This window comes from Lathyrus oleraceus, chromosome 5 (assembly GCF_024323335.1).
Source record: "Lathyrus oleraceus cultivar Zhongwan6 chromosome 5, CAAS_Psat_ZW6_1.0, whole genome shotgun sequence".
Classification (NCBI taxonomy): domain Eukaryota; kingdom Viridiplantae; phylum Streptophyta; class Magnoliopsida; order Fabales; family Fabaceae; genus Lathyrus; species Lathyrus oleraceus.
Window position 1 is genome coordinate 600,453,189 of NC_066583.1, and position 72,089 is coordinate 600,525,277.

General features: G+C 40.2%; 1 protein-coding gene and 1 non-coding gene across 2 annotated transcripts; one reads left to right on the top strand and one right to left on the bottom strand.

Moving 5' to 3' along the window:
- Window positions 1-8,417: 8,417 nt before the first annotated feature.
- LOC127089163 (small nucleolar RNA R71) lies at window positions 8,418-8,525 on the bottom strand. Its single transcript, XR_007790935.1, has one exon. It is a non-coding gene; the product is annotated as a small nucleolar RNA R71 (small nucleolar RNA).
- Window positions 8,526-22,931: 14,406 nt separating this feature from the next.
- Window positions 22,932-23,588, top strand: LOC127082325 (uncharacterized). Its single transcript, XM_051022562.1, has 3 exons — window positions 22,932-23,098; window positions 23,243-23,408; window positions 23,454-23,588. Exons 1-3 carry the CDS (start codon window positions 22,932-22,934, stop codon window positions 23,586-23,588), a joined length of 468 nt encoding a protein of 155 aa, XP_050878519.1.
- The last annotated feature ends 48,501 nt before the right edge of the window (window positions 23,589-72,089 follow it).

The window sequence follows — 72,089 nt, forward strand, 5'->3', positions numbered from 1 at the left end:
AATTATCAAAAATCAAGTTCAATAAATAAGAAACAAATCCAAGTGGTCTCATATCCATATCATCAACCAATTTCATTTCATAAGGCAAAGAGCACAAAGCATGCAATTTGAAATTCATAAAAGCAAACAGAATGATTCAATCCACATCAACTCAAAAACAATTCAATAAATCCCAAGAAAAATCATGACTAAACAGAATTCATCAAAGGATCATCACACCAAATTTCAATTCATTTGGACAAGTGGAAGCAAGTCAATTAAAATCCCTAAGTCAAAGCATGCTCAAACAAGCTCATACAAGGCACAAAATCATGCATCAACTTCAAGCAAGCCTAAAACAGAATCTACACATGATAAATGAATCAAACCAAAGCCATGGCAAACTTTAAAGTGTCTAGAATCACTCCACAAAATTTCAAGTTCATGTGATACATATCAAGAATTTCACAAAACATCTAAAATCATGACTCACAAAAGATCCACAATTGACCAATCAGAAGAGAAAATCTCAAACAAATCAAATATGCATCCAAAAATTCCACAAAAATTCACAAGTGAACCTAACATCCATAAGTATCATCATGCAAAAATTCACATCAATTCAAGTTTATATGGCATGGTAATGAAAATCTACAAGTTGGACAAGAAATGGTGTGACACACATTGTCACACCTATATTGATCAGACCATATCTCACAAACCAGAAATGATAAAATCACAAACTCAAAGCCAAAATGTCCATTAAGGTGTCTATTTTAAGCATGCAAAGTTTCAGGAATTTTGAATAGAATCTCATCATTTCACAATCAAAATGGCAAGATAGGTCTAAAATGCACATGTACACACAATCCCTAGCCAAAATAAAAATTCATCCAGGCACAAATCATGAAAAAATGGTCATTAAATTCTAGAGATCATGAGGAGAATCATGCAAAAAATCCCAGTCAATTTGGATTAGCCATTAATGAGATATGAATTTTTGAATGGAAGAAAAAAATAAAAAATGTACATGGAAACATACATGGAATAACATGGTTAAAGATGAAATAATGCAAAGGCCTTTTGGACATTGCTTCGGCCAAGTATCGAACCGGCCAGGATTTTAAACTAGCGCGCCATCACAAACGAAACTCTGCGTTTCATTAAAGTGATGTGGCATGGTGAGGCGCGTTGAACCAATCAAAGTGACACGCTGTACCACATGCATCCAATACATGGCCATTAACATGAAATTCCATGCAAACTAGCGCCAACAGGATCAAACACTCGTCTGGAAACGAAAATCCTAGGGTTTCAAACACGTTCATACGTATTCATAGCTCAAGAACAAATTGTTTCAGAAATTCATGAAATGCATATCACTAGAATCCTCTTTCAACGTACATCATCAATCCAAACTTATTTTATCCTAATTCTTCCTAGATCAAACAAATCGAGCCAAAACATTTTCACTCATCAAACTTCTAATCCATGTAACTAAGCCATTTCTTGATGAAAATTAATGAAACAAATTGCAGATTAACCTACATCTAAAGATCTACAAGATACAACAATCAATTTCAAGAATCATGCAAGTCAAAATCTAACCTTCAATGATGTGCAGAAGCAGAATCGGTTGTTCCAGGCTTGGCAAGGTCAAAACAGCAATTCCTCAGCTCTCATATGCAAGAATGAAGCAAGGTTTGAGTGTTAATGGTGCACGATCTAGCTGGAAAACCAAACTGCCATGGATGATGCAACTTCCAACAGTGCTCGAATCAGCTTGAAATCCTTGTGATCTTGCTTCCAATGACTTCAATTATGCATAGGGATGAAGGATTGATCAAGATCTTGGCACGGTTTATGCAGAAAATTGAAGAAAAAGTGAGAGAGAAAAAATGAAGAGTTTTGGATCTAGATCTCAATTTCCAAATTCTGTTATGCTTAATCCAAAAGCAGTTATGATTTAGCTTTTATATGTGTTATTAAACATGTTACTAATCATGATTAGCCAAAATGCACATGATTAGTGAAATTGGAAACTTTGGTGCACATTAGCAAATGGCCTTGTACATGTAGTAACCAATGGAACAGTGCAGAGTTTTTGTTCCAATTCAATTGGAAATGTGGTGCAGAGGCAAATGCAAGTGGAATTGAATGAATACAAAGCATAACTTTCAAATTTGCCTTTTTCCCTCCAAATTCAAATTTAGTTCAAGTGAAAAATGCACTTTTTTTGTGATGAGTTTTAATGAAATGTGATGCATGATTATGATAGTGCACATCAAGAGAAAATTGCTCCAAAAAGAACCACATGATTTGGCCATTTGGTTCAAAAGTTATGCACTTTTGAAATTCAACTTTTCTTGACCAAGATTGATCCATAACTTGCCAACCACACATGAGAAATGGATGTTCTTGGACTTTTTGAAAAGGTGAGAGCAAGATCTACAACTTTCATGTTGGACAAAATTTCATTTGAAGCATTTTTGGACATGTAATTTTAAGGAGAAAACCTTTCCATTTTTGGCAATTTTGAATTACAAGTCACTTTCTATTTTTGGAAAGTTTTCATCTGACTTTATTTTCTTCAATGTTGATGTTTGAAATGTCAAATGAAACTTGTTTGGACATGAATGAAGTTTTTCCAACCCTCTCCCACCTCCAAATCCATAAGTTGACCTCTGGTTGACTTTTGTTGACTGATATATGAATTGGCCATGCATAGATGATCTTGAGCCTCAAACTCCTGATAAAATGGCTCAAACATGAAACCCTAGCTTCCATAAGCTCAATATAATCATAGAATGACCCCTCATCTCAATGAAGACCTCATCTCCTTAACAAGCCCTGATTGGCATAATTCAGATGATTAGGGTTGACCAGAGGTCAAAACCCTAATCCCAAGGTATCTGATCAAGCACAATGAAACACCTGGTGATGATAAGACCATGATGATGATGATATACCATTTCAATCAAGATAATGATCAGCCTCCTTGAGGAACCAAGAAACCCTAATCTGAAGCACAAACCCTCAGATGGTTAGTGATCAACTCAATGAACCCTCAGGCTTGAATCTTAACCTCTTTATCTTCTGATCAAGACTTAGGAGGATGACTTGATTGATGTTGCCACATGATATGCCAATATGCAATGACTAATGACCTAAGAAATGAAATGCAATATGCTAAGCTAGTCCCAAGAGAGGAGGGCAAATTTTGAGGTGTTACAATAAGTAGATAAATTAATTTCAATAACAAAAATACCCGAAGTTGAAGTCTCTACTCCATTCTTCTTATCTTCCAGGTGCTTTGGGCAGTTTCTCTTCCAGTGTCCGATCTTACCACAATGGAAGCAGGTGCCTTCCTTTGCTATGCATCCACTAGGCTTCAAAGCAGGAGCAATGGGTTTGGGTTTGGCAACTTCCTTGCCTTTCCCTTTATCACCCTACTTGGCGGGTCTTTTGTTATGTCTCTTTACATTTCCGATCATCAAAGTGGACTTCCCTTTTGACTTCAAATTCTGCTCAGCAGTTCTTAACATGGCTAGCAATTCAGGAAGAGATTTATCCATATCATTCATATTGAAATTAAGGACAAATTAACTGAATTTATTTGGCAACGATTGCAAAATCAAATCAGTCGCAAGTTCCTTTTCGAGGGGAAAACCCAACCTCTCAAGGTTCTCCACATACCCAATCATCTTGAGCACATGGGGACCTACAGGGGCTCCCTTAACTAACTTGCCTTGAAAATGGGCTTTTGAAACTTCAAACCTTTCATGCCTTTCCTGCTCTTGGTAGATCATCTCCGGGCGTTCGATCATATCAAACACTACCATGTTCTCATGTTGCTTTTGCAACTTTGAGTTCATGGTAGCTAGCATGAGGCAAGCAGTTTCATTGGCATCATCGACATGCTTCTTATAAGCATATCTTTATTCCTTAGGTGCAGAAATAGGAGGTTCCTCTTCAGGAATAGGGTTCTCCAAGACATACAACTTTCTATCATGTTTGAGGATAATCCTCAGATTTCGGTGCCAATCTAGAAATTTTGTCCCAAATAATTTTTCCTTATCAAGGATTTATCGCAAAATATTGTTAGAGGTATTTGTTGTCGTGGTAATATACATGAAAATAATTAAAATATAAGTATCAATAACATATTTAGTCAGGTCTTTAATTAAATATGCTCCCACTATTTTACTCAATACAAATGACATTCACCATTTGATTCGGAAAATCCCGTTGGAAGATTTTCTAGTGGGTCGAGATCCACATTTCACTTTGTTTTAAGTCCACGTAGGAGGATTACACAAAACTAGGTTATTTAGGTAGAAACTCATTTCAATTGTATATAATACAACTCTCGAATATTTTAGTTGGGTGAATAACTCCTTATTCCAATGCATCACATAGATCATTTCCAACTCTTGCTTCTTAACGTATATAATCTTATTATAATTTGTTTAGTTAAGTTAGACCCATTGTTTTAGCAATTGGATATTACAATTATCCCATCACACCTTACTAATATAGAATATGCACCTCGCGTACGCGAAACCTATATTATTCGATACTAGTCTTGATGAGTGCTAAAACTTGGAAAGCATAAACTTAATATTTAATTTGAGGGAATTTGCAATTATTCTGATCTCATCGACTTATTTATCATATAAATCGTCTCTCACATGCATCAACATAAATTCACATGCATCAATATACATACAAAAGGAAACAGTTATGGCCCCTAGCGCAATTGTTCTCCCAAGCCAATGAGAGAACCTAAGTTAACTTAATAACGATCTAAGCTTCTCCAAGCAAGATCTTCAAGGTTGTCCTCCTTTGATGTTGTATTATTCTCTTTCTTCATAATATTACATTACATAAAAGAAACTCGTTTTACATACGAGGAAGTGAGATGAGAAAAGAAGTTACATTAAGAGATTAAAAGAGAGGCACGACACGCAAGTCGTATTTTAAAATCCCAAAACAAAAGAAATGAAAACTAATGCCATAACTGATCACCACAAGACAATAATAATAAACACATTATTATTATTAATTTAAATTCTGTTAATTAAATAAACCAAATTAAATTTTGGCGATCGATCACACTACGCAGAGTTAGCTGGGGGATCCGCTGCCCGGTCAAGGGGGCAGCGCCCCGATGCAAAATTTTAATGAACAATTCATTTGAAGTCGACGTCGATTTTTGCATCAAGACTTGATACTTTAAAGCACAACTCTTGCGCAGTCACAACCCTAATCGTATAACTCTTTGACAACACAACCCTTGTACCATCATGAACCCTAATGCACCAATTTTATATCGTCAAACACACCTCGATTGTTAATTCAGTGTGATTGATCAACACGTCATTGATTCACCATACTTTCGTCAAATTCTGAAGAAAATGACCATTGATCGCTCAAAGGAAAACAACCATTAAGTGTTTGAATGAACGAAAGAGAAACAATATATCATATATATACCGTATTTTGCACCAGAATTACTTATATCATATATATAACTTGATCGATCTCAATTGTGTAACCTATGGACGATCGATGTATCGCTGCTTCACCATACTAACGTCAAATTCCGAAGCATAGTCAACATCAATCATCCAAATCATACACACATGATTCCAAATTTAATTACTCGTTTATTTTTTGATTCATTCTGTCTTTTAATTTTATTAATGTAGAAAATAAACATCTATCAGATGCATGGTTTTGTAAGTGGCTCTGATACCAATGGAGGAGAATAGCGATCCAAAACGCAACGGAAATTAAATTTTTCTCCTTTAGTGATCCTTACGAATGGGCATGATCAGTGATAGAATCGTTACCTCTTGTGGCGATTGAAACCTTTGATGCAGATCTAAGGAGTGATTATGAACATTGAATGGTGACAACACCTCTACTCAGTCCACACGAACGGATTCCTTCAATCTCGGTGCTAGCTGCTACGAATGAAGGCTTTGAGTGTGTGTGTGTGTGTGTGTGTGTGTGTGTGTGTATGTGTGTGTGTGTGTGTGTGTGTGTGTGTGTGTGTGTGTGTGTGTGTGTGTGAGAGAGAGAGAGAGAGAGAGAAACGAAATTTCAAATGCACAAATTCTTCTGCACAAGGGTTCTATTTATAGAACCACTTATGTGGGTTGCAAGCTAAAAAGCCCACTTAAGTGTATGTGGCTCATATCTTATGATATGCCAAAATCACTTAAGCGTGTGGTACCTTACCATATTTCATATTTTAGTTAAGTACACTGTACCTTATGATGTTCTACAATTCACTTAAGTGCACCTTAGCTTACGATGTTCCTTATTTACTCTATCTCTCATCAATTCGTCCTTTTGTGTGTGACCCTGTAGGTTTTCGTGATATTAACAATTATATTAAATCACGTATTTAACATAATAAGCAGTGAGTGATATCTAGCAACACATCACTGTTACCCAAGACACGAAAATGTCATACTTATGTGTATAATTACCTATTTTCCTCTATGTATATATTGAACACAAGGCCTAGACTGTGCCATCCTTGTCCAGTTCAATATTGGGCCCTTAGACATTTATCCGGTTACGCAGGATGGGTAAATTCCATCTAGGTCACTCATGTCCCTCAGCATGCTTCGTGGAGTACCCATCAACTATCTTAATGGTCATCCAGTTACGAACAATGTTTGATCAGCAATAAGGCACTCGACTCTACATCTAGGGTCCATGCTGGTTTCAGGTCGAATGGTGGTATACACCACTATCACCATGAGAATAACTTATGACACTTTGCATAATATTTTATATGGTATTCTCATAGCGGGTCAATCCAGTATAAATATTACTCTTAATATTCATATCTATGTTTAAGATTTGATAACTCTTTATCCATGATCCATGAAATGTGATCATCAGTCTATACACATTATAATCTTAATGCTTTAATGTTATCCCACTTTATAACAAAGCTCGACTATGGATAATTTAAGAATAATGTCCTTATGTTTAATGGGATCTCATGATTAAGTCACACTTGATACATTAAACAGACTAGCTATTCTAGGGACTTTATTAAACAAACATAATAAAGAAAAAGATTTTTTATTATTAATAAATAATTTTATACAAGTACCAAAAGTATTGGCCTCTAGGGCTTACACCAACAACTATCAATATCAATTTTCCTTTCATCAAATGGCTATCTCTCTGGGAAGTTTCCATCATAGAAGTTTGAAGATCAACATATCAATTTTCCTTTCATCAGATGGTAATATCTCTGAAAGTCTCAAAGATAAGTATGATGAAGTTATTTCTCATCAAATGATTATCTCTTCGGAAAATTCCGTCAGAGAAGTTTGTCGAAGGTTATTACAAGTGCTTTATCTGTTTCATGCAATGGAAACCACAGCTAATGGCGGCTTCCCCAGTAAGTATGTTATCAAATTATGGTTATCTCCCTAGTGAATGCTGGTGAGAAGTTTGGTGAAGATCCATAACAAATGATTTTCTCTTTATTTGAGAAATTCTTTTAGCAAATTAATTGACCCGCATCTCTTTAAAGATCCCCGGTGAAGTTATCAATTCAGAAAATGGTTACCCTTTTAGGAGCTTGTTTGCTTATCCTTTTCAAGTGGAAGACTTGATTAAAGAAGAAACCGAGACCCGTTCATGGTTTATGACCAGAATCGTGGGGAGGTTTACTACCCTTTTCAAGTGGAAGACTTGATTAAAGAAGAAACTGAGACTCGTTTGTGGTTGTTGACCTGAAGCATTGGGGAGGTTTACTTTATCAATTTCAAGTGGAAAACATGATTAAAGAAGAAACTGAGACCCGTTCGTGGCTTACGGCCTGGAGCATTAAGGAGGTTTATTTACTTTTTATGAGTGGATTGTTTAGTTAAATAAGAAACTAAATCTTATTCTATTAATGGAAGTTTGTTGTTCTTCAACTGGACTCGTTATTTGAACAACCCATTAACGAAATCGAGCATTTTAGCCTAAGACGCTGAGTTAGACAACTTCATTTAGAGTATAATATCCCAACCCCTGATATGGCTGCAAATCAAAACCGTCCTCTCAATGACTATGTTTCTCTGTCTAAAGAGGAGCCACACTCGAGCATTGCACCTCCTGCCATCGAGGCAAATAATTCCGAGTTAAAACCTTCATTGTTATAAGTTGTGCAACAGAACCAGTTCTTTGGTAGACCTATAGAGGACCTAAATCTTCATTTATCAATGTTTATGCAGTACACAGATATGTTGAAAACTAATGGTGTCGATCCCGAGGCCATAAGATTACGTCTCTTTCCCTTTTCTTTGAGAGATGGAGACATAGCTTTGTTCCAGTCTCTACCATCTAAATCCATAACCACATGGAACGAATTGAAGAAAGATCTCTTAGCACGACACTTTCCACCTAGAAAAACGGCTATGCTAAGAAGCCAAATTAACAGATTTAGGAAAAAAAGACAATGAATCTCTTTTTGAAGCATGGGACAAATACAAGGATATGTTGAGGCTATGCCCACATTATGGAATTGTGTCATGGCTAATGTTAGGGACCAATTAGTACTACTTTTTATATCATTTTATTGGTCCCTTTTACCAAGTTTTGATGTAATTACACACTTTTATTCTCATTAATTTGTATAAATGCAATTAGGTTTAATTTATTTTGTTTTGAATAGTTATTTCACATATTTGTTAGTTTTGTAGAATTTTTGGATTAGAGAGCTTTTGGAATGCAACATCATAATATGGAAGATTTTGGATGAAGCTTGCAAAGCAAGGAAGCTGAGATAGCTTCAGTTCGTGCCGCGAACCTCCTTCGCGCCGCGAAGGCTACGAATCCAGCAAGCTGATTTTGGGCCAAGGGTGTTGTTTTTCATGACCAGCTGTTTTTGCCATTTTGGTGTCTGCCTTGGGATAACTTTTCTGTTTTGGATGAAAATGATCAATTAAGGAAATGTCAACCCTTTTAGGATACGGGAACACATTATTCTAAGATATTCATTATTATTCACACATTGAGACTTGAATATTTTGTAAGAGAGAAAAACAGAGTTTTTCTTCCATTGCATTTTACTTTGTAAAATGATGATGAGGAGCTAAACCCCATTTTGTCAAGATTGGAGGTAGTAGCTATTCTCATTTGTTTGTGTATTCCATTTGATTCATATATATGATAAAAGATTGTTGATGTATTGAATGCTATTTTTGCCCTAAGTTGAAAATTAGATTTGAGTAATTGTTGAAAGAGATTATTTGAGTCTTGACATAAAATAGATTTTCAAGTAGTGAATAGGTTGTAGAGATAGATTTGTTCGTTACTCTTCATTGGTATCAACCATTAAAGATTGCTATATTGATAGTTAGGTGGAGAGATCGTCTAAGGACCAATATAGTGATTATCACAATATCATTTAGACATGAATGACATTGAGAGGATACTTGAACATCATCAATAATCTTAAATCTATATAGTTATCATAAGGAATCATAAGCATTTGGAATAGTGAACTCCAATCTTGCCAAGCTTTTACATTTGATTAAAACCATTTTACTATTTTTAGTGACATTTACTCACAAGATAACTTTCCAAACAAAACAACTTTGTTACTTTCTAAACTTATAACAATTTGGATTATAGAACAGCGGTAATAACAATCAATCTCTGTGGATACGATATAAAAATATTTGCCGAAGATATACTTTTCAACAAATTGGCGTCGTTGTCGTGGATTGGTGTTCGATATTACAAGCATTGCAATAATTCATTGTTTTAAGTTTTGTTACTTGTATTACTATCCCTCTTTTGTTTCACTTAGTTTGTTAGTTTTGTAGATTCTAGTGCATGCGAGGAAAAGCTACCGAGGAGCAATTTCAATTCGATCCCGAAATTGAAAGAACACTTCGGAAGCTCAATAGCAAAACACGAAGAAGAAGGAAACTAGCCGAAGAGAGGAACCGGAGAGAAGAAGCATCTACTTTCGCACTTGTTCAAATCGAAGAAGTGGTTGTAGAGGCTTGTGAAGGGAACATGGTGGATGACAATCGTACCGAAATGTCCGCTAATAATCCAAGAAGAAATGCTCAATTTGCCCGTGGAGGAAGAAATACAGAGATGAAGACCGAAATCCTCCAACTTCTCTATGCAAATCCATTCACCGGAATGGACCATGAGGATCCGTATACTCATCTCATCAAATTCTATGAGATTGCGGGTTCTACGGGAATTGATGAAACGGGTGAAGAGGCATTATTCAAAAGGATGTTCCCACACTCCTTAGTGGGAAAGGCAAAGGAGTGGTACCTTGATCAAGCACCGAGAGTGATGACGGATTGGAATTTGCTAGAAGAAAAGATCTTAGAAAGATATTTCCCTCAATCTCGATTCATGAAAGCCAAAACTGTAACACCCTTCTAAAATACCCCAATAATTAATTAAAACAACAAAATGTAAATCAGAGTAGATATGCAATTTCAGGGTGTCACACTTTACACTTCACACCATTCAACAAAATAACTGGTCATGCTCCTTTTATTAATCAAAATAAAACATTGCACAATACGCAGCGGATAGAAATCTAACAACATGCAAACCATGTAACACATTACATGTAAAGTTGTTCAACAACCACAAATGAAAACAAAGTAAACATCCCGTCCCGATGTTACATAGACCAGAGCATGACCCACTAAGGAACTACACTAGACTCCAAGCACTAGCTTCTACTCAATCACTGCTCGTTACCTGAAACACAGTTGTAAGGGTGAGTTCCTCAATCGATATAATAAGAATTATAAAATATCATGTAATGCTAAGTAAATTAACACATTCATCACCCTAATCAGATCACACATTCAGCAACGGCAACATCAACTCAAAATCATACTCAACACAAACACAAAACACACGTATAATATTGGAATACATCCATTCATATTATACGCCATACATACATTATGCAATGAGACTCCATGCATGCGGTACCGACTATTCGTGAACACATAGTTCAACCTCACCGATCAAACCCAGATACGGCTACCAAGCTCACTAGTCCCACTCATTTGAGACCTAGTGACTCACTCACTAATTCCTCACCATGGGAATTAGCTACCACCATAAAGGCTATGCTATGCACGCTAAATCACCTAGCATGCAAACATCAACAACAATCCACAATAACTCACTCACTAATTCCTCACCATGGGAATTAGCTACCACCATAAAGGCTACGCTATGCACGCTAAATCACCTAGCATGCAACCATCAACAACAATCCACAATGGACATATGCTCACACTCTAAGCCATAAACAGTCCATCATACATCATACATACATCACACTCCAATCCACAATAGATATATTCACAGCATTATGCATACCATCATACATCATCAGCATATTTATCACAGAATCATATCATGTTATGTCAAATAATAAATCACCGTATTAGCACACTCTACTAATACCTATACTGTTCAAAACAACGGGAAAAGATCCCTACGATATCATACATGCAGTATATCATTCACCCATATAGGCCAATCATCAAATGTGTACACATAATTCCATTCCAGAACGTACACAATATTTAAATATCAATTTTTCACTTTTCAAACAGTGTTAACCGATTAACGCCCTGGGTTAACCGGTTAACGCAAAACAGAACGCGCTTCCTGGCAAATTTTAACAGTGTTAACCGGTTAACACCCTGGGTTAACCGGTTAACGCAGACAAACATCAATTCTTTTAATTATCATAACAGTGTTAACCGGTTAACGCCCTGGGTTAACCGGTTAACGCAAAACAGAAAGTTGTTCCTGCGCTAACACGAAACAGAATGCAGATTTCCCCGCATTTTTCGCCGTTGGAGGCCTTCCGGACCTCCGATTTCGATTCCATAAACAGCTACACGTCCAGAAAACTACGACTCATCCAATTATAGGTTCATTCACAGTTTTAACTTAACTTATTCATCCCAATTCAAAGGTATTTCTCAAAACCTAATTAGAGTCAATCAATGGCTTATTACTACCCATCACATGTTAATCCATAATACCCATTAAACGACGATAAACCCCCCTTACCTGAGTTAATCCGGCAAATCTTTTAGCTTCAAGCTTTTCCCTTCTTCAACCCTTGTTCTCTTGCTCTTCCTCTTTGCCCTTTTTCCACTTTTGAGTCGCTTCTCTGCTTTCACGTGAAAAACCTTTTTACCAAATGGGACTCTTTTCTGATTCCAACTTTATATTCCAATAATAATGATCCAATAATATTCCAATTATTTAATTAAATTAATAAATATACTATTAACTTAAATTAAATAATTATCATATTTTATCGGGGTGTTACAAAAACGGCTATTACGGTATTCACTCAAGGAAGCAACGAGTCTCTAAATGAGGCTTGGGAAAGATTCAAGTCAATGTTAAGAAAATGCAAGGGTCATGGTTTTGATGAGCTCACTCAAATCCATATTTTTCTAAATGGGCTTCAGTCAACTCACAAGACACTTTTGGATGCTACCGCGGGTGGTTCTCTTATGTCAAAGAATGCGGAAGAAGCTAAAGTCATTATTGATCGGATGACACTCAATGATCGCCAAAGTCAACATGACCGTAGCCCTTCACAATGTAAATCGGGAGTTCTTGAGTTGAATACCAATGACGTCATTCTTTCTCAAAACAAGCTACTCTCTCAACAAGTGGAGTTGCTCACTCAACAAATGGCCAAGCTTCCACAGCAAATGAAAGAAATTCAAGGGTCTCAAGTTCGACATCAAGTAACATGTTGCGAATTATGTCAAGGGGATCACCCTACTGGTTTTTGTCCTCCACTAGAAGAAGTGAGTTATGTGAACAATCAAAATCAGGGCTATCAAAGGAAACCTCCTAACAATCAAGGCTATCAACCAAGAAACAATCAAGGCTATCAACCATCAAGGTTCAACAATCAAAATTTTCAGCAACAAAGTCCCTATCAACACCCAAACTCTGAAGGCCAACAATCGCAAGGAGGAAATTCCAAGCTAGAGGACACTCTTCAACAATTCATGCAAGCTTCCATGGCAAATCAGAAGAGTAACGAAGCAGCAATTAAGAATCTGGAAAATCAAGTAGGTCAACTTGCGAAGCAATTGTCGGAACAAAACGCAGGATTTTCCTTTTCCGCTAACACTAAAACCAGTCCAAAGGAGCATTGTAAAGCAATTGTCACGAGGAGCGGTAAAGAGTTGACAAGTGGAAAAAGTGAGGAAATTATAGTAGAGAATGATACGGAGGGGGTGCTGGAAAAAGAGGACATGGTTGGTGGAAGGGAGAAAGTGGCTGGAACTCTACAGTTCGCGCCGCGATCCCCCTTCGCGCCGCGAAAAGAGCAGGTTTTGCCAGCAAAAGAACAACCTGAATTGGAGGTGAAAAAGGATGATGAACCAAGAAAGAAGAAGAAAGGAGAGAAAGGTGTGAGCGTCATTCCAACCCAACATCTACCTTATCCACATGCTCCATTGAAGAAGGACAATGCTAGGCATTATGCACAGTTCATGGACATATTCAAGCAACTTTAAATCAATATTCCATTTGTCGACGCATTAGAACAAATGCCACGGTACGCAAAGTTCATGAAGGATATTCTTACAAAGAAAAGGAGACACGTGGAAGACGAAACCATCTTACTTGATGCACGTTGTAGTGCCATCATTCAAAGACTCTCCCAAGGAAGGAATCCGATCCAGGCCGAGTCGTTTTACCGGTGACCATTGGAAGCACATACATTGGTAATGGTTTGATTGACTTGGGGTCTAGAATTAATTTAATCCCCCTCTCCATTGTTAAAAGATTGGGAAATGTTGAGATCAAATCGACAAGGATGACTTTACAACTAGCCAACAAGTCTACCACTTCACCATATGGAATTGCTCAAGACATGTTAGTGAAAGTGGACAAATTCTTGTTTCCGGTAGATTTCGTGATAGTAGAGATGGATGAGGATCATGATGTTCCTCTAATTCTTAGAAGACCATTCATGAAAATAGCCTGGATGATGATTGACATAGATGATGGACTAATGAAGGTGAAAGTGCAAGACGAAGAGGTGACCTTTAATCTTTTTGAAGCTATGAAGCATCCAAATGACAAGCATGATTCTTTCCGAATCGATGCAATCGAAGAGGAAGTAGTGGAGGTCGCAAACCAAGTTCATATTTCTAATCCTCTAGAAAGATCTCTTATCGGAGCCTACAATGTGTTGACCGAAAATGAAGAAAAAGAGATTGAAGCAATGTTGCATGAGTTGGAATCTTGTGGTGAGCTTACTTATCAAGAAGAAACAAAGGAAGACTTGGATGCGACGAAGACAACGGAAGAACCAAAATTAGAGCTGAAAATGCTACCTTCACACTTGAAGTATGTGTTCCTTGGTGACGAATATACTAAACCGGTGATCATTAGTAACACCTTGTCCACAAAAGAGGAATACAAATTGATACAAGTGCTGAAAAAGAATGAAGGTGCAATAGGGTGGGTGTTATCCGACTCGAAGGGTATTAGTCCGGCCTATTGTATGCATAAGATCATGATGGAGGAGAATTTCAAACCCGTTGCACAACCTCAAAGGCGTCTAAATCCATCGATGAAAGAGGTAGTTCGGAAAGAAGTTGTCAAACTCTTGGAAGCTGGAATGATTTATCCTATATCCGATAGTGCATGGGTGAGTCCGGTACAAGTAGTTCCCAAGAAAGGTGGCATGACGGTTATCAAAAATGATAAAAATGAGTTGATTCCGACAAAAACGGTAACCGGGTGGAGGATGTGTATTGACTATAGAAGGTTGAACCAAGCTACAAGGAAAGATCATTTCCCACTACCTTTCATGGACCAAATGTTGACCGGCAAAAATTTCTACTGTTTCTTGGACGGGTACTCGGGGTACAACCAAATTTCGGTTAATCCGGCGGATCATGAGAAGACAGCTTTTACATGTCCTTTTGGTATCTTTGCTTACCGAAGAATGCCTTTTGGGTCATGTAATGCACCGGCCACATTTCAACGGTGTATGCAAGCTATATTCTTGGACTTAATAGAAGAATGCATTGAGGTGTTCATGGATGATTTCTCTGTGTATGGATCATCTTTTGATTTGTGCTTAAAATATCTTGATGTGGTTTTGGGAAGATGCGTGGAGACCAACTTAGTGCTCAATTGGGAAAAATGCAACTTCATGGTCACCGAAGGTGTTGTACTCGGTCACAAGATCTCCTCCGAAGGATTAGAGGTTGACAAAGCTAAGGTGGAAGTTATCGAGAAACTACCACCTCCAACAAATATAAAAGGAATAAGGAGCTTTCTCGGACATGCCGGTTTCTACCAGAGATTCATCAAAGATTTTTCAAAGATAGCAAAGCCATTGAGTAACTTGCTCAACAAAGGTACGCATTTTCTTTTCGATGAGTCATGTCTCAAAGCTTTCCTAGATTTAAAAGAAAAGTTGGTCACCGCACCCATAATCGTGGCACCAAATTGGAAACTTTATTTTGAACTTATGTGTGATGCAAGCGATTATGCGGTTGGTGCGGTGTTGGGTCAAAGAAGAGATAAAGTTTTTCATGTTATTCACTATGCTAGTAAAGTGTTAAATGAAGCACAAGTCAATTATGCAACAACTGAAAAAGAATCACTAGCCATAGTGTACGCATTGGAAAAGTTTAGAGCTTACTTGATTGGGTCAAAAGTTGTAGTCTACACTGACCACTCGGCGATCAAATATTTGCTAACCAAGCCGGATTCCAAACAAAGACTAATTCGTTGGATTCTCTTATTGCAAGAGTTTGATTTGGAAATCCGGGATAAAAAAGGTTCCGAAAACTTGGTGGCGGATCATTTGTCTCGGTTGGTCAATGTGGACATAACAAACAAAGAAGAGGAAGTGAGAGAAGAATTTTCGGATGAAAAACTGTATACGATTCAAGTGAGGCCTTGGTTTGCTGATTTTGCTAATTACAAAGCAACCGGTTTAACACCGGAAGACCTCACTTGCAATCAAAGAAGGAAATTCTTGGCGGATGCAAAATATTATATTTGGGATGATCCGTATCTGTTTAAAGTGGGTGTAGACAATATTTTGAGAAGGTGTGTAACAAGTGAGGAGTCAAGAGACATCCTTTGGCATTGTCACAACTCTCCGTATGGAGGTCACTATAGCGGTTTGAGAACAGCCACTAAAGTGCTCCAATCGGGCTTTTACTGGCCATCTTTATTTAAAGATGCCCATGAACATGCGAAGAGTTGTGATACATGCCAACGGAGTGGAGGAATAGGAAAACGGGACGAAATGCCTCTAACCAACATGCTAGAAGTAGAAGTTTTTTATTGTTGGGGTATTGATTTCGTTGGCCCATTCCCCTCTTCTTTCTCAAATGAATACATACTAGTGGCCGTTGACTATGTCTCGAAGTGGGTAGAAGCAATTGCTTCACCTAAGGCCGATGCCAAAACAGTGATTAAATTTTTAAAGAAAAACATATTTTCATGTTTTGGTGTGCCGAGGGTGTTGATAAGTGATGGAGGCTCACACTTTTGCAATACACCTCTAGAAAAAGTTTTGCAACATTATGGTGTAAAGCACAAGGTGACCACTCCCTACCACCCACAAGCGAATGGTCAAACGGAGGTTTCGAACCGGGAAGTCAAGCGGATTCTTAAGAAAACAGTCTCGAATTCAAGAAAAGATTGGTCCTTGAAATTGGATGAAGCTTTGTGGGCGTATCGTACCGCCTACAAAGCACCTATTGGGCTAACTCCGTTTCAAATGGTGTATGGGAAGACTTGTCATCTTCCAGTGGAAATGGAGCATAAGGCATTATGGGCTCTTAAATTCTTGAACTTCGACTCCACTTTAGTTGGGGAAAGAAGAAAAGGGCAACTCCATGAATTGGAGGAATCAAGGAACAACGCTTACCATTCGAATAAACTTTACAAGGAAAAGGTAAAGGCATACCATGATGGAAAGGTCCATCATAAGGAGTTTCATGTTGGACAAATGGTATTGCTTTTCAACTCAAGGTTGAAGTTATTCTCGGGTAAGCTGAAGTCAAAGTGGGTAGGACCGTTCGTTGTCAAAGAGGTGCGCAACTATGGGGCCATTGTGATCGAGGATCCAAAGTCACAAGAGAGCTGGACTGTAAATGGCCAAAGACTCAAAGTCTACCATAGTGGCGACGTAAATTGGGATGTGTGTGTCATTTCTCTATCCGGACCGGGCTGACCGTTGAACCGTCGAGCTCTAAACGACATTAAACAAAGCGCTTGTTGGGAGGCAACCCAACGTTGTAAGTCTGCATTTTACATTTTTTCAATTCTGCTGTGTTGATTTTCTGCTGTGTTAAATTTTGTGAAATTGGGTTCTGTTTTCTGCTGTTCGCCCCACGAACTGAATGCAAAGCTTCAGTTCGCGCCGCGAACAAGGTTCGCCCCGCGAACAATGCGTGGCAGAACCACTTAAGTTCTGTTTAGGTTATTTTTTTCCTGTTCATTCCAATTCATTTTCAAAACAACAAGTTTCCCTCGTTTTCACTCCCACTCCCAAAACTTCCAAAAACTAAAAATCTTCCTTCCCCAACTCCCAAATCTTCATTTACTAACAAGAATCAAGTGCTTCAATAAGGTATGTTATGTTTTTCATATCCTCTTATCCATTTCCTTTTGAGTTCACATTAGGGTATGGTTAGGGATTGGAATAAATTTGAAAATTGACACTTGAAATCACTTTGCATGTCTGATTTAGATTATGAATAGGGTAGAGTTGGAGACCATGACTGTTGGAAGTAGCAAACTTCACATCTTTGGAACCCTAGGAGGCTCCTGGAGATTTCCTAGTTCGCAGGGTTCGCGCCGCGAACTGGGAAATTCCAGGGCCATGTTTTTATGCTGATTGATTGCTAACTCTCTTCATGTTTTGTTGTGTGGTTGTTCTGATGTTTATTGCAGATGTCTAAGAGAACCAAAACCACGGCTTCCGTTCAACCCCGTTCATTAAGAAGGTTCACAAGTGACGAACACGAGGAACGTTTCGAAAACCTTATCAAGAGAACCATCCAGCCGGAAAGGTTCATTCGTTTATTACCAGGTGGGACTTATCGGAACGTGGTTTCAAGTTTTGAGAGACGAAGGTGGACGAAACTTTGTGAACTAGAAGCAGCAATCAACTATGATATTGTTCGGGAGTTCTATGCAAACGCCATGCATCAAGAAGAGGGGGTAGCTTTCAACTACCAAACAATGGTAAGAGGCAGGATCATTTCTTTTGGAAGAGATGTCATTAACTCATATCTTGGTAATCCTCTAACCCTGAGAGAAAACGAGCGGTGCGAGTATCGTACCCAGGAATTGGCTAATGTGTGGGATCTTCAAGCAGTGAATGCTACCCTGTGCCTTAAAGGAAAATCATTTGACCTAAATGATCAAGGACTTCCAAAATCTTGGAAAAGAGAAAATTTAAATCTGGAAGCAAGGGCATTTCTGGTGCTTCTATTGAGCAATATTCTGCCAAGGAGCCACACCACCACGATCCCTCTGGATGTAGGGTGTTTGTTATACTACATTATGATCGGAAAATCTGTGGATGTAGCATCAATCATAGCGGGAGAAATGAGGAAGATGGCTATAAGTGGAACCAAATTTGGTGGTAAAGCAGGTGTGCTTGCATACCCGGAGCTGATCATGGGACTTTGCCGTCGGGCGAATATTGCCATTCCGGATGAAGTACACTTCTCTATCACTAGTGTGATTAACGATGCTTATCTGAATAGATTCTGCCAAAGCCGAATGGATAGAACCGAAGGAGCTGGGACTTCGTCATCCAGACCCCGACCCCGACCTCGTACTACTCTAGTCTTTGACCAGACGACGTTTGCCAATTATTGTTGTGAGAGCTTTGAAGCTTCTAGGAGGTCTCAGTCATTTATCTTTGATGCTATGCAGCAACAATTCCAGAACACGTTCCTTGCACCCGAAGCTCGCACATTTCCTTCTCAGGCGGAATATGTGGCTTATGCTAATTGGCCTGAGGGCAGGCCATATTTTATGGGGGGTGCAGGAGGGGGTGCAAACCCTAATGATGAGATGGAGGACGTCCTTGGAGCTGTTGGTGGTGGCCAAGAGGAGGAGGATTGAGGAGTTGGTGAATTTGAGGAGTTTGTTGTCATTTTGAGTTTTCTTTGTATTATTTTTATTTTGGAATAATTTTGATGTACTTTTGGGTGGCTCTAGTTCACCAAAACTTTGTTTTTTGTTAGTTGTTTTGATAATTGCATGAATACTATTTGAGATTTAAGTGTGTTACAATCAAATTGGTTTACCAACATTTTTTGTTTAATTGTTCTTACTCTTAAGTCAAGCTTAAAGCAACCGAGAAATGTTCACAAAGAAAGAAGCATAAGACACTTCGAGTGGTGATGATAAGAATTAGTGTCGGCATTTCAAGGTACACTTTATCGCTTTCTAGACTTAACATGAGTAGTTTGATGGTATATGCAAATTCCATATCATAAATTCATTGAAGTATATGTCATTTTTGAATCAAAATAGGACTTAACCAATTGTGAGGAAGATTTCCATTGTACACTAAAAAGCGGGAAACCAAGCATTATTTCAACTCATTCTTATCATGCTAAATCATGCATCAATGCATTTTGTGTGAAATTTTTTGAAAATGATAGAGGCATTGTTTGTGAGAAAAACCACTTGACCAAAAAGTTTGAATCAACTAACCTTGTGAGGAGTAATCCTTAGTTAAACCCCTTTGAGCTTATTTTAGGATTCATTTGATTGATCATCGTACAATCAATTGAAAATTTTGGAATAAATGAATCCTAATTTCTTTCGTATCAATTGAAACCTCAAACCGAGTTGTTTGCAAATTTTGCCTTTTGCTTATGTCTAAGTAGGGAGCATTATTGAATAAATTTGGTTTTGGAATCTAAAGTTGGGGAGAGTAAAGTGAAAAGTTGATTAGAAACTTGGAAAAGTGAGTTTTTATGAAAGGGTAAAAATATGAAAAGAAACAAGAAAAAGAAATCACCCTTGAAACCATAGAGCAAAGAAAAAAGAAAAGAAAGAAAAAAGCAAAGAAAATGCTCATGGTTGTGTGGATGTAAAAAGAAAAAGAAAAAAGATAGGGATCAAAGAAAGGGAAATTGTGTAGAGTTGAATGTTTGGGAATGCTCCCTTAGAATACGCAACTTTGTTGAATTCTCTTAATCATATCCTTTCTTGTAACCTAAGCCACATTACAACCTTTGAAAGACCTCTTGATTATTAAATTTTACATGATTTGGTATTTGTTGTGATAACCGCATGATTTGAGTTGTTGTTGATTTAATTGCTTGGATGAGTGAAAGTAACCCTTCATGTTATTCATCATTATTATGATGTGTGTGTAAGTTTGATTCAATTTTTACATATATGGCTTTGGATTCCTTGGAATGATTTTTGCACTCAACCATTTCTTTTATTCATGTTTTGTATAGAATTGAGATAGGTTGATTGAGAAATTGCCAAACACTTTTGAACCATTTGAATGTCCTTGGTAAATCCTTGCTTCGATCTTTTGTGTAATTGCTTTGGTTGTAAGGGTGGAAACTTTTGTTTAGGGACAAACAAAATGCTAAGTTGGGGAGAGTTGTTAGGGACCAATTAGTACTACTTTTTATATCATTTTATTGGTCCCTTTTACCAAGTTTTGATGTAATTACACACTTTTATTCTCATTAATTTGTATAAATGCAATTAGGTTTAATTTATTTTTGTTTTGAATAGTTATTTCACATATTTGTTAGTTTTGTAGAATTTTTGGATGAGAGAGCTTTTGGAATGCAACATCATAATATGGAAGATTTTGGATGAAGCTTGCAAAGCAAGGAAGCTGAGATAGCTTCAGTTCGCACCGCGAAGACTGCGAATCCAGCAAGCTGATTTTGGGCCAAGGGTGCTGTTTTTCATGACCAACTGTTTTTGCCATTTTGGTGTCTGCCTTGGGATAGCTTTTCTGTTTTGGATGAAAATGATCAATTAAGGAAATGTCAACCCTTTTAGGATAGGGGAACACATTATTCTAAGACATTCATTATTATTCACACATTGAGACTTGAATATTTTGTAAGAGAGAAAAACAAAGTTTTTCTTCCATTGCATTTTGCTTTGTAAAATGATGATGAGGAGCTAAACCCCATTTTGTCAAGATTGGAGTTAGTAACTATTCTCATTTGTTTATGTATTCCATTTGATTCATATATATGATAAAAGATTATTGATGTATTGAATGCTATTTTTGCCCTAAGTTGAAAATCAGATTTGAGTAATTGTTGAAAGAGATTATTTGAGTCTTGACATAAAATAGATTTTCAAGTAGTGAATAAGTTGTAGAGATAGATTTTTTCATTACTCTTCATTGGTACAACCATTAAAGATTGCTATATTGATAGTTAGGTGGAGAGATCGTCTAAGGATCAATATAGTGATTATCACAATATCATTTAGACATGAATGACATTGAGAGGATACTTGAACATCATCAATAATCTTAAATCTATATAGTTATCATAAGGAATCATAAGCATTTGGAATAGTGAACTCCAATCTTGCCAAGCTTTTACATTTGATTAAAACCATTTTACTGTTTTTAGTGACATTTACTCACAAGATAACTTTCCAAACAAAACAACTTTGTTACTTTCTAAACTTATAACAATTTGGATTATAGAACGGTGGTAATAACAACCAATCTCTGTGGATACGATATAAAAATATTTGTCGAAGATATACTTTTCAACAGCTAATTATCTATACCTTCTATAATGGTCTCTTGTACAACACCAAACTAACCTTATATGATGTAACTGACGACGCTCTAATGGATAAACCCTGCGATGACGCTTATCAACTCATAGAAAATATGGCGCAAAACAACTATCATTGGGGAGGTGAGCGAACTTCTGTAGATAAACCATTAATAAAGTGGGGAATGTACAAAATTAATGGCATGGACTATGTCAATGCTAAAGTGGATGCCATCACTAAGAAGATCGAGAGTTTGACCGTAACTCTAGTAGCTAGTGTAGATGCTGCAACATCTAATTGTGAGTTTTGTGGAACCCCTGGACACAACACTCCCGAATGTCACCTATTGGCTGGAATTCCGTTCGACTAAGTAAACTGTGCCCAAGGGAACCCATACTCCAATACTTATAACCCTGGTTGGAGAAACCATCCAAATTTTTCCTATAAGAGCAAAAACACGTTGTTTGCTCAAAACCTAACACCTGTTGTTCCTCCATGTTATAAAAAAGGAGCCCTCGTTGCTCCTCAAGCACCTAAAAAGTCAAACCTCGAACTAATGATAGAGAACTTCATAGAAACCTAAAGCTAACAGAACAAAGAGTTTACAAACCAATACATTCACACGAATGAGCTGATTAAGCAATTGGCAAGTAAGGTTGACTCTATGGACACTTATAATAAAATTCTAGAAACCCAAATTTCTCAAGTAGCCCAACAACAAGCAGAAACAACAGCCCTAACTGGAGTTTTTCCTTGCTAACCACAACCTAACCTGAAAGGTCATGCTAATGCTATCACACTGCAAATTGAGACAAAATTAGATGGGCTAGTGGACCCAAGAATCCAAAATCCGCCCATGTCTCAACAAAATGAAAAAGAAATTGAAAAAGGTAACAAATAATGACCCAAATCACAACGGGAAGGATAATAAAACCAAATAGGCAATCGAGAAAGAGAAACAATATGTGCCTCCACCACCATACAAGCCACCAATTCCTTATCCTTAAAGACTGGCTAAATCCAAAACCGAAGGTCAGTTTAAGAAAATTTTAGAGCTTCTGAAACAACTTAATATTATGATACCCTTTACATAAGCTATTACACAAATGCCTTCATATGCCAAATTCATTAAAGAGATCATATCCAATGAGAATAAATTGGAGGATAATGAGACAGTCACGCTTACTGCAAAGTGTAACACCTTCATTCAAAACAACATGCCTCATAAGTTAGAGGACCCAGATAGTCTTTCCATACCCTGTGTAATCGAAAAGTTTGTCATACAAAGATCTTTGTGACTTAGGAGCTAGTGTGAGTTTAATGGCCCTTTAGATTTGTGAAAAACTCAAATTATAAAAACTAAGACCCACGAGAATGTCTCTTTAACTAGCTTATCACTCTGCTAAATTTCTTGTAGGTATGCTAGAAAATATTCCCATACGAATTGGTCAATTTTATATTCCCATAAACTTCATAATACTGGCATAAAGGAATATTCCAACATTCCAATCATATTAGGAAGACCATTTTTAGCCACAATTGGTGCCATTATTGATGTGAAACAAGGAAAACTAACCTTCGAGGTCGGTGAAGAGAAAATTGAATTCATTCTTTCGCAATTCCTATAGGCACTTGCTATAGACGATACTTGTTGTTTCATAGACATCATTGACAAATATGTAAAGGAAATGGAGATAGAACCACTTAAGGATACTGAAATCCTAAAAATTATGGCACCTCCTATAATAGAAGATGATGAATAACATGAAACATATGTGGAGGACAACTTGAGAGAATGTCTCACACTAACTCCCAATCCTATGCCTTGCCCAAAGAAACCTTCTGTAGAACTTAAGGCACTTCCCAAAAACTTAAGGTATGAATTCCTAGATAAAGAGCTTGAACGCCCAATAATAGTCAACACAAGCTTAGGTCAAAAAGAAACTGAGCAGTTATTGGATGTTTTAAGGAAGTACCCTACAACCCTAGGATATAACATCTCTAATCTCAAAGGGATCAGTCCCTCTTTGTGCATGCATTGAATTATGCTAGAGGAAGACTCAAAAACCTCAAGAGAACACCAGAGGAGAATAAACCCCATTATGAGTGATGTAGTTAAAATGGAGGTACTAAAGCTACTAGAGGGAGAAATTATATACCCAATATCCGACAGTAAATGAGTCAGCCCAGTACATGTCGTACCTAAGAAGGGAGGTGTTACAGTAGTCAAGAATGACAAAGGCAAAGTTCTATTAAAGCGTGTTAACACAGGGCAGAAAATGTGCATAGACTATAGAAAATTGAACAAAGCCACCTGAAAAGATCATTTCCCTTTACCCTTTATCGACCGGATGCTTGAGCGACTGATTATGCACTCTCACTTCTATTATTTTTATGGATACTTAGGATTTTCCAAATCCCAATTCACCCTGAAGACCAAGAAAAAACCACTTTCACATGTCCTTATGCCACATCGCCTACCGACGAATTTCGTTCGGATTATGTAACGCTCATGCAACATTTCAATGATGCATGATGGCAATTTTGCAAATTTTCTGGCTAACATCATGGAAGTGTTTATGGAAGACTTCTTAGTTTGCGGGAAGAGTTTTGAAGGATGTCTTGTGAACTTGGAAATGGTACTATAAAGGTATGTAAAAGTCACCATTGTACTCAACTGGGAAAAATTCCACTTCATGGTTCAAGAGGGAATCGCACTTGGACACATAGTGTCAGACAAGGGGATTGAAGTTGATAAGGCAAAGATATAAGTAACAGAAAATCTTCAACCTCCCAAAATCGTTAGAGAAATACGAAGTTTCTTAGGTCACGCCAGTTTCTATCGACATTTCATCAGGGGTTTCTCTAAAATAACTAAACTCATAACTGGTTTATTGTTGAAAGACGTTGAATTCATCTTTAATGACAAATGCCTAGAAGCATTTCGACTACTCAAACAAGATTTGATCTTTGCAACCGTTATACAACCTCCAGATTAGAATGAACCCTTTGAAATAATGTGTGATGCAAGTGATTACGCCGTAGGTGCTGTCTTGGGACAATGAAAAGATAAGAAGCTTCACGTCATTTATTATGCAAGTAGTGTAAGAACAAAGTTGGTTCTACAATATATCTCTAAGATTTTGATGATAACAAAGGATGAAACAAAAATGGTACTCTAACGAGATTTTTTCTTAGTGTGCAGGACTTTGATCCAACATCAGATAGAAAATTACATCAGATACAAAATATTCGATTATCAGATGCTACTCAGAAAGAATGTGTCCAGAAGGCTCTGATTCTGATCAACACAGATACCAGCGCAACATAAAGAAGTCAAAAACTCTGATAAAAGAATACTGAATCCAGACTTTGAATCTGAAGAAGTCTAGAGCATTGAGAAACTCTAATATGGTCTGCATAATCAACCTCTAAAGACAAACTCTGATTTATCAAGACTCTGATGCAGACTCACAATTCAGAACGTGTAACCGAAAAATCTTAATTTGGAAAGAAAGTATTTTGAAAAGGAAATAATGAGGCATGCAAATCTGTTTTAGAAAGAAATAAGGAGGGTAATGACATTAAACATTATTCAATGACCAAGATCTTGTCATCACTCCAACGGTCCTTCACAACGACTATATAAAGGACGAAATACTTCACAAGAAAAACACCCGAGACACACAAGAATATGAAAATCTCAAATTTCCTTCTTATCCTTCACGATTAGTGGATTAAGTCCTTTTTGAAGGCGAAATCACCTTGGCAGGGTGGACTGGAGTAACTTTGAATTTCAAGAGAACCAGTATAAAATTATGTGTCATCCTTTTTTTATTCAGTGTGTGTCTGATTTCTGAAAAAGTTTTTATTTCCAAAACAATTCAAACCCGCTTTCTTATTTTTCTCAACCTTTAATTGGTATCAGAGCTACGACTTTGTTATTGATTTTCTAATCAAACACTTAATAGTGTAGAGAGATCCGACGTGAGAAAAACTATGGCCAACACCAATGAAAGAGATAGTTACAATGCTAAACCTCCAATCTTTGATGGAGAAAAAATTGATTATTGAAAATACAGAATTGAAAGTTTCTTTCTGGGCTACGAAGTTGATCTATGGGATATTGTCACAATTGGCTACACACCACCTGTGACAGACGCTGGCGTTGTTATTCCCAGGAGCAGAATGTCAGATGATCAGAAGCGTGAATTCAAAAACCATCACAAAGCCAAAACGATATTACTCAATGCCATTTCCTACAATGAATATGAAAAGATCACCAACACGGAAACAACTAAAGAAATACTTGACTCCCTGAGGATGACCCACAAAGGAAATTCTCAAGTCAAAGAAACAAAGGCTCTGGCTCTAACTCAGAAATATGAAACCTTTAAAATGGAGGACGATGAAGCTGTAGAGGTAATGTTTTTTAGATTTCAAACTTTAATTGCAGGACTCAAAGTGCTGGATAAAGGCTACACAACTGCGGATCATGTCAAAAAGATTGTTAGAAGCTTGCCAAAGAAATGGAGACCCATGGTCACAGCCTTAAAGTTGTCAAAAGATCTGAATAATATCATCCTTGAGGAACTCGTCAGTTCACTCAGAAGCCACAAGATAGAACTGGAGGAAGATGAACCTCAAAAGAAGATCAAGTCTGTAGCACTAAAGTCCAGATCCGAAAGACCCAAACCAGATAGAAACAAAGCCTTCCAGGCCTGAAGAGGAAGACAATGACGACTCTGAGAAGGAAGACTCTGACGACGAAGAAGAATTATCCCTTTTAACCAGAAGAGTAAAACAACTCTGGAGAAAAAGGAATAATAACTTCATAAGACCAAGACCCAAGGGGGATCGCTCAGAATCAACTACCAGAGGTAAGTCAAACAAAGATATAACATGCTATAAATGTAAGGAAACAGGTCATTATAGAAATGAATGTCCCAAGTTGAAGAAAGAAAGCTCTAGAAGAGAGAATTTCAAGAAAAGTTCATTCAGAACTAAAAAGGGACTGATGGCCACCTGGGACGACAGTGAATCTGATTCATCCGAATCAAACTCTGAAGAACAGGCAAATGTCGCACTCATGGCCATCACTACCAGAAATACATCAGATGGAGAATCTGACTCTGAAGAGGTATTTTCTGAACTTTCGCGCTCTGACCTTGAATCATGCCTTTTTGAAACTCTAACCTCATATCAGAAACTTAAACAAAAATTTAAGGCTTTAAAAGAAGTTCTTAAAAAAACAATCAAAGAATGTGACAAACTTGAGATAACTGCTACAGAACTAAAAGATGAAAAATCAAACTTTGACAAAAGAAAGAGACTCCACAAATAAACAATGTTTAAAACTTGAAGAAGCATTATCTCAAGCCCCACAAACTTCTAACACAATGATATATGAATATGAAAAATCTTTTCAAAAGTTTCTGAAAAATGGGATAGAAAGGAGCAGAATGACATCCATGATTTATGGAGTAAGTCGGAATAATAAAAGAGGAATAGGGTATGTCCCCAGTGAAGATGAATCTTCCACAAATGACAAACCTAAATCTCCTTTTTCTTACCACTACACACATACACAAGCACAACGTTTTGATAATGCTAGAAAACCCAAAGTTCTAAGAAACTCTAGGAAAACTAATCATAAAGGACCCAAAAGATTATGGGTACCAAAGGATAAGATTGTTTATGTTGGAGATATCTTATGAAGCAGAGTTAAGACACCAATCATGGTACCTGGACTCTGGATGCTCGCGACACATGACGCGAAGAAAGCATATGTTCCAAAGCTTGGAATTTAAAGATGCTGGCTTCGTAGGTTTTGGAGGAAATCAGAAAGGAAGGATCAGAGGCTCCGGAACTATTGGTAATGGAACTCTTCCCTCTATATCTGATGTTCTCTATGTAGAAGGATTAATGCATAACCTGTTATCAATAAGTCAATTAAGTGATAACGACTATGATGTAATATTCAATCAAAAAACATGTAAATCAATTAATCAGAACAATGGAACAGTCTTATTCACTGGCAGGAGGAAAAACAATATTTACAAGATAAATCTTTCAGACCTAAAAGAACAAAATGTAAAATGCCTTCTATTTGTTCACGAAGAGCAATGGGTATGGCATAGACGCTTGGGCCACATTAGCATGAGAAAAATTTCTCAGCTAAACAAACTCGAGTTAGTCAGAGGTCTACCCAAGCTGAAGTATTCTTCAGATGCTCTGTGTGAGGCATGTCAGAAAGGGAAATTTTCCAAAACATCTTTTAAAAAGAAAAATATTGTTTCCACCTCTGAGCCTCTGGAACTTCTTCACATTGACCTGTTTGGGCCTGTTAAAACAGCACCAGTCAACGGAAAGAAATATGGACTAGTTATTGTTGATGATTTTAGTCGCTGGACATGGGTAAAATTCCTAAAGCACAAGAGTGAGTCTCACTCTGTATTCACTATCTTCTGTTCCAAAGTGCAAAATGAATTTGACTCTAAAATCATCAGAGTCAGAAGTGATCATGGTGGAGAATTTGAAGAATTTTTTTTGAAGAACTATTCGATTCTAATGGAATATCCTGTGATTTCTCCTGTCCTAGAACTCCACAGCAAAATGGAGTTGTATAAAGGAAGAATAGGACACTTCAAGAGATGGCCAGAACCATGATCAATGAAACAAATGTGGCTAAGCACTTTTGGGCTGAAGCAGTTGTATATATGCGTTTTCGACGCCATGGGATTTGGTGTACAAAATGTTTCTTCCGACAAATAACAACATGGGATAAACGTCTGGCTAATAAGTATGGTTCGACACTTCGACAAAATGGAGGTTTCGACATTTCGACAAGATATCTGCAGCTGGGAAGACACCTTTGACAGACATAGAGAACATTGTAGTATATCGACAATTCGACAAAAAGCCTGAAGGAAGGCGTCATTTCGACTTAAAGTGCAAATTCAAATTCAAAAGAGTCGTGACGTTTGGCAGAAGACGCGTGGAAGCATCTGGCGAAAGGAAGAAGGCCATGTGTCACAGATTTAAGATTTGGTCGTTAGTAACAATTATGTTATTTGTATATAAATAGGGTAGTTGTTATCAAAAAAAGGTGTGAACAATTACTTATACAGAATTCCTGAAAACACTCAAAGTACCCGTGTGAGAGAAAAGAGTCATATTTGGAACATGTATGTGTAAACAAACACCAATTTCTTTCAAAGTTATATTTCATAGAAAACAAAGTTCTTTATATTTTCCCTTTACGCTTTCCAGTTTGTTACCTTTCTACGCTTTATTTTCGACACTTTACATTTTGTCAGTTTATTTTCTGCCATTTTACCTTATTTGGTCAAATTTACATCTCTTTAAACGCTTTAATCAACATTTCTTCGACGTAAAACACTTAGAGAACAAAAATGAGATATATGAAAGTGGTTCTAGACATCTTCAAGACCATCTAGATCTGCACATATCCTAGGATTTGTGTGGTTGATCCTGCAAGTAACCCAATTCTACAAGTTTTGGTAAACCAGAGGTTGTTCGCCAAAATTCACAGCGAACAAATTGGCACGCCCAGTGGGACAGTGCAGAAATCTAGAAATTTAGATAATCACTAATCAAAGTTTTTTCTTCATTGTATGAGATTGAGAAGCGGTAAATTAGCCGTATCCGAAGTAGAAATACCTAAAAGAACAAGAGTAAGGAAAATGGCGAACCAGCCAAATAATCCAAACGAATCCATCCCAGTATCCAACCCTGCCCCTTCGACAGAAGGCAATATAGGATCGGTCCCTATGTCAGAGGCTGTACCTTCGTCAACAGGGTCGATGCCAGCGGTTTTGATATCGCAAAACGCGCCTAGTTCGTCCTTCAGGGCACAACAAATGCCCGTTGGGACACCCCCTCCTGTGGGGAACACTTCTAGGCCTTTTTTAACAAATTTCACCTTGCCTCCGCCTGGTAGGGAACAACCCTTTGGAATGCCAACTTCGGTGATGGCAAATTTACACAATTCCCCGTTAATATATTCGGATTCAATGGCCAACGTGTCTTCACCCTTACAAGGGTCAGGATATGGTGGAAACATGAATAGATTGAATCAACAACCACTTTACGTGCCGCCGATAACAAATAATTCGGCGCAAGTAATTAGACAACAGATGGACGAGAGTAATCATGATATGGTCCAAATGTTGACACAACAAATGGGAGCGGTGTTTAACCCCCTAATACAAAACACCACCCAAACAAACCAATTATTGGCGACGCAGATGACGCGCCTTGCTGATTTCTTTGGAGTCCCTCAAACTCGACACAGAGAACAAGTAATTCATAACCCAATGGTAGCGGTCCAGGAAGAGCCTACGATAAACCAGATACCGTTGGATAATCCTCAAACAAACGTTAGAAACCAAGAGGATGTAGTCGAACAACCTCGTGTCGAAATCCCTATTCCACAAGAGCCTAGAAGGATAGTAATCCAGAGAGGCCAGGACGCGGATGCTGTATTGCAACAACGGATACGGTGTAATAACCCGCCTGTCGAAAACAATTTGGCAGCCATGGTCAAAACGATAATGGCACAAAATGGGATGAATATGGGTTTACAAAGGCCTAGTTACGCATCCCCACTATCGGAATATATTCTGCAAGAAGAACTGCCACCAAGGTGGAAAGTCCCTAAGTTCACAAAGTTCTCAGGGGACACTAGCGAGTCCACTATAGAACATGTGGCACGTTATCTGATCGAGGCAGGGGAAATAGCCCGTAATGAAAATTTGAAAATAAAATACTTCCCTAGTTCCCTAACAAAAAACGCGTTTACTTGGTTTACATCTTTGCCTGCAAACTCAGTATACACGTGGACCCAGTTAGAAAGGCTGTTCCATGAACAATTCTACATGGGACAAACAAAAATAAGTCTGAAAGAATTAGCCAGTGTTAAGAGAAAACACTCCGAACCAATAGATGATTATTTAAATAGGTTCAGATTGCTAAAGGCTAGATGTTTCACCCTAGTGCCAGAACATGAGTTGGTCGAAATGGCCGCAGGGGGACTAGATTATTCTATAAGGAAGAAACTAGATACCCAGTATCTGAGGGATATGGCACAATTAGCAGATAGGGTGAGACAGGTCGAAAGGTTAAGGGACGAAAAATTCAGGGCAAATAAGAATAAAAAAGAGAGGGTAGCCTACGTAGGGGTTCGCCAAGATGATGAGTACGACGAAAACGAACCAAGTAACTTCGACGAACAAGAGATTGACCTAGCAGAACTAAAGCAAGGCCCACCTTATTCGTGCAAAGTACTAACTCCGTCGAACGGAAACCCAGTCGAAACCAACGACAAGTTCCCCAAAAGGACTTATACGTTCGACATCACCAAATGTGACGAAATCTTCGATCTGTTGGTTAAAGATGGTCAATTAATAAAACCGCCAGGCACTAAAGAACCGCCTATGGAACAACAGAAAAAGAGAGGTTTTTGTAAATACCATAATTTTCTGGGCCATAAGACGTCTCGTTGTTTCCTTTTCAAGGATCTCGTTCAAAATGCTATCCGTGACGGAAGGCTGAAGTTTGGTGACAAACCAAAACAACAGATGAAGATCGATTCGAATCCTATGCAGGCAGTCGAAGCCCACTACGCTGAACCATCCGTCGTGAACATGGTAGAGGCCGAAGTTGCTCCTGATGGCAATTTGGAAATGGTGGAAGCCCCTGGAAGTTTCGATGCAAATGTCAACATGGTCGAGATTGCTGATGATCTCGCAAGCCAGAAGAGAATAGAAACTACTGAAGGTTTCGACAAGAAGGACGGGGACAATGCTGTCGAGAATGTGGAGTTTCGACAAGAGGAGAATTGGGACCGCTTGGGACAGCCAAGTGGGAAATATGATTATCTTGTGAAGTACAATGCGCCGGCAAGCTCTCAGATCGACATCAACACAATCCGACCAAGCGGTTGGGGAGATGCTTCTTCAGACAACGATGAAGAAACAGTCGACGAAATTGAGCATTCCCCTAATACGAAAGAGAGGGTTACTGGAGACCTCGTGATTGAAAACAAGGCTGCTGAAGGCCTTGATTCTAACAAAAAGAAGAAAGGTGATATCGCCACTTGCGTCAACACTATGGGGCCTTTCAGTAAAGAAGTCACAAAAATTAAAGCGGAAGCCGCTAACGGTCCTTCGAAGCCCGTGATCAGTGGGATTCTGCGTAGGACAATGGAAGACCCCAGAAGAAATTGGAACAAATGTTGTTGCAAACATGGTCCCAGGACCATATCTTGGTGTTGCTGCCCAGAGAAAGAGTTCGACCAAACACCAAAAGGCGTCGAAGGCGAAGAAGAGAGGCTCATTAGAAAGATGAACGAATTAAGCATCGCCGACGAACGAAATGTTGGGGTAAATATGGTGGAAATAGCTCAGAAGGACCAGGTCGAAGAGGACGAAGATCGTCGTCGGAAAGAGTACCAAAGGTTGGCGTATCCTAGAGAGGAGGAAAACTTAATGGAATTCATCAAGAGGTGCCAAAGGATGAAAACCGAAGTGATGTTGTGCCCACGCTGCAGCGCAGTCTTCGACAGGAAGGCAGCAACCAACCTGGAAGCGGTGGATAAGACCAAGAGGAAAGAGAATTGGGGAACAGTGAGATATGACCCAAGGAGAAGTGATCACCACCAGCGGAGGCACGGAGAGAGACGCCAGAACACCTATAAACCATCTGACAAAGCAACGGACGACAAATGGGTTCAACCCATTAGAGACGCCCAGGGGCAGAAGAAATGGGGAAAGTTTGAGGTTTAGAGAGGCGCGTCGATGGAGGGCAAGAAGGAAATGGAAAAACACAAGCCAAGACCATACCCTTCAGAGAATTACAAAGGCAAAAACCCCATGTCCAGATCCCAATGGAGGAGGTTCCAAAGGCAGAAGAGGGCAGAAATGGAGATGGCGAAAAAGAACATGAACGGACCAGACGAAGCAGAATCTAGCAACAATCGTCAGACAAGGAGCAGAAAAGAGACTCCCCTTCAGATCAATCCTAGTAGAGTTGTCGAATCAGTGGCGTCGAAGGAGAAGATGCAGGAAGATGACGAAGTGACTGACAGTTTCAACTCTGACTCAGAATCATCCTTCAACGTGATCTGCAACGTGGTCTCCGTTCTCCCTAGAGACTATGATAGAGTCATGGAGATCGAAGATGAAGAAGACGAGATGGAAGAGGAAACGATGGCACACAAGCCCGTCTGTTACTACGTGATGAATAACGGGTGCGTCGAAGAGCAAAACGCTTTCTTCGAAAGACCAGACGACTCCATGAAAGCGCATTTGAAACCTTTGTTTATAAAAGGGAGGGTGGAAAATGTCGGTGTGAATAAGATACTGGTGGATGGGGGAGCGGCAGTGAATTTGATGCCCCACTACATGCTGAAGAAGATTGGAAAAGATGATTCAGACGCGAAACCCCACAACATGGTGCTGTCGAATTACGAAGGGAAAGTAGGAACAACTATGGGCGTCATCCAAGTAAACTTAACTGTTGGAACCATAACAAGGCCAACCATGTTCATAGTCATCGCCTCAAAGGCCAACTACAACCTACTGCTTGGAAGGGAGTGGATTCATGGTGTAGGAGCCGTACCCTCTTCGATGCATCAGCGAATAGCCATATGGAGGCCAGACGGGATCGTCGAAAACATTGAGGCAGATCAAAGCTACTTCATGACAGAAATAAACAATATCAACAGCCAAAGCTTCGACAAAAACCTGGCTCACATACCTCCATGCAGTCCATCCGAATTCGATTTAAAGGCGACAGACAATGCCTACTGCTCCATGTACCTTCATCCTACGCATGGTTTCCAGTGGGATAAAGAAGTGATTGGCGAAACCTATATGTGGGGAACTACTCACATAGCGCCAACAGGATGGGGAAGCGAATTTGACGATGACGAGTGAACAGTCAGCGCTCGAGAAGATTACGGCTTACATAGCCGAAAACAAACTCAAAGAGGCCCTCGAGGCTGAAGTGAAATATATGGCTGTCGAAGCCAACCAAGAAAACTCCAACAAACAATGTCCCCTAGAAGACGTGGCGGAAGATCACGATAACAACCAAATGGGCGGATGGCAACACCAAAAGCTTGACGCCATTTATGACGACGAACCTCTAGGATTCGAAAAAGATCCGGTGTCAACTAACGAGAAGATGGTGGCGCAGGATCCATTAGAAGAAATAAACTTAGGAGTGGGGGCAGAACATAGACCAACGTACATAAGCGCAAAAATGGACCCCCAGTTCAAGGTCGAAATAGTCCAGTTGCTGAAAGAGTTCAAAGACTGCTTCGCATGGGATTATGACGAAATGCCTGGTCTTGACAGAAGTCTGGTCGAAATGCAGTTGCCAATAATGGAAGGAAAGAAGCCAGTAAAGCAGACTCCGAGACGCTTTGCATCAGAAATCCTGTCGAAAATAAAAGAAGAGGTCGAAAGACTTCTGAGATGCAAGTTCATCCGCACAACCAGGTATGTCGAATGGATTGCAAATATTGTTCCAGTAATTAAGAAAAATGGCAAACTTAGGGTATGCATTGATTTTCGAGACTTAAACTCGGCTACCCCAAAGGATGAATATCCTATGCCAGTGGCAGAAATGCTCATAGATTCTGCAGCCGGCCATGAGTACTTAAGTATGTTAGACGGATACTCTGGCTATAACCAAATTTTCATCGCTGAAGAAGATGTTCCTAAAACGGCTTTCCGTTGTCCTGGAGCAATAAGAACGTACGAATGGGTAGTAATGCCTTTTGGTTTAAAGAACGCTGGAGCGACTTACCAACGTACCATGAATTCCATCTTTCATGACTTTATCGAAACTTTCATGCAAGTGTATATTGACAACATTGTGGTTAAGTCTGTTTCAGAAAAAAAAGTCATATAGATCATCTTCGACAATCCTTTGAAAGGATGAGGAAGTTTGGTTTGAAAATGAACCCACTTAAATGTGCTTTTGGTGTGCAGGCGGGTGATTTCTTAGGCTTTGTGGTCCATAAGAAGGGGATCGAAATAAACGAAAATAAAGCCAAGGCCATAATGGAAGCGAAAGCGCCATCAACCAAAAAGGGGTTGCAGTCTCTGCTAGGGAAAATCAACTTTCTCAGAAGATTCATCTCCAACCTCAGTGGGAAGACACAAGCTTTCTCTCCTCTACTTCGACTAAAGAAGGAAGACTTCGCATGGGGGCAAGAACAGCAAGCGGCTTTCGACAAAATCAAGGAGTACCTGGCTAGTCCCCCAATCCTGATGTCTCCTTGCAGGAAAAGAAATATGAGATTGTATATTTCGGCGTCAGACAAAACATTAGGAAGTATGTTGTGTCAAGAAGACGAGAATGGCGTCGAAAGAGTCATCTATTATCTCAGTAGAGTCCTAAATGATGCCGAAACTAGATATAGCATTATAGAAAAGCTATGCCTATGTGTATATTTCTCTTGTATGAAATTGAAGCATTATATAAAACCTGTCGATGTATATATTTCTTCCCATTTCGACGTAATAAAGTATATGTTATCTAAATCTATTTTACATAGTCGAATTGGAAAGTGGGCTTTAGCGTTGACAGAATACTCCTTGAAATATCTGCCTTTAAAAGCGGTGAAAGGACAAGTGGTCGCTGATTTCATAGCCGACCATTCTATAAACGAAGATGTGGAGTACGTCGAATTAGAACCTTGGAAATTGTATTTTGACGGTTCCAGTCATAAAAAAGGAACGGGAGTGGGGATGTTGATTATTTCTCCTGACAGAATTCCAACAAAATTCAAGTACAAAGTTGAAAGTCTGTGTTCAAACAATGAAGCAGAATATGAAGCTTTGATCGCTGGACTTGAAATCTTGTTGAAATTGGGGGAAACGAGAGTCGAAATAATGGGTGATTCCGAACTGGTGATAAAGCAGTTGACAAAAGAGTATAAGTGCGTGAAAGAAAATTTAATCATGTACTTTGTAATAGCCAATAGACTTCTCAAGGAGTTCGACAATGTCGTCTTCAGGCACATTCCCAGGTTGGAGAATCAAGAAGCGAACGATCTTGCTCAACTAGCGTCCGGATACAAAGTGTCTAAGAAAAAGTTAGAAGAAGCCATTGAAGTCAGAGGAAGAGTCGTATCCACCAAGTTGTCCCCATCAAATCTGGAGTCAATAAGATTAGGATACGGTGACGAAGAAAACTTTGAGATATTCAACATAGACGATTCAGGAAAAACAGACTGGAGAAAGCCTATCAAGAATTATCTACAAAACCCAAATCAGAAAGCAGAAAGAAGGATAAAATACAGAGCTTTGAGTTACGTACTTTTGGGAAATGAATTGTTCAAAAAGACTGCAGAAGGAGTCTTGTTGAAATGCCTGAGTGAAGACGAAGCCTACATAGCCTTGTCGAATATACACAGTGGAGCGTGTGGCGCACACCAAGCAGGTCACAAAATGAAGTGGCTATTATTTCGACAAGGAATGTATTGGCCAACAATGTTGAAAGACTGTGTCGAATTTGCAAAAGGTTGTCAGGAATGTCAAGTACATGCAGGCATACCCCATGTCCCTGCAAGTGAGTTGCACTCAATTATAAAACCTTGGCCATTCAGAGGATGGGCGTTGGACTTAATCGGGGAGATTCGACCAGCTTCCTCAAAAGGACAAAGGTACATTTTGGTTGGGATAGACTATTTCACAAAATGGACCGAAGCTATACCATTGGCGAATGTGGATCAAGAAGCAGTCATAGACTTTATCCAAAAATACATAATTTACAGATTTGGGATACCTGAGACAATAACAACAGATCAAGGATCTGTGTTCACCGGTAAAAACATGCAGAAATTTGCACAAGAAACAGGGTTTAAGCTCCTTACTTCGACACCTTACTACGCTCAAGCCAATGGGCAAGTTGAAGCAGCCAACAAGGTAGTGATAAATTTGATTAAGAAGCATGTGGGGAAAAAACCTAGGAATTGGCATAAGACTTTGGATCGAGCCTTGTGGGCTTGTCGAACGTCCCCCAAAGAGGCAACGAATTCGACTCCATTCAAGTTGACTTACGGACATGATGCAGTTTTGCCAGTCGAAATATATCTGCAGTCGGTTAGAGTGCAAAGGCATCATGAAATCCCATCAGATACATATTGGAGTATGATGATGGACGAACTAGTTGATTTAGACGAGGAAAGGCTGCGCGCGCTAGACCTAATAAGAAGACAAAAGGAGCGAGTCGAAAGATTTTACAATAAGAAAGTAAGATTCAAGACCTTCTTAATAGGTGACCTTGTGTGGAAAGTAATCCTTCCTATGGATCGAAAGGATAAATTAATGGGAAAGTGGTCTCCTAAATGGGAGGGACCTTTCCAGGTTTTGAAAACATTTTCAAACGGCGCGTACGAAATAGAAGAAATGGAGAAGGATAAGAGAATCCTAAGAATAAATGGCAAGTATTTGAAAAAGTATAAGCCTATATTGCAGGAAGTAAAAGTAGTAACAGAATAAGTGCAAACATAACTATGATAAGATGGGCCAAATAAAAATGGCATTCAAAAGTTATTACAAAGAAAGCCTCAAAGGGCTGAGAGTTGCTAAATAAATTCGACTACAAATTAAAATTGGCAAAAGTATCCTTCAAAGTGGCGAATTTCTGCCTCTGAAACTGGAGTCGATGATCACAAAGACTCTTGTGAGTAGAGAGAGTCTCAATCTCCTGACTAAGTTGCTGGGCTTTTTCTGCATGTCGAATACCCACCCTCAATTCTTCGTCAATCTCGCTCTGCTTGGGTTGCTGTATGGATGCCTTACGTTTCTCCTCTTGAGAGATCTTTTCTTGAAGTGTTGCTATCTGTGTTTTCCATTTTTGGATATTGTCATCGCAAGCAGCAACTTCTTTGACATAAGTTTCAGAGAGCTTTTGCAATTTTGAAACTTTGTTAGTCGAAGTCGAAACGGCATCCCATTCAGCAGTTTGAGTTTCAGACTTGGAGGAGATCTGATTGGTGAGATCTCTTTGACGATGGAGATCTGCAGTGGCCAAGTCAATGAGAGTCATCAGCTCCATCACAAAACTTCCAATCTCAGCAGAAGCTTCCAGGACATTCACTTGCTTCAAAATTTTCTTAAGATCAATTTGAGCAAGGGAATTCTCTTCCAAGACTTTAAACAAATCGACATCAAGGATTTTCGTTTTGATTTTGGTCAAGATGTTGCTAAGTGATGGTGCTTCAGAAGTTTCCCCAGAAGTGGTCGAACTACTCTGCGAAGAATCCTGGAAATTAAAACGGGTGCTAAGCATGGCTTTCAGATACTCCAAAGGTCTTTGCACCTTGAGATTTTCAAGTTCCTCGCGAGAGAAACTGGTCGAACCAGTTGATTTGCCACTCCCTTGGGCCCGGTCAGGAGCAGGTGGAGTGTTTCGCGTCGAAGTATGCTCAACCTCTGTTTGTTTCGACTGGTTGTCCCCATCTCTGGCAGCTCCATCTTCAGGATCATCTTCGACCACAACCTCCATGTCAATGTCATCACCCTGAGGTGCAACATTTAATCCCGGATGAGGAGGAGATTCATCTTCAGAAGCTTCACCCAATGTAATGTCGAATTCTGCTACGGTTTGCATGTCATGGTCACTTGTGGGGACATCTTCCTCTGGGGCTGTTTCCTCCAGAATTTTCTCAGGCGTGCTTTCGACAACCACTTGTTCCTAAAAATAAATTCTAAGATTTAGAAGAAAAGATGTAGAAAAGGTGAACATATGCCGTCGAAATAAAAAAAATTACCTCAGGAATTTCAGTATTAAAGCCGGATTTCCCACTCCCTGTGTCTTTCGACTGAGGCTTAGCAGGAGGAGTATTGGCAGAATCCTTCCTAATTGGGTTAACGATGGATCTTTGGGAAGAGACCTTCGTGAGTTTCTTTTTCTTCTGAGGGGGAGGGATTAACTCTGGAGATTCGTCACCAGACTCTTCATTAGGGACTTTATCCTCGCCTCTCTCCTCTTCACTCCTTTTCTTTTGGATTGTTGGGGGTTTTCGACTTACCTAGTCATGCAGGCCAAAGCCAGTTAGTTTTGAAAAAAGGGAAGATGAATAATAAGAAGAGAAAAGTCTGGTACCTTTGTCGAAGGCTTCTTAGCAGTACTGGGCGACGCTTCGACAACAGCTTTCTTAGCAGGGATCTTCACGGCTAAGGAAAGAAAGGAGATTATAAAAAATAAAAAAAAACAAGTGTAAGAGATACATGATGATATAGTTAGAATAACAAAAGAAAAAATCGTGTTTTTCTGTGAACACCTTCAAGAATGGGATCCTCCACGCGAACGTGTTCTATTCCAATATGAAGGTGTCCTGGGTATTCGCCCAGATGATACTTAGTCGGAACCACACGCTCAGCAAGTTTTTTGTACTGTTGACGGAGAATTTTCATAAAGTCCCCACAAACAAACCAATCTGGAAATGGAGGGCTAAATGCCACCCCAAATTCAGCGGTTGGCAAAGGAGGAAATTTTGGTGGATGACAGCTGAAAGCCAGGTCATAACGCGCCTCCGGTCGAAGGTTTGAAGGCAATGACAGTTTTTCAAACTTCTCCGTCAGTTTGCGTTTCAATTCTGCTGCTGCTTCGTGTATGGTTCGACTAAGATCATCAGGTCTATACGCAGTTTCGAAATACTTTTGAAATTTCTGTATTTCCCTAATGTGTCTTTGAATACCTTTTTTGGTCCGATCCTGCACAAAAGCGAAAGCATTTGTCAAATGTGTAGTAAAGGCAGTTACGTCAAAAAATCTGTTGGAGTAGTAATCTTTCCACCATTCGTCAAACTCAGGAGTGCATAAGAATGATGGTCGAAATATAACTGGTCGAATGTCGAGAGAATCATCAGCTAGTTTCTTCGACAGTTCTTTGCCTTCGTCTTCAGTATGAAGTGAGTTATAAAAGATGATGGATCCTTTCTTGGGAAATATAGGTCGAGGTTTTATCTGGATTAGGCCAAACTGTCTAGAAACAAGGTTGGGTTGATAAACTATCAAAGCAATTTGGTTTTTAGTGGTGTTACGGTAAGAAAAAAGGAGCCTAGGGGTTAAGAATGATTCCCAAACATTCAGAAATGTATTTTCATCCTTTTGCATCTCCAAAGGCAGCTGTTGGGTAAACCACTTGGGTCCGATCTTTCTATCAGCAAAAGGGGCCATGGTCGAAGTAAATTGAAAACTCTTAGCAAACATCATGACATAGCTTTTGAAAGCTTGTCGAAGGCTGATTCCTTCGTCAGTTGGCGTTATTAGCACCAACCTTGGCCATTCTACAGTCCTATTTTTCACTTCTTCTTCATCTATTTCTGGTGCTACAGGAAGATTGGCTTCAAATGTGGCATTGAGCCATAATTGCAAGAGCCAGAAAGGTCCTGATAAGTTGATTCTACCTTGGGTTTTGGTGTTTTTTAAAAGATGTACGCTCTCACTCAGAGATTCATAAAGGTTCGCCAGGATCATTTCGCTCAAGCATAGTTTTGTGCCTGCATGAAGCTGATTGGCTATGGTAATGAATCTCTTAGCAACCTGGAGAGAGCGAGAACAAAACACATATTTGGATAGCCATAGTGTTAGAAAAGCTATATGTTCGACATCTAAAACTTCAGTAGTACTCTTATCGTGGTAATAGGACATGAATAAGGAGTAGGGTGCAAGGCTAGTCTCGAAAGCAATGGTATCTTCATTTAAGACAGTAGGATCGAAATCTATACCATTGGGATGAAGACCAACAATGGTTGCTGCGTCGAAAAGGGTAGGCGTAACCATCCCACAAGGGAGGTGAAAGGTGTTGTAAGTACTATCCCAGAAGTAGAGAGAAGTTAAAAGCATATTTGGACAAATATTGGGTCCTACTCTCGACAACTGGATAAGGTCGAAAATGCCTACCTCTTTCCAAAAAGGCCCTTTAACCTTTTCGATTTTATCTAACCAAGATACGTAGTCGGAAGGGTCTTTCGACCATGGGCAAGTTCTAAATATCCTGGGATAGTTCAAATAGGCTAAGTCCAACTCTCCAATATCCGTCGAACTCGATGCGTCTTTTGGTTCCACAACTTTCTCTTTAGGCTGAGGTTTTCTTCCAGCGCCTATGGGTTTTGTGTGAAAGTAAGATGGAAAAAATTCCTTTAAGTGATCTGGTTTTATCTCTAAATTTGGAAGGGGGCCTAACATAGCATGACAACTCCCAGAAATAAGAACAGGGATTAGTACCTGAGATTTATAGATGCATTCTTTTTCTTTCTCATTTGGAGGTTCTGGAACATACTGTTGGTTTCCAATCGTCATTGGTCCTTTTAAATCATGCACAGGAGAGAAAGTTGAGTCTTGTTTCTTCTTGGAATGTTTGCTGCTTGAAGGTTTTTGAGGCGCCATTGCTAGGAAGATTTCTCAGAAAATTGTGAAAGGCTTGAGAAATGGGTATGAAGAAAGGAAATCTGAAGCGGAAAAGGGTTTAAAGAAAAGGTTTATGGGTATTTATAGGAAGAAGATGTTGAAACGTTTTAGGATGGTAATGATGTTAGTGGGACACGTGGCCATTTCTGATGGGAATGATAAAGAGGTGGAAGTTGAAAAGAGACCATGATGTGAGGAAATGATGGTAGTAGGCTGTGAACGTGGGCTAGACGTGATATTGTGAAGAAAGTGTAATGATGGATCTGCATTGGAAATTGAGATTATCAGACTTGGATTTAATAAAGATTAAATGACATGGCATCAAAACATTGGTTGACAACAAATGACTGTTTCTCCAGAAAACACAGTTGAAACGTCTTTGCTGGGGGGCAATTTGTATATATGCGTTTTCGACGCCATGGGATTTGGTGTACAAAATGTTTCTTCCGACAAATAACAACATGGGATAAACGTCTGGCTAATAAGTATGGTTCGACACTTCGACAAAATGGAGGTTTCGACATTTCGACAAGATATCTACAGCTGGGAAGACACCTTTGACAGACATAGAGAACATTGTAGTATATCGACAATTCGACAAAAAGCCTGAAGGAAGGCGTCATTTCGACTTAAAGTACAAATTCAAATTCAAAAGAGTCGTGACGTTTGGCAGAAGACGCGTGGAAGCATCTGGCGAAAGGAAGAAGGCCATGTGTCACAGATTTAAGATTTGGTCGTTAGTAATAGTTATGTTATTTGTATATAAATAGGGTAGTTGTTATCAGAAAAAGGTGTGAACAATTACTTATACAGAATTCCTGAAAACACTCAAAGTACCCGTGTGAGAGAAAAGAGTCATATTTGGAACATGTATGTGTAAACAAACACCAATTTCTTTCAAAGTTATATTTCATAGAAAACAAAGTTCTTTATATTTTCCCTTTACGCTTTCCAGTTTGTTACCTTTCTACGCTTTATTTTCGACACTTTACATTTCGTCAGTTTATTTTCTGCCATTTTACCTTATTTGGTCAAATTTACATCTCTTTAAACGCTTTAATCAACATTTCTTCGACGTAAAACACTTAGAGAACAAAAATGAGATATATGAAAGTGGTTCTAGACATCTTCAAGACCATCTAGATCTGCACATGTCCTAGGATTTGTGTGGTTGATCCTGCAAGTAACCCAATTCTACAAGTTTTGGTAAACCAGAGGTTGTTCGCCAAAATTCACAGCGAACAGCAGTAAATACAACATGTTATATTCAAAATAGAATCTCTATAAGACCTATTATGGAAAAGACTCCCTATGAATTGTGCAAGGGAAGAAAACCCAACATTTCTTATTTCCATCCTTTTGGATGCTCTTGCTTTATTCTGAATACTAAAGAACATCTGAACAAGTTTGATTCAAAAGCACAAAGAGGTATTATGTTAGGATACTCAGAACGCTCTAAAGGCTATAGAGTATATAACACAGAAACCAAAATTGTGGAAGAATCAATCCATGTTAGATTTAATGGTAAGCTTGACCCTGAAAAGTTAAAGCTAGTTGAGAAACTTGCAGATCTAGAGATTACTCTTGCAGGTCCTGACGAATACACCAAAGCACCAAAAGTATCTGATAAACAAAGTCCAAATGCAACTGAAGCCTCAACTATCCAGAAGAAATAAAGAAGCCTCCCTAATATCTCTGAAGATTTGATTATGGGAAACAAGGATGAACCTGTCAGAACTAGGTCAACATTCAAAGTATCTGAAGAAATCCCTCTAGGACTAGTATCTCTGATTGAGCATACTTCCTGTGATGAGGCACTTCAAGACAACGATTTGGTTCTAGCTATGAAAGAAGAGCTAGATCAATTCTCAAAGAATGACGTCTGGGATCTTGTTCCAAAGCCTAAAGGAACTCACATTATTGGAACCAGATGGGTGTTCAGAAATAAACTAAACGAAAAAGGAGAAGTTTCCAGAAATAAAGCTCGATTGGTGGCACAAGGGTACAGTCAACAAGAAGGCATTGACTACAACGAACCCTTTGCCCCACTCGCCAGGTTAGAATCTATTAGTTTACTTGTTTCATGGTCTGTAATCATTCTCCTCCAAATGTGCTTACTTGGTTAACATGTTGCATTCAATTTCTTAACTGTTAAACTCACTTTCTATTGTCGTTTTACATGCACGCTAATTGTGTATATATTCATTTCACAAACTACACTTGTACACTTTACACACACGACCTCACAAAACCCTCTCTCTCTATTCTTCATCTCCTTCAAAGAATTTCTATAGTCTTCATCAAGATCTTCAAACATTCATCATCATCATCTTCAACTGTTCTTCATGGATTCTCAGCAACAATCCGTTTACAACTTCTCCCAACAAATGAACTTAACGGAGCAAGCACCCAACTCAAGCCAATAAACTACTGCAACCACTGGCGTCGTCTCAATCCTAGTCTACAGGGAACCCCACATCCTCGATCGTGAGCCCCACATTCATCTAGCAACTCCCTTTGAGAAGCTTGAAGTTCTATGTGAATCTTTGGTTGATTTCGAAAACATGAAGCGAAATGGTGTAGAAATTACTGAAGAATTGAAAATGCAAGGGTGGGAAACCTACTTTCAATGCCTCTATGGCTCTGTGTACACGAATCTGGTGAAGGAGTTTTGGTGTTTCGCAGACTCAAATGATCACTACATTGTCTCCTACGTTCTGAGAGTCAAGATAGTCATCACTGAGAAATCAATTGTCTCCCTTCTGAACATGGAGAAGACAGGAGGAAGACACATCTACAACATAAACCCTAGGGCAAAATACTTGTCCCAGGAAATCAACCTTACCATCTTCCAACAAAGTGCTGAAGGTAAGCATTCCAAGAACAAGGAGCTACATCAGAACCTCCGGGTCTGGCTGAAGATCATCTTAGGCACCATTCATCATCGCCCTGCTTCAAACTCTTCTGACTACATCAAAACAGATCAGAAGTGTATCTTGTACTACATTCACAAGGGTCTGAAACTGTGTATACCTGCACTTCTCTTCAAGTACCTCAGAGATTCAATCAAAGACACCAGAAACAACATGAAGACAAGGAACTACATCCCTTTGGGGAGACTCATATCTTATACATTGATTGAGAGTGGCCTAGTGGATCACCTGATTCAGCTCAAACTCATGGAAGATGTCACCATTGACACTAGAAAACCTCTGAATGCTCGGAATCTGAAGAGCATGGGAATCATTGATAAAGTAAGAGCCAAACCAACACTTGATACCTCCTGGGAAGCACTCAGAGATCAGAGGGAGATTCCCAACGGACTCTACCTGTTCTCCAAGATTGACCTTCTAGAGGTAGTAGCCTACTATCTACAGGACCTTTCCAATCAAGGGGTGGATATCTTTGACTTCACAGTGGACTGGGTTCCTGAGCATCCACCTAACTTCATGAAGAGGATGCGGGAGCCCTCTAAGAAATCCAAGAAGGCGAAGAAATCTAAGCTGGGAGAATCCTCTGGATCAAGACCCCCAGTTCCTCTGGTTGGCTCTCTAGGTAAGTCTGTATCTCTCCTACGCTTTGTCAAAATTAAAACAATTGCTTATTCTCTTCCCCAAACAACTCCCATATACACCTCTTTTGAAACTCCTCCCTCAACCACCAGATCCTCTAACCCACCATCTCTCAAATTCAACCTCGCTACCAACACATTACCCATTTCGGAAGCAGAAATGCTGAATGAAACCACTTCACCATCATCATCACCATCTCCTTAATCCCCACCTTACTACGAACTCTCCTTTGACACTGAACTATCTGACCCTTAATCCCCCACTCTGGCTCAGCTGCAAGCCTGTGCTCTGGCCTCTCAATAGCCATCACACTCTGAACCTACACCAGACTTTCCTTCCCCACCTCTTGTACATCCAAATCACATCACATCTGAAAAAACTCCATCACCTACACAACAACCAATTCACTCTGAACCACAACCAACCTAACCACCATCTAAACAAACCCTACAACCTGAACTATCCTCACAGTCACACTCTAACATTCCACCACCCATCATTTTCGCTGACCCCACAACACCCACACTTAATCTAAGTACCCCAAACTCACCCTCCCCAGCCTCTGCCACTAAACCAGAAACTACCCTTCCTACCCTTAAAGAAGCAATTCAGGTTTTTGTAGAGTCTTTAGTTGAGAATGTCAAGTCTCTGACCATCAATTTTGGTATCAGTGATGATCCCTCTGCTATAAGGATCCACTAAAATAGAGTGATAAGTTGGATGACCTCTGAAGCCTTCAAGCTGAAAGGCCTCTCTGAACAAGTCCACAACGATTTCATTAGAGACGCTAGTATTAGACTTCAAGAGTGCTTAGCCAGAGAAGTTAAGGAACAAACAAGGAAGGAAGTTGAAGAGAAAGCGCTCCAAGAAGAACTTCAAAGAATCAGAGAAGCTGAAGCAAAGGCTGCTGCTGCTGCTGAGGCTGAGGCAAAAGCTAAAGCCGACGCTGAAGAAGCAACTCGCATTGCTGAAGAAGCTGCTGCCAAAGCCAACGCTGATAAACTGACTCAGGGGGAGCACTCCAACTCTGGGTTCGTCCATCTGGTCTTGAAGACTCTAGAGGAACTGCAGAAAGAATAACAGGTAATTCGGGCCAGGCTGGATCAACAGGACTCAGTCAACGTCAACATTCAGAACATGTTGTCCCAGCTACTCCAAAGGATGCCTCCGCCTCCAAACCCTTAGGCAACTAGGCTATTTGCATGTTGCTTTCTCTAATTTGTTGTTTTCTCTTTGCTTTCTGCTTTCTGACATATGTGATGCTTATTTGTAAATGCCTTTTATCAATATCAACTTTTTTTGCTATGTCTTTTTGATTCTGACAAAAAGGGGGAGAACAAAAACAGCTCTGATGGAAACATAACTAAGTCCTCTCAAGCATTTCAAACATCATTAATAAATTATTAGTAAATCAATGACTAAAGATATGCAGGAAAGTATCTAAAGCACTAAACCAAGGAAGGTTCAGTAAGAACTTCTGAGTTATCCAAAGATCTAACTCAGGGGAGGGGGGGCACTTTCCTATCTGATCTAAGATTTTCTTTAATGTTTCTCCTTTACTCCGTATTGTTTTGTCATCATCAAAAAGGGGGAGATTGTAAGAACAAAGTTGGTTCTACAGTATATCTCTAAGATTTTGATGATAACAAAGGATGAAACAAAAATGGTACTCTAACAAGATTTTTTCTTAGCGTGCAAGACTCTGATCCAACATCAGATATAAAATATTTGATTATCAGATGCTACTCAGAAAGAATGTGTCCAGAAGGCTCTGATTCTAATCAAAGAAGATACCAACGCAACATAACAAAGTCAAAAACTATGATAAAAGAATACTCAATCCAGACTCTGAATCTGAAGAAGTCTAGAGCATTGAGAAACTCTGATATGGTCAGACATAATCAACCTTTAAAGACAAACTTTGATTTATCAAGACTCTGATGCAGACTCACAAGTTCAGAACGTGTAACCGAAAAGAAATCTTAATTTGGAAAGAAAATATTTCGAGAAGGAAATAATGAGGCGTGCAAAACTGTTTTAGAAAGAAATAAGGAGAGTAATGACATTAAACATTCTTCAATGACCAAGATCATGTCACCACTTCAACGGTCCTTCACAACGACTATATAAAGGACGAAATACTTCACAAGAAAAACACCTGAGACACACAAGAATACGAAAACTCTCAAATTTCCTTCTTATCCTTCACGAGCTATTGCTCTTACGTGAAAAGCTATTGTTTTTACAATTATGTAATTCTTGCTTGTTTGTTAGAAGCACATTACATTACAATTTATACTCTTGCTTAAAATGCTTCCTCAAGTGACTCTGTGTAGTCTAAATACTTGAGAGGGCTGAGAGATTATTCTCTTAGACGATTGGTTGTGTAATATTTCAAGATTAGTGGATTAAGTCCTTTTTGAAGGCGAAATCACCTTGGCAGAGTGGACTGAAGTATCTTTGAATTTCAAGCGAACCAGTATAAAATTTTGTGTCATCCTTTTTTATTCTGTGTGTCTGATTTCTGAAAAAGTTTTTATTTCCAAAACAATTCAAACCCCTTTTCTTGTTTTTCTCAACCTTCAAGTAGAACCTTAGATGAAGCGCAAATGAATTATGCCCCCACAGAAAAGGAATTCTTAGTTGTAGTGTTTGCATTATATAAATTCCTCTCTTACTTAGTAGGAGCTAAAGCAATTATCTATATTGACCATACTGCTATTAGGTACTTGTTAAGTAAAAAGGATGTTAAGCCAAGGCTGTTGAGATGGATTATGATGCTATAAGAGTTTGATTTAGAAATCAAAGATAAGAAAGGAATTGAAAACATTGTAGCAGATCACTTCTCTAGACTCGATAATGTAAAAGCTGAACACGTGCTCATCAATGATGACTTTCCATATCACTGACTTATTGCCTAGTTAGAAAATAACACATATGAATCTCTCAAAATGATGATCCTTGCAAAAAAGGAAACTCTGGAATTGAAAATAAAGAAATCGTGGAAGCCGCATTTACTCAATCCGAAATCATGTGGTATGCTGACTTTGTCAACTACCTAGCGGCCGAAGTACTTCCACCCAAATTAACTTACCAACAAAAGAAGAAGTTTTTCCATGACCTAAAATAATATTATTGGGATGAGCCCCTATTATTCAAGAGAGGCGTCGATGGTATTTCCTGTCGTCGTATCCCTAAAGAAGAGATCAATAATATTATAACCCATTGCCACGATGCACCATATGGAGAGCATGCAGGCACGTCCAAGACCTGTGTAAAGATCCTACAATTTGGCCTTTACTGCCCCAACCTATGGAAAGATGTCCACACCGCAGTTATTAAATGTGACCGGTGCCAACACACTGGAAACATTTATAGACGCAACGAGATGCCATTGAAAAACATCTTAAAAGTGGAAATCTTCGACGTGTGGGGTATTGATTTTATGGGGCCCTTCCCATCCTCATTCGGAAACAAATTTATACTCATTTTGGTTGACTATGTGTCAAAATGGATCGAGGTTGTAGCTTCTCCTACAAATGACGTACGAGTCGTGATTAAACTTTTCAAGAACATTATCTTCCCTATATTAGGTGTGCCTAGACTCGTCATTAGTGACAATGGATCTCATTTCATTTTGAAAATCTTTGAAAAACTATTGCTTAAATATGGAGTCTGACACCAAATAGCAACGCCTTACCATCCATAAACAAGTGGTCAGGTTGAAATTTCCAATAGGGAAATCAAACAAATATTAGAGAAGATTGTTGCAACATCTAGGAAATATCGGTCTTCTAAATTTCACGAGGATCTATGGGCCTATAGAGTGGCTTACAAAAATCTTATAGGAACTACACCCTTTAAGTTAGTATATGGTAAATTTTACCATCTACCGGTTGGGCTAGAGAATAGAGCTTATTGGGCCATTAAGGCCTTAAACATGGACTATATTGTCGTAGGTGAAAAGCGAATATTAGACATCCAAGATTTAGAAGAATTAAGATTAAATGCATATGAGAATTCCCATATCTATAAGGACCGAACTAAAAAGTGGCATGATAAGCGTATAGCAAGGAGATAGTTCAAAGAGAGTGAACTAGTTCTTCTCTTCAACTCTCGATTACAACTTTTCTAGGAAAACTCCGTTCTAAATGGTCTATACCTTTTTGTCGCATCCGCGAAAAACAACCGGCGGGCTAAAACAAAAACAACACAGAGCCGCCACCGTACGTTATTTATCCCAAAAGAGGGAAAGGAAACGCTCGAAGTAAACCTGGAAAAGACATGGTCTCGCGACCAAAGAGAATGGGATCGGGAGTCGGTTTTGCAAAGGGAAGGTATTAGCACCCCTACGCATTCGTCGTACTCGACGGGATCCACGCTCAAAAGATAGGAAAAGGTTGCTAAAACAAACATCACACACACACACTGAAACAACACAGGTGGGAGAAGAGGGGAAAAGGCTCGCTAGGATATCGCATCCTATGCCTACGTATCTCATTGGGAATGAGAATCAGAGCTACCGTAGTTCGGCTCACGCACGCCAAACAAAACACACACACAGACGCTGAGACGTCAAAACAAACAGGTAAACAGGCAAACATGGAAACCAAATGCCAATCGATGGACTTACATCAGACTCCGAACCAAACAAACCCACACTGGAAACCAAATGCCACTTGCTGGACTTATATCGGACTCCAAGCACACAACAAAAGGATACGGAATGCCAATCGTTGGGCTTACATCTGTCTCCTAACACACACAAGAAGAATAACAAACAACAAGTTACTAAGGAGTCTGGCACTCGAGCCTAGCAACTGTCAAGCAAACGCACACAAAAAGAAAAAGGGTGCCCGGAGAGATCTCGTAAGACCTCCTGCCTACGTACCTCATCTGGTATGAGGATCAGGGCAACGTAGTTCCCCTGAACAAGGGAGAAACTTTCTCCTAACCAGAGACTGGGAAATGACCAACTAGAAGGGAGACTGACTCGAGCCTAATAGTTATCATGTATTCCAGTATGGTCCTAGGTTGAGTTTTCTATCTATCTTGCACAAGCAGCAAACTAATCCTAACCAGGCAAAGCAAAGCATGCAAGCACAATCAAAACAAAGCAAACATACACAATTAGCACACACTATATACAGACAAAGGTGGGCTCATACAAGGGTTAGGCTGCAAAAGCAAGCCAACTGTATCGGGGTGATGTTAGCTCTTAACCCTAACATTGAGAGTTAGGGTGAAGCAGATGAAATGGGAAGTGAGGGGTGTGCCTCACAACTCTTATCCCTGGCATGGGAGAGCTTTAGACAAAGGAAGTGTGGGTTCAGAAAGTGGGAACCCTTCTACACTTATGACTGACTCAACATAGATCTTGGGTTAATACCCACAATACATCAACACCAGTTGTGTGAGCAAAGGGATGACTCAACTGAATAGCAGGAGATGGATTGCATATCTCTTGTGTCTGCCAATTGCCTTATCAAAGGTATTTTCCTGCTTGGGGACAAAGATAAACAATCACAAGCATTGCCTCTTAAGGAGGACTTCAGACAGGTGCCTGGCCAAGTAACAGGCCAGGTCTTCCAGACTACATGAAGTTAGTGAGTTCTACCTCAATTGGTTAAGCAACCAAGCAACAGCAAAAGCAAGTTCACAATGAACTATAGCAACTAATGTACCTGAAAATAATCTAGCATAATCAGTACACAGCTCAAACAGTCAAACAGACAAGCTAATGGTCAACAGTTAATTGTACATAAACAGACAAACAAGCAAAGCAATGCACAAAGGTGCAATCCACAAGGCCTAAGTACAAGTTTCAAAGCCTACAAAACAAGCTCAAGGTTAGTCATAAACAAGCAATGGACCAACTCCAATTGAGTGCACATCATCAAGTATAAGCAATTGTGCTCTTTGACCTGAAACAAAGCTCAAACATTAAGCACTAACCACTAGGACAAGGCCTAGGGTCAAAATGGGAGCAATAAACCAAAACACAACATGAAAATTATCCAAAATCAAGTTCAATCAAATAAGAAACAAATCCAAGTGGTCTCATATTCATATCATCAACCAATTTCATTTCATGAAGCATTTAGTGCAAAGCATGCAAGTTAGAACCTCGTAGAATCAAACAGAATGAATCAATCCAAATCCAATCAAAAATAATTCAATAAATCCAAAGAAAAATCATGGCTAAACAACATTCATAACATGATCAACACACCAAAATTCAAGTCATTTGGACAAGTGGAAGCATGTCAATTAAATTCATCAAGTCAAGGCAAGGCAAAACAAGCTCAATTAGGGCACCAAATCATGCATCAACTTCAAGCAAGCACAAAACAGAATTGGCACAAGATAAATGAATCAAACCAAAGCCATGGCAAACTTTAAAGTGTCTAGAATCACTCCACAAAATTTCAAGTTCATGTGATACATATCAAGAATTTCACAAAACATCTAAGTTCATGACTCACAAAAGGTCCACAATTGACCAAACAGGGGAGAAATTCTCAAACAAATTGGAAATGCACTCAAAAATTCCACAAAAATTCACAAGTGAACCTAACATCCAGAAGTATCATCATGCAAAAATTCTCATCAATTCAAGTTCATATGGCATGGTAATGAAAATCCACAAGTTGGACAAGAAATGGTGTGACACACATTGTCACACCTAGATTGATCAGCTCATATCTCACAAACCAGAAATAATAAAATCACAAACTCAAAGCCAAAATGTTACTTAGGATCTCTAGTTTGTGCATGACAAATTTCAAGAATTTTGGATCAAGCATCATGATTTCATGAAGGATATGGCAAGATAGGTCATGAAAACATACACATACACAATCCCTAAGCAAAATAAAAATCCAACAGTGCACAATTTCTGGAAAAATATTCATTAAATTCTAGAGATCATGATGAACACAATGAAAAAAAAACCACAGCTCAATTGGATAAGTAATCATGGAGATATGATTTTTGGAATGGAAGAAAAAAATAAAAAATGCACATGGAAGCATACATGATCATGGCATAGCATAAAGAATAAAAATGCAAAAGGCCAAATGGAAGTGCCTTCGGCCAGAATCGAAGGGAGGAAGCGTTTGAAATCCAGTGCGCGCTCACTCAAAGCCCAGGACACGTGGTCCAATACATGGGCGAATAACAACATAGCACATGCAAACAGCGAAAATGAAGATCAAACAAGGTTTTCTGGAAAAAATCCTAGGGTTTATCACGTGTTCATCATGAAAATCCAGCTCAAGAACAAACCATCACCAAAATTAACAAAATGTATATCATTAGAACCGTCTTTCCAAGCACATCATGAATCTAAACTTATTTTCTGCTAAATCTTCCTACAACTCCTGGATCGTGCAAGATAAGTTTCACACATCAATATGAACATCAACATAACTTTCTCATTTCTCAACGAAATTCAATGATTCAAATTGTAGCATGACCTACACTCAAAGATCTACCAAAAGCATTCATCAATTTCAAGAATTAAACAAGTCGAAATCTCACCTTGATTGGATGGCAGAAGTGATTTCGTGGATTTCAAGCCTTGGCACAGTGAAACAGATGCTCTTCAGCTCTCCTATGATGCTTTGGATGAAAGCTTTGATTTTATTATGCACGATCTTGATGAAAATTCAAACTGCCATGGATGAGTTCACTTGCAACAGTCCACGATTTGTCTTGAAAATGATGATTCCTTGCTTCAATTCCACTCAATTATGCACATGGATGAAGATTAGATCAAGTATGATGCAAGGTTTATGCAAAAAAATGGAGAAAAGTTGAGAGGAAAAATGAAGAGTTCTTGAGATCTAGATCTAGATTTCTGAATTATGAAGTGTTAATCACAAAAACAGTTAGAATTAGGTTTATATATGTGATGTTAATGAAGCTGGTAATCATGATTAGTGTTAATGCAAGTGGTTAATGAAAATGCAAGTGTGATGCAAAATTGGTCAAGCCACCCTCATTTGCATGAAACCCTTGCTACAGTGCATGAAATTTGAGCTAAACACCCTCCAAATGCTGTTTAGGACCAAGTGTAGGTGATTGGAAATGTGGAAAATGCTTATTTCTCAAAATCAACTTTTCCCTCCAAAATTCAAATTAAGTTCAAGTGAAAAATGCACTTTTTTTGTGATGAGTTTTAACGAAATGTGATGCATGATTATGATAGTGCACATCAAGAGAAAATTGCTCCAAAAAGAACCACATGATTTGGCCATTTGGTGCAAAAGTTATGCACTTTTGAAATTCAACTTTTATGGACAATGATTTGATCATAACTTGCCAACCACAAATGAGAAATGCATGTTCTTGAACTTTTTGGAAAGGTGAGAGCAAGATCTTCAACCTTCATGTTGAACAAAATTTCATTTGAAGCATTTTTGGACATGTAATTTTAAGGAGAAAACCTTTCCATTTTTGGCAATTTTGAATTACAAGTCACTTTCTATTTTTGGAAAGTTTTCATCTGACTTTATTTCCTTCATTGTTGATGTTTGAAATGTCAAATGAAAATTGTTTGGACATGAATGAAGTGTCTCTAACCCTCTCCCACCTCCAAATCCATCAGTTGACCGGTGGTTGACTTTTGTTGACTGATAGATGAATGGGCTATGCACTGATGAACTTGAGCCTCAAACTCCTGATGAAATGGCTCAGACATGAAACCCTAGCTTCCATAAGCTCAATGAAACCCTAGAATGATCTCTCATCTTAATGAAGACCTCATCTCCTTGACAAGCCCTGATTGGCACAATTCAGATGATTAGGGTTGACCAGAGGTCAAAACCCTAATCCCAAGGAATCTGATCAAGCATAAGGAATCTCTTGGTGATGATATGCCCATGATGGTGATGATGTATCATTTCAACCAAGATAATGATCAATCTTCTTGAGAAACCATGAAACCCTAATTAGAAGCACCAACCCTCAGATGATTAGTGATCAATTCAATGAGACCCTCAAGCTTGCATCTTAACCTCTTTATCTTCTGATCAAGACCTAGGAGGATGACTTGCTTAATGTAGCCACATGATATTCAAAGATGCAATGCCTAATGACCTACAAATGAAATGCAATATGCTAAGCTAGTCCCAAGAGAGGAGGGCAAATTTTGAGGTGTTACAGCTGCCCCTATTCAATCCACTGTGAACCTGTCGATATGAACAGCCTCGGCTTTCAGATGATCAGGATGAAGAGTGATTGAATACCAAGAACAGACGAACAATTTGCACTCTGATGGGAAAATAATTAACATTGCCTGTCAGAATCGGCAAAGAAACACAATCTCGAAAGAAGAATCCGTCTGGTACGGAGAAAGTCGGCCTGAATACCGAAACAGAAACGTCGACCTGGATACCAAAATAAATGGTAACGCAGGGATAACCATGGCCTGAACACCACACATCCGCTGGGGATTATCATCTCTTTTTAATGCTTTTCTTGAACCCCGAAATTTTCCTTCGCGCAAATGATCCCGGATCACTGCATTTGAACCCCGACATCTTGTTTGCCAAAATAATGAACCCCATTCTCCATTTGAACCCCAGTCGCCTGACGATAACTTATGATCGCCATTGTGAACCTCGTTCTCCAAAAAACATCCCGTGTCTCCTTTTCTCCCTTTGAACCCCGCTCTCCAGAAAATGCCTCAACATTTCCCTTTCTCCGTTTGAACCCCGTTCTCCACTTTCTTGTGATAATTCCGCTGGCAACGTCGGAAATAACACCAAACACCACTCTGAGGGCGACATATCAGAGGGTACACCTTCACAAAAGGAAGGTAACATGTGCAATTCTTCCTCAGAAGACACCCATAACGACCTCTGTTGGCCTCAACCAAAGTCTAAGGTGACACATGATCAGAAGATAATCCTGAGGACCTCATCTCGGATATAATCTTCAACTCCAATCTCCATTTGAACCCCGCTCTCCAGAAAATGTCACAACACTTCCTTTTCTCCAATTGAACCCCGATTTTCGCGCTGATCGCGTAACGTCCTTTGATTTTATTTCCATCTCCGCCCGACGGAAAAATTTCCTCCAGTATCGCACTACTGGGGAACATTGCTGATATGACGTCATGATGCTAAACTCCTCAGCGTAACATCTTCACCATCCGGCGAAACCAAATCTCAAGCGGTAACCACGGCTCGAGTCGCGCTGATCGCGATCTTCATTTCCATCTCTGTCCGACGGAAAAGTTTCCTCCTTACTGACCGGCAAAACCCATTCTCGGATGGTAACCACGGCTTAAGGTTAACTTATGCTTGCAATGCTGATGTTGATCTTCCAACCAGCGAAACCACCTCTCAAACGGTAACCACGGCTCGAGTCGCGCCTTCACCCACTGGCGAAACCAAATCTCAAACGGTAACCATGGCTTGAGACTAGTTGATGCTTGCAATGATGATGCATGATGATTTTTTAGCGTAATGCTCCATAATTATGGAAATGCTACGTGATTTATTATGCAATATTCTATGCTTATTCTATATGATGAATGCATAAAAGGTATCCCCCTCAAGGGACTCTTCTGGGGAGCTCGAGGCACTCTGCTGAGGAACTCGACAACACTCCGATCTCCACCCTGTTGGGGGATAGTAATGCTGCTGGGAAAAGGAAACCCTTGCTGGGGAAAACCTCCTCTACACCCGATCCACTTGGGGACATCACTGGGGAAGTAATCACCAACGCACTCTGTGGGGAACCAACAGTCTCTGACTTGCTGGGGATATAAATCCCGACTCTGCTAGGGAAGCCACCGCCCACAGATACCTCCGCTGGGAAATAGCAACCTTCAGGCCTGGAGACTGGGGAAGCATTGATCTAAAACCTGCTGGGGGATATAACCATACCAACCCTGCTAGGGAAATCACAGACCCTGAGTCTGTTGGGGAATCAGTCCTCCCGACTCTGCTTGGGGAGATGAGGAAATTCCGATACCGAACACCCGTCGACTCGTCGAACCATGGCATTCCATATCCAACTCCAATGTCTGCTTTCCAATTTTGAGAACTCCCAGACTCATCTGGACTTTTCTGACTCATCACCTTGTATTCCCGACCGCTCCGTACTCGACGGAAAGCAACCTCCTGGGACTTATACAGACTTTTCAATCTTCCGAATTTGAAGAGTCTTCTTGATTAATTCCAAGGATCGTCGTACGTCTCTTGCCGTCTTTTTCACCATTCTTCCATTCATTCGTCCCTGATTGGACTCCGTGGGGATTGTCTTGTCAACAACTTCCACATCACAACCTGCAAGTGAGTGAAAGTATCTAACAGTTCCTGCAAAAGAGATCGTCAGATAAAACCGTGCCCCAGGCGTGTCAAAATTTCAACACTTGGGTCACCCAACCTTCCGAATAAGATCTCAAGCTTTCAATCTTATAAGCATGCATTGGAAGGGACCTGTATGTCTAAAAATGCAAGATTCTTTATCACAAACAATTGGATGTTTTTGTAATCAAAACGGTAATGAAAAACAAAAACAGGATTATTTGACTGAATATGCATTTTATTGATTGAAAAAAAGTGTGGCTCAAACTGAGCAATACAAAGGAAGCAATTCCTGAAAAGAGGTAATTGCGCACAAAAGGAAAAATCTATCATAATGGCAATGTGAAACCCGTGATCTCATCGAGTTCCAACTCGGTTACACCCCATATGTCCTCAGACTCTCCGTACTTTCTGCCCTCTGAACAAGACGTTTCTGATTGGTCCCTACCGGGTATTATCCATGTGCCTTAACCAAAGCGAAAACGTTCATGCTAGACGCAGTTGTTCGTTTCAATCCCTCTTTTGCCTGGACCGCCCTTTCGGGTTTTTAGTCCACCGGGATACCCTTTTTTGCCCAAGTCGCCTTTTCAGGTCTTCGACTTGCCGGGTGTACATTTTTCTTTTTATCCCTAATTTTTGCCCGAACCTTTTCTTTCTCTTTTTGGTTCACCGGGATGCCCATTTTTGCCTGGACTATTTTATTCTTTTCGTCCAGCGGGTCTCTTACACAAAGTATTTTTTAACTGCGTCTGCATTCACAGGGGATGGAAAATCCTCGCCATCCATGGTCATCAGCAACAAGGCTCCGCCAGAGAAAACCTTCTTGACCACGAATGGACCTTCATAATTGGGTGTCCATTTGCCCCTACGATCGTTTTGAGGAGGAAGGATCATTTTCAGCACCATATCACCCACGTGATATACCCGAGGTTGCACCTTTCGGTCAAAAGCACGCTTCATTCTCTGCTGGTATAACTGCCCATGACAGATAGCCGCCAACCTCTTTTCCTCAATCAGGCTCAACTCTTCGTACCGGGTCCTTACCCATTCCGCCTCTTGCAATTTTACGTCCATCAGGACTCTCAAAGAGGGAATCTGGACCTCCACCGGCAGCACTGCTTCCATTCCATATACCAACGAGAAAGGCGTTGCCCTAGTAGATGTGCGCATCGACGTTCGATACCCATGCAATGCAAACGGCAACATCTCATGCCAGTCTTTGTAGGTTACAACCATTTTCTGCACAATCTTCTTTATGTTCTTATTGGCTGCCTCAACCGCCCCATTCATCTTCGGACGATAGGGAGAAGAATTGTGATGTTCGATCTTGAATTCCCAGCACAGTTCTGCCATCATCTTGTTATTCAAATTAGAACCATTATCAGTAATGATTCTTTCGGGAACCCCATATCTGCAAATAATGTCTCTCTTCAGAAATCTGGCAACGACCTGCTTTGTCACGTTCGTATAAGAGGCTGCTTCTACCCACTTGGTGAAGTAATCAATAGCCACTAATATGAACCGGTGCCCATTCGAAGCTGTAGGCTCAATCTTTTCAATCATATCAATGCCCCACATAGCAAACGGCCACGGAGACGACATTAAGCTCAAAGGATTTGGAGGCACGTGCACCTTGTCAGCATAAATCTGGCATTTATGACACTTCCGCACAAAATTGAAACATTGGGCCTCCATTGTCATCCAATAATAACCTGCCCTCAGCAGCTTTTTCACCATTGCATTCCCACTGGCATGGGTACCGAACGATCCTTCGTGAACTTCTTTCATCAATTGGCTTGCTTCTTTGTCATCAACACATCTGAGCAAGACCCAATCAAAATTCCTCTTGTACAGAACCCCATCCTTATTCAAGTAGAACACCATGGCCAACCTCCGCAGAGTCTTTCGGTCCTTCTTAGACGCTCCCTCAGGATATTCTTGGGTCTCTAGATAGCGCTTGATATCGTAATACCACGGCTTCTCATCATCAGGCACTGTATCAACAGCAAACACATAAGCCGGTCTATCCAGACGTCCCACCTCCACACTGGGGAACTGATTCCACCATTGCACCTTAATCAAGGCGGCCAGAGTAGCCAAAGCATCTGCCAGAGGATTCTCCTCTCTAGGCACATGATGCATCTTCACTTTGGTGAAAAACGTCAACAATCTTCTCGTATAATCCCGGTATGGAATTAAATGAGACTGATGCGTATACCATTTTCCGTTAACCTGATTCACAACCAGAGTTGAATCTCCATATATAACAAGGTTCTTGATCCGCAAATCAATCGCCTCTTCAATCCCCAATATACAAGCTTCGTATTCAGCTACGTTGTTGGTGCACTCAAATGTTACCCGAGCAGCAAAAGGAATGTGGGATCCTTTCGGCGTAACCAAAACAGCACCAACACCGCTACCATTCACGTTAACGGCCCCATCAAACATCAGAATCCATTCGGATTCAGGGTCAGGCCCCTCCTCCGGGATAGGTTCCTCGCAATCTTTCGATTTGAGAAACATGATGTCCTCATCAGGGAATTCAAACTTCATCGGTTGATAATCCTCAATGGGTTGCTGGGCGAGGTAATCAGACAATACACTCCCCTTGATTGCTTTCTGAGAGGTATACTGTATATCATATTCAGTCAAAATCATTTGCCACCTCGCAACCCGTCCGGTCAATGCTGGCTTCTCAAAAATGTACTTGATTGGATCCATCTTGGAAATCAATAAAGTCGTATGAACCAGCATATACTGCCTCAGTCGGCGAGCAGCCCATACCAAAGCACAGCAAGTTTTCTCGAGCAGTGAATATCTTATTTCACAGTCGGTAAACTTTTTGCTAAGGTAGTATATGGCATGCTCTTTTCGACCAGACTCGTCATGCTGCCCCAATACACACCCCATAGACCCCTCGAGGACCGTCAAGTACAAAATTAACGGTCGTCCCTCCACAGGAGGCATCAGAATCGGAGGCTCCTGCAAATATTCTTTTATTTTTTCAAATGCCGCTTGGCAATCATTATTCCACCTGACCGTTTGATCTTTTCTTAACAACTTGAATATAGGTTCACACGTGGCCGTTAGATGAGATATGAACCGTGAAATGTAGTTCAATCTACCTAAGAAACCACGAACCTCCTTCTCTGTTCTTGATTCAGGCATTTCTCTTATCGCTTTTACTTTAGCAGGATCAACCTCGATTCCTTTCTCACTTACAATGAACCCCAGCAATTTACCGGACCGCACTCCGAAAGTGCACTTGTTCAGATTCAACCTCAGTCTGAACTGTCTCAACCGGTCGAACAACTTGGCCAGATCTACCAAATGCCCCTCTTCTGTTTGAGACTTTGCTATCATGTCATCAACATAGCATTCGATTTCATGATGAATCATATCATGAAACAAAGTCACCATGGCTCTCTGATAAGTAGCATCGGCGTTCTTGAGACCGAATGGCATCACCTTATAACAAAAAGTGCCCCACGGTGTGATGAACGTTGTTTTCTCCATATCATCTGGCAACATTTTAATTTGATTATAGCCAGAAAAGCCATCCATGAAGGAAAACATCGAGAATTGAGCCGTATTATCTACCAACACGTCAATGTGAGGTAATGGAAAATCATCCTTCGGGCTAGCTCTGTTCAGATCCCGGTAGTCCACACACATTCTCACCTTCCCATCTTTCTTCGGTACTGGCACAATATTCGCAACCCATGGCGGATAATTAGTGACAGCAAGGAACCCAGCATCCCACTGCTTCTGCATTTCCTCTTTAATTTTCATCGCCATATCAGGTCTAGTTCTGCGCAACTTCTGCTTCACTGGAGGACAATCTGCTCTCAACGGTAGCTTGTGCACAACAATATCGGTATCCAACCCTGACATATCTTGATAAGACCAGGCAAAGATGTCGACATACTCTTTCAACAATGCCACCATTCTGCTCTTGACACTTTCCTCCAAAGCAGCCCCAATTTTCACTTCTTTCTTGGCCTCGTCGGTACCCAGATTCACTATTTCAACTTGCCCTTCGTGCGGCTGAATCACCTTCTCCTCTTGTTTCAACAACCTGGCTAACTCCCCTGGCAGTTCACAATCTTCTTCGCCTTCTTCTTCAGCATGATAGATCGGATTGTCGAAGTCATACGAGGGTGTAACAAGATTGTTATCAATGAGATCCGGTGAGAAATCGCATCTGCATGAATGTGGATTCATGCATTGCTTTAGAACCGGAGCGAGACAAATTGCAAAAGAAAATGAAAACAAACATTGCCATTTTTATTTTGTTTTATTTTTAAACTGCAAAAATAAATGAAAAACAAGGAACACCGCTTTTAACTGAAAAACATCCTTTTATTGATGATGCAAAAATTTTGCAAAATGAAACATGAGGTGGCCCTTACAATGAACCATTACGTGTCGGGCAACACGTATGGCTTTCATGCAAATAAAACTGAAAAACAGAAATCATTACTCTTCGAGCAGAGTGACCGTGATGATCTTTTCAGCCTTCCAGTTCTGGATTCCCATCCCTGGTGCGCACGGCTTTATCCATCGGTCAATTTCGCAGTCGCTATCAGCTTCATCACCCACCATGCAGATGTGATCCGGATCCAGCATTCCGGCACTAGTGAATGTGACTGACGTACGGCGTCCTCTGCCTTGTCCTGACGAGCCTCTGCCTGGCTGATAACCCACTCCGAAGCGGTCTTTCTTGGCGGAGATATCCATCATCCTACCCCAACCAGGAGCCTCTCCATTCTTCACCACCTCAGCGGCCTGCTTGTATGAAGATATGGACGGTTTCTCCTCTTCCTTTGCAAAAAGAGCATTCTCCACCTTAACGGTTTCAAACGCTTGACTCGGCGTCTCCCATATCTCACCGTCCATTTCAACGTATTTGAATGATGAAAGGTGGCTGACAAAGATATCCTCTTCTCCGCAGACGGTGACAACCTGTCCTTCCCAGATATATTTCAGCTTCTGGTGCAAAGTCGAAGTCACTGCCCCAGCAGCATGAATCCATGGGCGACCCAACAGGCAACTGTATGCCGGCTGAATATCCATGACGTAGAAAACTGACTTAAACACCTCAGGGCCTATCTTCACCAGGAGTTCAACCTCTCCGAATACAGCCCGCTTTGACCCATCAAAAGCCCGCACTATCAGATCAATGGGCGTCAGGATCAACCCTTCACAATTCAGCTTTGCCAAGGCTTTCTTTGGCAACACATTCAAAGAGGAGCCAATATCAACTAGCACATGCGAAAGCACAGCCCCTTTGCATTCCATGGCAATGTGTAATACCCGGTTATGATTTCTCCCATCTACAGTCAGATCCATGTCGGTGAAACCCAGCCCATGGCTGGCATGAACATTAGACACCACCGTCTCCAACTAGTTGATTGTTATCTCCTGAGGAACATAGGCTTTCTTCAGAATTTTCAGCAAAGCCTCTCTATGACCCTCAGAGCTCAACAACAACGATAGAATTGATATTTTGGAAGGAGTCTGCTGCAGATGGTCCACGAGCTTGTACTCAGACTTTTTGATGATTCTTAAGAATTCTTCTGCTTCATCATCAAGTTTTTCCTCCGACCCTCCAGGCGCCGGTGTCACTACGGGAGTACCTTCATTCATCACTGCTTGTTTTCCTTTCGCCCTGGCTAAAGCCTCGGCCTTTTCTTTTTTCTCTTTTTCTCCCTCTCCTCCCCTCAAGGCATCAGGAGCAAATAGTCTTCCACTGCGAGTGAAACCACTGGGACCGACATTATCCACCTTTGAAACGGTGGTTTCACCTGCAGCTGGGTCCTCTACCTTCTCTCCATTGCAATAAACTTCCCCACCATAATGCCACGGCACGGCATCATCTTTGTCATAGGGAATTGGCCCAGGTACCGTGATAGTAACTGGAGCCGCCTCCGCCAGAGTTGACAAATCAATCGGGTCGAAGTAAATTGTTATGGTGGAGACATCATCCTTCCCCATATCAGCCTTCTCAACCCTGATGCTTCCATCGTCCATCAGTCTCTGGACAGTCTCTCTCAAGAGTATACACCCCTCAGGGGTAACAATGCACTCAACACAATCAACATTACAGCCCGGATAGACCCCATTCAACAATAACTGCCGCTCAACCCTCAACAACCCGATTCTGTTCTCCTCAGAGATTGCATTGACCCCCATTTGGCCATGCGCGGGCATGGGATTAGCATTCACATTGGGAGACGGTGCGAAGTTGATAGCTTTTGAATCCACCAGGTCTTGGACTACATGCTTAAAAGCTTTGCAGTTTTCTATGTTATGCCCAGGAGCACCTGAATGGAATTCACACTTTGCATTCTTATCAAAACTGGTTGGCCTCTGATCAGGTCTCAAAGGTGCCAGAGTTCTCAACTGTACCAACCCCAGATCTTTCAGCTTTTTCAACAGGAACGAATAAGTCACAGGCGGCCTATCAAACTGCCAATCATTCATCCTTCCTCTGACCTGATACCCATCCCTCTGAGGTCTCTGCTGAAATGGTTGTCTTTGTTGTTGCGGTTGTTGCTGTTGCTGTTGTGCAGGCTGATTATCAGCAGGAATAGTTACTGCAGCAGTGTGCTGAAAATAACGATCCCTACTCTGTCCTCTTTGAGTGTATACTGCACTGGTATCACCCTCCTTCTTCCTTTGGCCGTTTCCGAAGGGCTTCTTCGATCCTGATGACGAAGCATTACCCTGAATCTTTCCCAATTTCAACCAACTTTCTATCCTTTCACCAGCCACCACTATATCTGCAAAGTTTGTCACTGGACAACCAACCATCCTCTCAGCGAATGCCCCCTGAAGGGTACCCATGAACAAATCAGACATCTCTCTGTCCACTAATGGAGGTTGCACTCTGGCAGCCAACTCCCTCCATCTTTGAGCATATTCTTTAAACCCCTCACTAGACTTATGAGACATACCCTGCAGCTGGGTACGACTAGGAGCCATGTCAGCATTAAATTGGTATTGTTTAAAGAAGGCATCGCCAAGATCCTGCCAGCTCTTGATGTCAGACGACTTCAACTTGGTGTACCACTCCAAGGATCCTCCGGACAGACTATCCTGGAAGAAGTACATCCAAAGCTTTTGGTTCATCGTGTATGCAGAGATCTTACGGACGAAAGCTTGAAGGTGAGTTTCCGGGCAGGAACTCCCATTGTATTTATCAAACGCGGGCGCCTTGAACTTCTGTGGGATCACAATCCCCTCGACCAGCCCCATGTTTGACATATTCACGACCCCAGGAGTGGCATAACTTTCGAGAGCCCTGATCTTTTCCGCCAGCAACTGAATCTCTTTGTTCTGCGGTTGGACACCATACTACCCAAACGGCTCATTGTGCATGGAGAACTGATCAGCTTCTCGGTCTTCCTCTCTGTCATCATCAACCCCAAAGAATGGAGGGAACAGACTATCCTTCATATTGTTGCCCATCTGAACAGGTTGACCATCAGTGGCAGCACCAAAACCACCAGCATTATTCACTACACCCACAGTTGTTATTTTTCCACCTTCTCGAGAACCACCTAGCCCCTGGTTGGAGACACCATCTAGGTTAACACCACTATTAGCAGTAGAAGCCCGCTCGAGCTTCTCAACTTTATCAGCCAATGCTTTCTGATCAACTGCAAAACCCTGCATGATGTTGATCAGCTCGTTCATTTTATCTTTCAGTTCGAGAACATCTGAATTTGGGAGATCCATCAACCTTGGAGTGTTGCGTCTAGTGAAATATTTGTGAGGGCGTGTTGAGTGCAAAGGTACAACTCTACGAGCACGAGCAATGATTCCTGAAATAATCAAGCACGTTAGAACTGATACCTGCAAAATAAAAAACAAGTTATTATGATCATGCATGAATGCAGTGTCTATCCACATGAGGAACACCCTGTCTCTCGATCCTGGCTTCATCGAGACAGATAATAATCTGGCAGCATTATTCTGATATTCAGCATTTGATTTCATCAAACAGATCAGAGATATATGATTTAGCAAAATACCACCCAACCATGTGTGTGCTGTGTGAGTGCATACGGGTAAAGCAAATAAAGCTTGAAGATCAATCACTGAATGAAAATAACCATCGCATATCAAAATGCACAATAAGTGCCATAGTCATACATCAAAGCTGATACAAGTCAAATACAATTCCCCAGAATCAGAAAGGAAATACAAGCAAATGAATTCCGTCAACAGGCCTGACGGTAATTCACACAAATGAGAAAGGTCTAGCCTGATGAAGGTCCCACAGAAGGCCCTATATCATCAACCATCTTCGCGAACTCTGCGGCGAACCTGAGCTCGGTGTTCTCCTGCTGTAATCTCCCCACCTCCTTCTGGTGAATCTTCATCTGCCTGAAGTAGTGATCTCTCTCAGCAATGTAGTGATCTCTCTCGGCGATGATCTTTGCTTTCTTTGCTTCCCATTCTGCAGCAAGGGTTCTGGCTCTGGCATCTCTCTGATCTCTCACAAGAATTTGCCTCTTCTTCTCATCTTCAATGACCTTTGAGGCTCTATCTAGCTTCTCCTTAGTGATGTCGTGCTCCCTTGTGGATGACGCTAAGGCTTGGCTGATCTTCCCATAGTAAGCAGTATCCATGTCAAAGCGCTTCACTTCCAGGGCATGTCGCTTATCCTGATCCTCCATCCTTACTTTGATCTCCTGATTAGCCATCTGAACCCGAGCGACACTCATCTCCAATTCCATTTTCTCTGCAAGCAACTGATCTCTCTCCCGCTTCATCTCTAGGAACTCTTCCATACTAACAGAAGAAGGAGATTCCTCGATCAACGGATACCAAGGATCCACCATAGGAAACGATAGACAAGTAAGCTCCACTCTCTTGCTTAGTCAGTCATCAAACGAAGGAAAAGACCTGTTATTGGCTCTACCCCAAGAAAACTTGCCTTTCCTTTGAATGCTACGCCATGCATCAGATACCTGCTTCAACCTGGCCTGATTGCCCTCAACCGGGAAGTACAAAGTTTCCTGAACCTCACTCTTGAGAGGAGGAACCTCCATAGCGAATCCCATTTGTCTCTTAAGAAGTGTAGGGTTATAATTAATGCAACCCTGAACTCCTATAAGAGGCACATTGGGAAAACTCCCACAACTGCAAATGAAATCTTGTCCAACCCCGCTACTGTGAGTCCAAGCTATGTCTTTGGCCCGCAAACCCATCAGCTTGGTCGCCCAATTGACAGTATGGTCAAGGAGAACAAAAGCACCCCTTGAAGGCAAATATCCCATAAACCACTTATATAGCAGCTGAGTGCAACATCGAATCAATCCCCCACGCCTCTTCTCATTCCTGTTATGAACCAAGTAATAGACGTCTCCGATCAAGGTAGAGATAGGATTCCTCTGAACAAACAAGCAGATGGCATTAATATCCACGAAGCTCTTCTGATTAGGAAACAGGATAGTCCCATAAATGCCCATAGCAATCAAGGCACAGACAACTTTCCAGTTACCCAACTCAGCATGCTCTTTGGCCTTAGCCTCTAGGAAACTCAGATGAAAACCAGGCAATTTCCCCTTCTCTTTCAGACTCCCTTTAACTATCTCCGGACTCAAATAAAGAGCACGGGAAATCCCACCAATATCAGGTTCTTCCTTAGTAGCATAGAAAGGAACCTGATTTCTGATCTGAACGCCCAAGATACCAGCATAATCCTCCATCAAAGGCCCCAATAAGTAATCTGGGAAGACGAAACACCTCAAACCAGGATCATAGAACTGGAGAAGGGTATGGATGGCACTCCTATCTCTGTCAGTGAGTCTAAAAACCATCTTCAGAATACCCCCATACATCTCACGAAACATCCCCACATGGTCGGGTGTAATCAAGGCTATCATATCTCTCAGCACACTGATCTCTGGGTCGAAAAAGCTGTAGACGACATCGTCTTTCAAACCGGGCCTCATATCTGAGCAAGAAGTCTCTCGACCAGGATCTCAATCAAAAATGTCCCTGCATATGGATAAACATGTGTTAGATGCAGACAAATGCAAAATGTGTTGATGTTAATGAATGAATGCAATGCATTGTGCCATCCTCCAAGTCATCTGAACATCTGTTGCACTGAAGCCGGATCTCTGAACTGGTCACAACCATCTGAAGGAAAATGTAACCACAAATCCAACTCAAGGGTTCCGAAATAAACGGAACTGAAAGGTACATCACCATCATCATCAAACAATCTCTGAGTAGATAACCACAAGAACCTCTGAATCGGCCCGGGGAATCCTGAAATAAACGGATCCCCACTGATAAATATCACGGACAGCACTCCGACGTCTCAGAAATAAATGCCTATAAATCCGACTTATAAATAGGACTCTAATCAACGGAGCCAATAGTCACCATCAAAGTCATCATCTGAACATGCATCTGTAAGAATCACCCATCCCCTCACAGGTAAATTCTAATCAGGTCATCCTAAGGCGGATAATGGTCTCGACAATCGGGCAAAGATACTCAACGGGTTTGCCCTTTCGGGTGTGCCGTTGCAGCTCTCTTAAGATCGTCTAAACCAAAGATCCGGGAATGATCGGTCACCGAAGTCAATAGCTCAAAAGAGGTGACTAGACCAAAGTGGGAACCCCACTATGGAAGAGTACTCTCAGATGAACCTCGTCCGGCTCGTGGTATGTCACGTCGCAACAACATGCCCAACCAGCATGTGAGGAACGTGAGACCACACTAATCCTAGGTGTATACTCGGGCCTGGGTTTTAGCCCCGCTCAGAACACCCACCCCAAACAGAAGAACCACCTGTACAGAGGACAGCAACAATGATAGTATGATGCATGCAAACATTTATGCAAATATATACACAACAAAATAATCATAAATGCAATAAATAGAACGGCACAAGCAACCTAAACCCTATACTAGAACGCTAAGAGAGACTTGCTTAGGGAAGATGGACCAGCAGGAAGGTCAACTTGTTGTCCCCAGCAGAGTCGCCAGCTGTCGCATCCGCGAAAAACAACCGGCGGGCTAAAACAAAAATAACACAGAGCCGCCACCGTGCGTTATTTATCCCAAAAGAGGGAAAGGAAACACTCGAAGTAAACCTGGAAAAGACATGGTCTCGCGACCAAAGAGAATGGGATCGGGAGTCGGTTATGCGAAGGGAAGGTATTAGCACCCCTACGCATCCGTCGTACTCGACGGGATCCACACTCAAAAGATAGGAAAAGGTTGCTAAAACAAACATCACACACACACACACTGAAACAACACAGGTGGGAGAAGAGGGGAAAGGGCTCGCTAGGATATCGCATCCTATGCCTACGTATCTCATCGGGAATGAGAATCAGAGCTACCGTAGTTCAGCTCACGCACGCCAAACAAAACACACACACAGACGCTGAGACGTCAAAACAAACAGGTAAACAGGCAAACATGGAAACCAAATGCCAATCGATGGACTTACATCAGGCTCCGAACTAAACAAACCCACACTGGAAACCAAATGCCACTTGCTGGACTTATATCGGACTCCAAGCACACAACAAAAGGATACGGAATGCCAATCGCTGGGCTTACATCCGTCTCCTAACGCACACAAGAAGAATAACAAACAACAAGTTACTAAGGAGTCTGGCACTCGAGCCTAGCAACTGTCAAGCAAACGCACACAAAAAGAAAAAGGGTGCCCGGAGAGATCTCGTAAGACCTCCTGCCTACGTACCTCATCTGGTATGAGGATCAGGGCAACGTAGTTCCCCTGAACAGGGGAGAAACTTTCTCCTAACCAGAGACTGGGAAATGACCAACTAGAAGGGAGACTGACTCGAGCCTAATAGTTATCATGTATTCCACAATGGTCATAGGTTGAGTTTTCTATCTATCTTGCACAAGCAGCAAGCTAATCCTAACCAGGCAAAGCAAAGCATGCAAGCACAATCAAAACAAAGCAAACATACACAATTAGCACACACTATATACAGACAAAGGTGGGCTCATACAAGGGTTAGGCTGCAAAAGCAAGCCAACTGTATCGGGGTGATGTTAGCTCTTAACCCTAACATTGAGAGTTAGGGTGAAGCAGATGAAATGGGAAGTGAGGGGTGTGCCTCACAGCTCTTATCCCTGGCCTGGGAGAGCTTTAGACAAAGGAAGTGTGGGTTCAGAAAGTGGGAACCCTTCTACACTTATGACTGACTCAACATAGATCTTGGGTTAATACCCACAATACATCAACACCAGTTGTGTGAGCAAAGGGATGACTCAACTGAATAGCAGGAGATGGATTGCACATCTCTTGTGTCTGCCAATTGCCTTATCAAAGGTCTTTTCCTGCTTGGGGACAAAGATAAACAATCACAAGCATTGCCTCTTAAGGAGGACTTCAGACAGGTGCCTGGCCAAGTAACAGGCCAGGTCTTCCAGACTACATGAAGTTAGTGAGTTCTACCTCAATTGGTTAAGCAACCAAGCAACAGCAAAAGCAATTTCACAATGAACTATAGCAACTAATGTACCTGAAAACAATCTAGCATAATCAGTACACAGCTCAAACAGTCAAACAGACAAGCTAATGGTCAACAGTTAATTGTACATAAACAGACAAACAAGCAAAGCAATGCACAAAGGTGCAATCCACAAGGCCTAAGTACAAGTTTCAAAGCCTACAAAACAAGCTCAAGGTTAGTCATAAACAAGCAATGGACCAACTCCAATTGAGTGCACATCATCAAGTATAAGCAATTGTGCTCTTTGACCTGAAACAAAGCTCAAACATTAAGCACTAATCACTAGGACAAGGCCTAGGGTCAAAATGGGAGCAATAAACCAAAACAGAACATGAAAATTATCCAAAATCAAGTTCAATCAAATAAGAAACAAATCCAAGTGGTCTCATATTCATATCATCAACCAATTTCATTTCATGAAGCATTTAGTGCAAAGCATGCAAGTTAGAACCTCATAGAATCAAACAGAATGAATCAATCCAAATCCAATAAAAAATAATTCAATAAATCCAAAGAAAAATCATGCCTAAACAACATTCATAACATGATCAACACACCAAAATTCAAGTCATTTGGACAAGTGGAAGCATGTCAATTAAATTCATCAAGTCAAGGCAAGGCAAAACAAGCTCAATTAGGGCACCAAATCATGCATCAACTTCAAGCAAGCACAAAACAGAATTGGCACAAGATAAATGAATCAAACCAAAGCCATGGCAAACTTTAAAGTGTCTAGAATCACTCCACAAAATTTCAAGTTCATGTGATACATATCAAGAATTTCACAAAACATCTAAGTTCATGACTCACAAAAGGTCCACAATTGACCAAACAGGGGAGAAATTCTCAAACAAATTGGAAATGCACGCAAAAATTCCACAAAAATTCACAAGTGAACCTAACATCCAGAAGTATCATCATGCAAAATTCTCATCAATCCAAGTTCATATGGCATGGTAATGAAAATCCACAAGTTGGACAAGAAATGGTGTGACACACATTGTCACACCTAGATTGATCAGCTCATATCTCACAAACCAGAAATAATAAAATCACAAACTCAAAGCTAAAATGTCACTTAGGATCTCTAGTTTGTGCATGCAAAATTTCAAGAATTTTGGATCAAGCATCATGATTTCATGAAGGATATGGCAAGATAGGTCATGAAAACATACACATACACAATCCCTAAGCAAAATAAAAATCCAACAGTGCAAAATTTCTGGAAAAATATTCATTAAATTCTAGGGATCATGATGAACACAATGAAAAAAACCACAACTCAATTGGATAAGTAATCATGGAGATATGATTTTTGGAATGGAAGAAAAAAATAAAAAATGCACATGGAAGCATACATGATCATGGCATAGCATAAAGAATAAAAATGCAAAAGGCCAAATGGAAGTGCCTTCGGCCAGAATCGAAGGGAGGAAGCGTTTGAAATCCAGCGCGCGCTCACTCAAAGCCCAGGACACGTGGTCCAATACATGGGCGAATAACAACATAGCACATGCAAACAGCGAAAATGAAGATCAAACAAGGTTTTCTGGAAAAAAAATCCTAGGGTTTATCACGTGTTCATCATGAAAATCCAGCTCAAGAACAAACCATCACCAAAATTAACAAAATGTATATCATTAGAACCGTCTTTCCAAGCACATCATGAATCTAAACTTATTTTCTGCTAAATCTTCCTACAACTCCTGGATCGTGCAAGATAAGTTTCACACATCAAAATGAACATCAACATAACTTTCTCATTTCTCAACGAAATTCAATGATTCAAATTGCAGCATGACCTACACTCAAAGATCTACCAAAAGCATTCATCAATTTCAAGAATTAAACAAGTCGAAATCTCACCTTGATTGGATGGCAGAAGTGATTTCGTGGATTTCAAGCCTTGGCACAGTGAAGCAGATGCTCTCCAGCTCTCCTATGATGCTTTGGATGAAAGCTTTGATGTTAATTATGCATGATCTTGATGAAAATTCAAACTGCCATGGATGAGTTCACTTGCAACAGTCCACGATTTGGCTTGAAAATGATGATTCCTTGCTTCAATTCCACTCAATTATGCACATGGATGAAGATTAGATCAAGTATGATGCAAGGTTTGTGCAAAAAAATGGAGAAAAGTTGAGAGGAAAAATGAAGAGTTCTTGAGATCTAGATCTAGATTTCTGAATTATGAAGTGTTAATCACAAAAACAGTTAGAATTAGGTTTATATATGTGATGTTAATGAAGCTGGTAATCATGATTAGTGTTAATGCAAGTGGTTAATGAAAATGCAAGTGTGATGCAAAATTGGTCAAGCCACCCTCATGTGCATGAAACCCTTGCTACAGTGCACGAAATTGAGCTAAACACCCTCCAAATGCTGTTTAGGACCAAGTGTAGGTGATTGGAAATGTGGAAAATGCTTATTTCTCAAAATCAACTTTTCCCTCCAAAATTCAAATTAAGTTCAAGTGAAAAATGCACTTTTTTTGTGATGAGTTTTAATGAAATGTGATGCATAATTATGATAGTGCACATCAAGAGAAAATTGCTCCAAAAAGAACCACATGATTTGGCCATTTGGTGCAAAAGTTATGCACTTTTGAAATTCAACTTTCATGGACAATGATTTGATCATAACTTGCCAACCACAAATGAGAAATGCATGTTCTTGGACTTTTTGGAAAGGTGAGAGCAAGATATTCAACTTTCATGTTGAACAAAATTTCATTTGAAGCATTTTTGGACATGTAATTTTAAGGAGAAAACCTTTCCATTTTTGGCAATTTTGAATTACAAGTCACTTTCTATTTTTGGAAAGTTTTCATCTGACTTTATTTCCTTCATTGTTGATGTTTGAAATGTCAAATGAAACTTGTTTGGACATGAATGAAGTGTCTCTAACCCTCTCCCACCTCCAAATCCATCAGTTGACCGGTGGTTGACTTTTGTTGACTGATAGATGAATGGGCTATGCACTGATGAACTTGAGCCTCAAACTCCTGATGAAATGGCTCAGACATGAAACCCTAGCTTCCATAAGCTCAATGAAACCCTAGAATGATCTCATATAAATGAAGACCTCATCTCCTTGACAAGCCCTGATTGGCACAATTCAGATGATTAGGGTTGACCAGAGGTCAAAACCCTAATCCCAAGGAATCTGATCAAGCATAAGGAATCTCTTGGTGATGATATGCCCATGATGGTGATGATGTACCATTTCAACCAAGATAATGATCAATCTTCTTGAGGAACCATGAAACCCTAATTAGAAGCACCAACCCTCAGATGATTAGTGATCAATTCAATGAGACCCTCAAGCTTGCATCTTAACCTCTTTATCTTCTGATCAAGACCTAGGAGGATGACTTGCTTAATG

Excerpts from the sequence above, each read along its gene's own strand:
- LOC127082325 (XM_051022562.1), top strand. The coding sequence starts at position 22,932 with ATGCCTTCATATGCCAAATTCATTAAAGAGATCATATCCAATGAGAAT. Across the intron at positions 23,099-23,242 it reads ATACCCTGTGTAATCGAAAA|GTATGCTAGAAAATATTCCC; the intron begins GTTTGTCATACA and ends AATTTCTTGTAG. Across the intron at positions 23,409-23,453 it reads AAGGAAAACTAACCTTCGAG|GCACTTGCTATAGACGATAC; the intron begins GTCGGTGAAGAG and ends CAATTCCTATAG.